Source organism: Centroberyx affinis, unplaced genomic scaffold, assembly GCF_046629955.1.
Source record: "Centroberyx affinis isolate AG114_WGS23_722 - 3 ecotype Tasmania unplaced genomic scaffold, CSIRO-AGI_Caff_v1 ptg006177l_1, whole genome shotgun sequence".
Taxonomy (NCBI): Eukaryota; Metazoa; Chordata; class Actinopteri; order Beryciformes; family Berycidae; genus Centroberyx; species Centroberyx affinis.
This window is the reverse complement of record NW_027283136.1, coordinates 31,072-91,297: the sequence shown is the minus strand read 5'-3', so window position 1 is coordinate 91,297 and position 60,226 is coordinate 31,072. Positions and strand designations below refer to the sequence as shown.

The 60,226-nt window shown below is 41.7% G+C and overlaps 5 protein-coding genes and 1 long non-coding RNA gene across 6 annotated transcripts; 3 read left to right on the top strand and 3 right to left on the bottom strand.

Moving 5' to 3' along the window:
- Positions 1-5,248: 5,248 nt before the first annotated feature.
- LOC139638182 (dual specificity protein phosphatase CDC14AB-like) lies at positions 5,249-18,336 on the top strand. Its single transcript, XM_071512227.1, has 14 exons — positions 5,249-5,294; positions 6,728-6,818; positions 10,553-10,628; positions 10,800-10,892; positions 10,998-11,077; positions 12,906-12,972; positions 13,462-13,524; positions 14,496-14,583; positions 14,871-15,101; positions 15,263-15,401; positions 16,081-16,306; positions 16,551-16,639; positions 17,294-17,431; positions 18,288-18,336. Exons 1-14 carry the CDS (start codon positions 5,249-5,251, stop codon positions 18,334-18,336), a joined length of 1,476 nt encoding a protein of 491 aa, XP_071368328.1.
- A 2,522-nt stretch (positions 18,337-20,858) lies between these two features.
- tyw3 (tRNA-yW synthesizing protein 3 homolog (S. cerevisiae)) lies at positions 20,859-24,274 on the top strand. The gene is made up of 6 exons (XM_071512231.1): positions 20,859-21,192; positions 21,487-21,556; positions 21,812-21,910; positions 22,147-22,218; positions 23,060-23,193; positions 23,275-24,274. Exons 1-6 carry the CDS (start codon positions 21,014-21,016, stop codon positions 23,540-23,542), a joined length of 822 nt encoding a protein of 273 aa, XP_071368332.1. The 5' UTR covers positions 20,859-21,013; the 3' UTR covers positions 23,543-24,274.
- An 860-nt stretch (positions 24,275-25,134) lies between these two features.
- Positions 25,135-30,826, top strand: fam151a (family with sequence similarity 151 member A). The gene is made up of 13 exons (XM_071512214.1): positions 25,135-25,188; positions 25,287-25,449; positions 26,158-26,307; positions 26,423-26,572; positions 26,662-26,824; positions 27,282-27,339; positions 27,434-27,523; positions 27,751-27,827; positions 27,959-28,095; positions 29,008-29,178; positions 29,391-29,497; positions 30,218-30,397; positions 30,482-30,826. The coding sequence occupies exons 1-13, from the start codon at positions 25,135-25,137 to the stop codon at positions 30,824-30,826; spliced, it is 1,845 nt and encodes a 614-aa protein (XP_071368315.1).
- Positions 30,827-30,869: 43 nt separating this feature from the next.
- Positions 30,870-42,419, bottom strand: acot11a (acyl-CoA thioesterase 11a). Its single transcript, XM_071512224.1, has 18 exons — positions 42,335-42,419; positions 40,034-40,152; positions 39,244-39,427; positions 38,911-38,980; positions 38,721-38,781; positions 38,143-38,247; positions 36,950-37,085; positions 36,544-36,635; positions 36,254-36,315; positions 36,017-36,136; positions 35,717-35,855; positions 34,499-34,554; positions 34,069-34,135; positions 33,236-33,319; positions 32,948-33,081; positions 32,612-32,767; positions 32,272-32,398; positions 30,870-32,117 (listed from the first exon to the last, which is right to left on the bottom strand). Exons 3-18 carry the CDS (start codon positions 39,416-39,418, stop codon positions 31,875-31,877), a joined length of 1,827 nt encoding a protein of 608 aa, XP_071368325.1. The 5' UTR covers positions 39,419-39,427; positions 40,034-40,152; positions 42,335-42,419; the 3' UTR covers positions 30,870-31,874.
- A 305-nt stretch (positions 42,420-42,724) lies between these two features.
- On the bottom strand, positions 42,725-49,848 carry mrpl37 (mitochondrial ribosomal protein L37). Its single transcript, XM_071512225.1, has 8 exons — positions 49,361-49,848; positions 48,260-48,443; positions 47,927-48,042; positions 46,743-46,928; positions 45,652-45,806; positions 45,396-45,527; positions 45,111-45,185; positions 42,725-43,085 (listed from the first exon to the last, which is right to left on the bottom strand). The coding sequence occupies exons 1-8, from the start codon at positions 49,743-49,745 to the stop codon at positions 43,008-43,010; spliced, it is 1,311 nt and encodes a 436-aa protein (XP_071368326.1). The 5' UTR covers positions 49,746-49,848; the 3' UTR covers positions 42,725-43,007.
- A 1,583-nt stretch (positions 49,849-51,431) lies between these two features.
- On the bottom strand, positions 51,432-52,968 carry LOC139638173 (uncharacterized). The gene is made up of 4 exons (XR_011694761.1): positions 52,811-52,968; positions 52,434-52,541; positions 51,953-51,990; positions 51,432-51,515 (listed from the first exon to the last, which is right to left on the bottom strand). It is a non-coding gene; the product is annotated as an uncharacterized lncRNA (long non-coding RNA).
- Between the last annotated feature and the right edge of the window lie 7,258 nt (positions 52,969-60,226).

Below are 60,226 nucleotides of genomic sequence, written 5' to 3'. Positions count from 1 at the left end.
TCTCTAAATACTATTTCAGCACAGAGTCCAAGCTCATGAGGACTACAGTCGTTCCTGGCAGTGTGGTAACTGTCTGCTGTCCTCAGGTAGCTCTACTGGCACACACACACACACACACACACACACGCATGATACACCCATGCAGTGTGAGTCTGCTTTGCGTCGGTGGAGAGAGGGAGTGATGAGAACATGAACCAGACATGCTGTTAACTGAAGCATGATTGGTTAAGTTGATTATTGTCGGGAGCCGTTCCACAATAGGCTTCCGCATTCCAAAATCCATTTTATTTTTTAAAAAACTTTACACTTAGATTTCCTGGAAAATGAGGCTGGTTGTGGGAGTCTGCTGCCCAGTTTAGGATGTACTTGTATTTGTACTCCTGCCACTTTGTCCTGCTATTCAGTGCCCTCTTGCACTTTTGTCAATTTTTGTTTACCGCCTTCTTCACTTAAAGGTGCTCTGTGTAGCATTTCGACATCAATAAATGACTAACACATTAAATTTGAGACATTAGCATAATTACCATAAAGAAACAAGACCATCACTGAGAAGATTGTCAGCCTCTACCAGCCTCTATTCTGTATTTTACATTGTGAGCCACCAGGCCAGATTTGGAGGGAAATCTGCTGGATTGCTTTATGGCACAGGCACATGTCTTAAATAACATAATGGATTTTAATAGACTGATTTATGTGTATAGTTTAACTATTTTATTCCTGTTGTATTGGCCCGTTTTGGTTCGACCCTGATTTCAATTCACCTCTGACAGTTTTATTGCTAATATTAATAACTTTTGACACACTTATTATCGTTTTAATGTCCTTACATCAGTTTGCATCTCTGTGTTATAAAGTGCTAAATCAGTAAAGTTTATTTGTCTTGTTATCTTGTATTTCAGCTCATGTCTATGGTGCTAGTGTCCTCAGCCATGACCCTGCTCGCGTTTCCTTCCAACTGTTAATCTGATGTCTAATTGGCTAACTGGAGCGGATGGAGCTTAGACCAGGAATAGGCCTACCCGTCCCGTATGCAAAGCTCTGTGTGTGTGTGTGTGTGTGTGTGTGTGTGTGTGTGTGTGTGTGTGTCCGTCTGTCCAGGTTAGAGGTTGTACAGGAGTGTAAGGTGACTAAAAATGACCAAGTTAAAGGAATTCTTATACAAGGGTCTGTTCTACAAAGGGAACAGACAGTCACGTCTTACTCACATCTTACTCAAAATAGAGTTCCAGTTCATAGAGGAAATAAACACAGTAAACAATGAGTGTCTGACTTGTCTTGCAATCATCAAACCCAACCATTTCCCTCAACATTGAAAGAAAGTTCGGGTTTATCCCAGAAATAATCACAGTGAGTGTTTGAATTGTCTTGTAACTGTAAAGTGTCTGTCAAGGTAAAGAAAGTGAGCAGCAATAAATGTATGTATAAGGTTCTTCTTTGCAAGGACAGATATGATAGCAACTGTCTGCTGCGCTATGACAGCATTTAGCTAATGTTACAGGCCATTAGAGGCCATTGCTAGACATTGCACGTTTTCATGTTGTTATCCATGACTTGCAGTGATGTCAGTGTTTTGTTGCATTGCCATGTTGAGTCCCAAACAGCTCCATCATAACCACAGACTCCACAACAAGCGACCATAAACAAGCTAACGTCTCGGCTGACTTCAGAAGAAACGGAAAGATATTTAAAACAGACTGAAGTGTGTTCCTCTCTGGCTCCAACATGGCTGACAACACTAAAGTCTGCAGATAAACTTCCCTTCTGTCGTTCAATGCTAGCTATCGAACTAGCTGGCAAGGCTAGCGAACTAGCTAGACAACAACCGCGCAAACACAAACCAATAATACTCTAGCTGGATTGATGTTAACTAAGCAACCATAATAGATCATTTTTAGCATTTCATGTTACAGTTTCTTAAGTCAACTTTAGCCAAGCAGTGCTCATTAAGTGCCTACAAAATGTTTAACAATGTGATTTAAAAATGTAGTAAAGTACTTCAATTAAAACATACTCTTCGGTTAGTGGCTTCAAACAGCAACTTAAAAAGTACAGGTACACAAAAAGCTACTCAATTACAGTAACAAGAGTAAAAGTAATTTGTTACTTCCATTACATTACAAAGAGACAATGTATCTTAAATTAATTTCCAAAATGGCCTATAAATTCAAAATGGCCACCTTGGTGGACTATCCCAATGCTTACAAACCACAGACCTTATGTTACTTGTGTTACATATGTTAAAGCTTATGTTACTTATGCTCAGCTATTTGAAACCATATTACAGCTCAGATAACTCACACACTAGGTTGCCGTTACACTTCAATTGACGACTTCCTCGTAGCTCTTGAAGAGTTTGATATGGAGATGAAAATTAAGCTTTTTGGAATAGTTTTACTGAGACAGCATGCAGCAAATGTGAACATTATGCATGTCTGACCTTTACAATTTCACAATATGGGGATCAAACCCAAAACACTGGTGTTATTTGCACTATGCTCTAAATATATGAGTCAACCAGCCATCTAACACGATAGCTTCTGTTGAGGTTTGGGTTTCTCCTTTCTGGACATTCAAAACGATGTCAGTTTGTCTTCTGTTGGCTCAAGCCATTGATGATAATTTGTACGTTGTGTACAAAAAACTTGGTGGGCTGATGCATTTTGGTACTTCTGTGTTCTGGCGTTTAAAAAAAATACGCTGATTGTCCTGACGGGGACGATGTAATTAATGAGAAAAATGTGAACTTTGAAAGGCCATAACTTCTACTATACACCACTGCCCCGATTTGGATGAAAGTTGGAGGGATGATGCATCTTGTTACTGATTGGCTCAAGAAGCATTAATCATGGGGGACGACATGTTGCACCTGAATTATTATTGTAGCATGACAGAGGTGAGAGTGAAACCTATGATTACAGTAGTCATTCTAATATTCTCTTTCTCTGCGATAAAGTTAAAAAATAATTATATGAAATATTTTGCTGGGGACCCCTGGACTCCCACCCCCTTGTGTGTGTGTTGGATGGGTGGTGTAAACGTGAGCTGCCTCGCACCTCTGTTGGTCGGTGTGTTAGCCTGTTGTCATCAGCGGCACACGTGAAGGGATGCGAGCACAGCTTTGGCATGGCGTCATGACAACAGGCCAAAAACATGCTGTGTGTCCTGGGCACTCTGGCATACAACTGGTTGGCTACCTGCTGTCAGATAGAGGTGATGCAGAGCCACGCCTACGCAAAATAGACATTATCTATCACACACACACACACACACAGTTATGATATCACACATCGAACTAATGCTCTGCCAGCTGTGTGTGAGTGTCTCTCATAGAGACTATACCATGAATTCACACACAACAGGATGTCTCCCCAGTAGATCCATGTTGTGTTTATGACTGTATTGGATTACTGTAGGAATATTATAGTGGTAGGAATATTATAGTGATACCATAGGAGATAAAAAGTACCATAAATTATGTAAAGTCACTACAAATGCACCATAGACACAGTCTAGGTCCCTAAAGGAATATTATGAGAATATTATGGTGCCATGGGAGATAAAAACATACCATAAAGCACTGTAAAGTCACTATAATCTCACTATTGAGTACCATAGATATACTATATGTCCTTAGAGGAAGATTATAGGAATATAGTGATACCATAGAAGATAAAAAATACCTATTGTGAAAGAGAAAGAATTACTGAGAGAGTAGAAAGACACACATTATAAGTCCCCATAGGAATATTATATGAATATTAGTGAGGGTGGTTTGTCTTTAAAGCTGCCAGCAACAAAGACAATCACCAATTAAAACACTTTTGATGTGTGCAAAGATCCGTTCATTGTATGTTTGAAGCATATGTACAGTTGGACCCATGTGGAAATTCCCAGTGAGCAGTTTAAAAACAGCTCAGCCCAACAATCCGGGTGTCACTGAAGGGCTCAGACATTTGGCACCCAGGCCTTAACTGGCACCACACCCTTGGGTGACAGTGGGAAACTACATTCCTCAGGACAGACGCTGGACGGGCAGCACAAACCTATTGGCCCTTAGGAAAAATGACCATAGTAATCCTGTGATACATTTTACATGGGTACAAATATCACAGCAAAACTAGAAGTCCTATAGGAATATTATAGGAGTTATCAGAATAGGAATTTATTATAGGCATATTATAGTTGTATCATTGGAATACTATAAGAACAGAAATTGTATATTATAAGACACATAAGAGATACAAAAATAAAATACCATGAAGTAGGCTACCATAAGGTCAGTATAAACACACAATTGAGAAACATAGACTATACATTTCTATAGGGATATTATAGGAATTATAGGATTTTCATGTAATGTCTTACCATATCACAACACAACTATAAGTCCCTATTATAGGAATATTATAGGAATATACAATAACATCACTACTGAGTACCATAGACTCACTATAAGACCCTATAGGAATATTATAGGAATTTTGTAGTGATTTCTCTGAAAACACACACACACACACACACACACACACACACACACACACACACACACACACGCAGACATGCACGCACGCACACTTTAAGACACGCGCACGCGGACAGGCATACGGGTCATCCAGCCGGTCTGCTACTACTCTACCAGGCTTTAACGACGTGCCCAAAAGTGTGTATCTGTGTGTGCGCGCGCGCGTGTGTGTAGCCACTGACCGAGCATGTGCAAACTGTGAGATTATCAGTCCTCCTGACTCATGAACAGACTGATGCGTCTCGTCTCGGACAGGAATTTACTGGAATATTTCTCGGAGGGAAACACTGTAATTCAAACTCGACTGAATCACTTATGAGGAACTATTTTATTCCGCCGGAGTCGGCATGTTCAGAGGAAATGAGCGGAGTTATTTTGGTTTGACTTGATTTGGGAGACTTTTCGCGCGTCTGGATTGTCAGTTTGTCACAATAGTAAAACGTGGGACTCGAGCAGCAACAAATTCATCCAAATAAAATAGTTTGTTCGACTTTTTCGAGAGTTGGACGCGTTTTTCTGAGTAATGAGAGGCTCGTCGCAGGTTAAAAGGAATACTGGACCTGTTTTCTTGATATTCCATGGAGAAATAGTGCGACTGAGGACTCATCTCCACTGGCCTCAGCACAGATAACCCACAGACAAGACAACGTGTTGAATTGTATGTAGACTTGGATAGAAGGATACTCCTCTTTCTAAAAAAAAAAATCGTCTATATTATTGAGTCAAATGGCAGAGGAATATGAGCAGTCCGGTGCGTCAGAATTTATCAAGGGTAAGTCACACTGATTTATCGATATTTCATACAGTTTTTACCTAATAATGATAGTGGGGGAAAATAACAAAATCACTAAATTATCCGAATTATTGCCCTTCTCTAAATCAGTGGTTCTCAACGTGGGGTCCGGGGACCACCAGGGGTCCTTGAGGGGGTTCCAGGGGGTTCCCAGCATATTGAACTTCACCATTATTTAATTTACAAGAAGTTAACACAATTAGAGAATGTAGAGGAATGACTATTTTGATCATAGTTTCACTGTTATCTCTCTAACATCACATACAATACAGATTGTCATGGGATTCTGGACAAAATCATATCTAATAATACAAATATTCTCAGATTTCATCATCAAATGGGGGTCCGTGGTCCTAATGTGGACTAAATTAGGGGTTCTTGATATGAAAAAGGTTGAGAATCACTGCTCTAGATTACCAAACAACACTTTATGAAACAGACCTACAGTAATCCTATAATACATTTTATAAGTCTATTACACAAATATCACAGCAAAGTTATAAACGAATTCTAAATATCCTACTGGAAAATTATAGGAAAATTACAGTGATGCCATAGGAGATAAAAAATATAACTATTAAGTACAGTAAAGTCACTATACACTCACTATTGAGTAGCCTATAATAGACACATTAAATCCTAGGAATATTATAGTGATTTCTTCCTCAAATCACTGGATATAACTCAATAAGAAACCAACAGTCTTATTACCTTGATAGGCCTACCTTACCAGTAATTGATTGTTTCTTGTAGACAGATCATTTGTAATTAGATTACATTTTGGAGTAATTTGCACAACATTGATTACAACACTGCTGGGATTAAGATATATTAAGACACACATTAAATAACAGGCAACATTGTGTAATTTAGGGTGATGATGGGTGGTGGGTCAATAACAATGTGAGGGGAGTTAAAACAAAGATCCTGGTTTAGAACACCATATCAGTGGTTCTCAAAGTGGGGTCCGAGGGCCTGCAGAGGTCCTTGAGGGGGTCCCCTAGCACTATAACTCATGTGAAATGATCCCAATTAGATTGTATATGACTATTGTAATCATTGGTTTCACTCTCACCACTATTATCTCTATACAATTCAATACTAAATCAACAGCAGTAGCCCTTGCTATATGGGTCCCTGGGACGTAACAAACATAACAAATGGGGGTCCGTGGTCTAATGTGTGTCTATTTGGGGGTCCGTGACATGAAAATGTCTGAGAACCAGTGGCCGAGAAAATGGTCTTTGATGTGGCTCCTCAGTGATAACACATACAAATTTAACTCAGAACAGTTATAGATAATTCAGTGTTCTCTGTCTGCCTGCTGTCTTTTTCCCCGTCTCTGTCTATGTCTGGCTGCCTGTGTGTGTGTGTGTGTGTGTGTGTGTGTGTGTGTGTGTTGTACACCTCAGACCGTCTGTACTTCGCCACCCTGCGTGTCAAACCAAAGAATACGGCCAACACCCACTACTTCAGCTCGGATGACGAGTTCATCTATGAGAGGTAAGTGTCTATGATAAGACCTTGTTTTTACAAGACCGGGTCAGGTCAACACAGCTGGATCACTAGAAGGTTCAAATGGTTCAGCAAGCTATTCTGGAGAAACAGCTGATGGGTTTTGCTGTAGAAGTAGTTGCTGTAGTCCGGGGTTTGTATGTAGAAAAATTCACAATATCTCACAAATTTCAATTGGAATATATGCATATGCAGGCAAAAATTATGTGATTGTAGTGAATAGTAATTACTTGCAAAGCAATGCTGGTGCCAACTATTCAATAATAGGCCCGAGTTTTGCAACTGACATCTGATTTCGATCTCTGTAACGTTTTGTTCACAATTGTTACATGGCATTGCGGCTGTTGGTTGACTACTATTAATGCAAACATTACTGATAGAATTTATATAATGTTGCAAACAGGCAAACTCTTTGGCAAGTTGTTCATGATGCTATTTGTAATGAACCCTCTTCCTCCCATATCTGCTGAGTCATTTTGTGATGATTCCACATCCAGCTGATATTATCACCAGTGCTTTAAATCAGCCTCTTGCATACATTTGCAGACTATCTCAGCAGCCAAGTGGCAGCAGGTGATCACTGTTTGAGTTTTTGAAAGTACTTCATTAAGTAGAAAGTCAGTAAACTAAATGTCTTCTTCTTAGTGTCTGGTGGAGGTTTGATTGGTGAGTCCAGCTTTCTCTGGACAGAGCGCTCACTCACTGCTGTTTAGGAGACTCTTTTGTGTTCAAAATTTGGTAACTTACTTCACTGTAGAGCTTTACTTATCTGTACTTTGCAGGGAACGCCACTGTCCAATGCACACTCACAACAGCTGAACCCAAATAGTGATTAAAACACGTCCTTTCACCACAATAAACACTCCACTTTGTCTCCAGAAAGGGACTTTGGCATAGCATAGGGATTGTTGAATTGACACCTATGTGGCCAGCTATACATTGTATACACATTTGTAGTGTATATACACACACACACCTCTTACCCTTCACACCTTTGACCCCTACAGTCTCTAATCAATCCTCAACATATTCAGTACAGCAGACTCTAAGAGTTTTACCCATTCCTTCACCCTCAGTGTCATTAACACAAGTAAGTCTACACTAACCCAGGGGAGTGGAAATATACAGTAGAAAAAACTTCCTTTAGATGTACAGGAGGCCTAGGAAGCAGCCCAGTCATGTTAATCTCCTTCCTTCCTTCCTTCCTTCCTTCCTTCCTTCCTTCCTCCCTTCCTCCCTTCCCTCCTTCCTTCTTTCACAATGTAGACCCAAGTCATTTGTATTCCAGCCCTTTATAAGCACAAAACCATTGATTTCCATCAGAAGTAAGCCATTCATTCTGACCTAAACCATTCATTCTTCCTGCACAGTAGGACAAGCAAATGCATTCATTTGAGAGGAAGGGTCCATTCATTTCTATTCAAAGCCTACACTGACAAGAAATTAGCCATTTGTTCATTTGAATTCCGGGCCTATATGTGAAGCACACTATTCGTGCCATGCATTCCCATGCACGTTAAGCCAGTGGTTATGATCCCACTGTAAGATATAGGTCAAGATGAGATCAGTGGCTGGGCCCTGGTGATGGACAGGGATTTAGGACAGACACTGGATGACACCATTTGGACTGGACACTTTCACCACTGGATCACTGCGTCTGCTATATTAGAGGCCTACATTTCCCCTAATGTAGACAATGATCTTGGTCATCAGCATTAACCAAAACAACAACACATATACAAAATACTGTAACTATATTTCCTTGCTATAATAACAATGCAATTGTACTCTGTAAATAATATTATAGGCTTGAAAGTCCATTTGAACATCAAACTGGCCTAATTCCTTTTAGAAGATAAAAGGAACATCTATCATTAACTGTAAAACTTCCTTCCCTCTATCAAATATACAGCATTTTCTCCCTAAGTGATATCCCATCGGTTTACACTTTTGACAGATCCCTCCCCGCGTTACATCCCACCCCGACATCCTGTTTCAACAGGAAACACATCACATTAAGGAAGCAAGATGCTCCCAAAATAACGTTTCATTATAGACTGCGCTTTCAAAACATTATTATAAGCTACTAGTTGAATGTAAGTTGATTAAAATGACTAATAGGTTGTGTCTTCAGAGAAACTACAGAGACTACTGATTTCATGTCCAGGTTGTTCACAAATCTAACATTGACATTATAGTAGGAGAGCCATAGATAGAGTATGACCAGGCTGATCACTGGGTGCCATGTTGACACCCCTTCTCTAATACTAAGAGCTGTTGGCTGCAAAGTGTAGCAGTGCCCTCCATCATATCACCATGGTGAGATGCACAATATTGTAAAAAATCAGCTTACAATAAACCACCCGCTGCTAAGCTGCAGCCATCGAGCAGGATTGTGGAACATGGCTGCCAATGAAAATTGCACTTTCTCTTTTTTTATGGCTCTGCACAGGCTTGATAGGATGTCACTTCATCATCATGGCATGTCTGTCTATAGATAGACTTTATATTAGCGTCTGCCACCTTACTGCCCTGCGGCCATACCATTTAATTAACACGCAGCTTCAACCCCGGTGAGGTGCCAAAGGCCTGTGATGTGACCAGCCACTTTTCCACTGCTGGGTCAAATGAGGCCTAACAGTGCCGGTGCCAAAACAGATTAAAAGCTCTATTTGCTGACATGAAACTGTAACCCATTTGGAAAATCATCTCTGCTGGCAATAGAATGCAGAAAGTAACCCAGAGATGTTGCACTGGGGGTGGTAGGGTGACATACTTTGAGTGAGAATGGTTTGGCCCCAGCAAAAGGAAATCCTGGCTCAAACAAGGAGGCCATGTTAACTGTCTTAGCTGTAGGAGATTATTAAAGTACACCAGGAAGTGTGCTGCTGTGGCCTGGCTGTACAAGACACACTAATGCAAATCACGTGCCTATCTGTGATTACTGGGTCACTTTCATGTTCCGTTTTCTTTATTTAATGGCAGGATATGTTCACGGAATTCCTGTTTTATTAGTCAGTATGCAGTGGAGAGTGACAGTGGCAGAATTCAACCCACAAAGCTGTGAATACATGTCATGCATCCCAGCCTACTGAGCCACAGAGACACCTAGAGTGGGCTCTGCTGTGTTTCAGATGTTTCCGTTTTAAAGGACAGCATGAAGTCCACCCACTCGAAAAATGTTTTTTTACAGTATATACGGTGTCTGAGCTTCACTCAGGTGGCACAAAATAACCACAACAATACGCCTGAAAATGTGTCTCAGTCCTCTTCCAACAGACGTGAGACTGAGTGAGAACGAAACCCAACCAACTACAGGAAACGACCCCAAAGCACAAGGGATTATGGGTATAAGGAGACAGACGTTGACATCTGATAGCCAGCAGTTCCTCGTGCTTGGAAAGTCTGGACTCATGCTCACATTCAGCTCTTTCTTCATGTGTTCTTACCTGGTTTGAACACCAGAGAAGAAGAGCGCAGACAAGTCCAGCATGCTTAGCTAAAGTTACAGCGACAGGAATCGGATTTGATTTGACTCCCTCCCCCCGCTGCCAAATCTCTAACCTGGCGGGATGACAGGTTACCAAAACTCTGTCCAGTAAACCAGTCCATGTGACTTTTGCTCACAAGCCCGGGTTCACTCGTAACTGGGCAGCAGAAATCGAAACAAACCAAATACAAAAATGCATATGACCCATCCTCTGTTTCTCGGTGTGTTTCAGTTTCTATGCTGACTTCGGCCCCCTCAACCTGGCCATGCTGTACAAGTACTGCTGCAAGCTCAACAAGAAGCTCAAGGTAAGAGAGACTGAGGAAAAGAGTCAAGCTAAACAAGTGATTTGTGTTCATATTGGTGATGGAGGTAGTACTCTTCTGTTCTCTACTGTCTGACTGTTCATGTATTACCTGTACAGTGGAGTTGTTACGGGTTATTATTGATTAGGTGTTGACTTTATTTTGTCACTTCAGTCCTTCACTGTATCCAGAAAGAAACTGGTCCACTACACCAGTTATGACCAGAAGAGGAGAGCCAACGCTGCTGTACTCATCGGTGCCTACGCTGTAAGTATCTATCTATCTATCTATCTATCTATCTATCTATCTATTTATTTATCTATCTATCTATCCATCTATCTATTGTAAATAATACTCGCCCTCCGCCACTAGGTAATCTATTTGAAGAGGAGTCCAGAAGAGGCCTACAGGACTCTGATCTCAGGAAACAACACAGCCTACCTGCCTTTCAGGTAGGCCTAGAGACACACACACACGCACACACACACACACACACACACACACACAGATTATTTACTTTGTGAAATTTGGGATGGAGTGGGAAAATAGTGGGGAAAATCACTGAGTCTGATAATCGTGATCACATTATTTAGCAAAATGATGGGGATTATCTCTTTAGCTTTACCAATGCAGTCCTTGTGTGTGTGTGTGTGTGTGTGTGTGTGTTTGGTATCTCTCTTGACTGCCTAGCTAGAGATACTGGGTTTGCTGCAAATCCCTGTTTAGCCTGCCCCTGGCACACACACACACACACACACACACACACTGAGGTCCCAGAGTAAGAGTGATGCCATTGCTGCAGTGTGGTGATTTGGTTTGGGTTCGGGCCAATTTACTGCAGTCCTGACTACAAGCCCAGCAAATCAGGCTGGGATTGGGATTAAAACTTTGGGCTCAGATGGGTCTGGGAAGGTTCAAGGACAAGCCAAGTAATGCCTGACTCAGGTGCCACCAGTTCCAGAGGGATTATGCTTGTTGAACTTTTTACAGGTCTTGTCAGGTCTCTAGTCCACATACTGTAGATGTAAGGGCCACCAATCTCAAAATACATGGGATAGCAATGCTTCTAATGATTCCACACAACGTAGATGAACGATTCAGCCAACAATTATGACCAGCATCATTTTACAATCCTCGTGTTATATGGTACTTCTGTTTCTTTTTGCCCACTATGCTATCAACATTGATTTAGACCCCCTTCCCACTTGGCATTAACATGCATCCTGGATGATCTGATTGTGACTGTACCGTGCACAGATCAAATCCAGGTATAAATGCACCAAAGATGCATTGAAGGGCCGCTTTCACCCAAACTACCTCTTGAGGAGGACAGACTCATTTGGCCACATTAACAACAAAGCAGAAATGTAATGTGTTTCAGTGTTGTCAAACACTGGTGCAGGGGAACAAGCCTGACGAGGTGTTTACTGTTCATTTTAATGGATGAAAATATCATGAGAGGAAGTGGCGTGCACTGCATTCTGCAATTCAATTTCAGTGTGTATACTGAGACACAATTTAGTGTCAGGTGTAAATGTAATCCAGCTACATCATGTCTAGACAGTCTGGACACGAGACACATGTTAATGGCAGGTGTAAAGGGGGCCTTTGTCCCATTTTCCTATCCATAAATGCAATATTGCTCATCTATATTGCCTCAAAAAGTTCCATCACTGATGGACATTTGTTCATTTCATGTGGTAGAATCCATCACCTCTGCATTCATTCGTTTCATCATGAAAGCATTTTGTCTGTGAATCAAAGTTGCAATGAAAGTTTATGTTGCGCTACAACCAATTACCATGTCCAATCAGCTTAACTTTATTGTCAATAGGTTTGAGCTGTGGGACCTTGGAATAGAGCTCTGCACATAGATTGCAGCAACACAAATGCATTTTGGATTAAATGTAAAATGGAAACTAACCACCAGCATACACATTCATCCTTGTACATTCCCATCCGAGCCGCATATTTTTAGATTGTTGGTGAGCCAAAGTGAAGCATCTACTCTATTTTGTATTTTTATCGGCCAGTTGTACTACTAACATTATTGACTCTGACCTATTTGGCTGAGAAGTGATGCCTTTGTAGTGCTACAGAAATACTGGCAGCAACACCAGAACTAGCAGAACCCTGCAAGTCCACAGTAGAATACAATATAAAGTCAAAGTTGTATTTTATAGGTGTTTGGATAACAGGGTACAGCAGTAGCATAGGATAGGATGATCAAAGGGCAAAGAATAATGTGTGTGTGTGTGTGTGTGTGTGTGTGTGTCCTAGGGATGCGGCGGTGGGGGAATGCTTCTACAACCTCACCGTCTTCGACTGCCTACAAGGAATACGCAAGGTAAACAACAACCAAGCCCACACTAAATGGAACTAAACAAAACTAAGCTGAACTAAATGACACTAAACCATGTGAAAGTACTTTGCTGTGATGTAGATATTTACTTCACCCCTCCCATACACACATACACATCTCAACCAGGCAAGTAATGGAGGGTAACATTAGTTGTGATCAGTTGTTTATTATGCATTTAATGGACACCGGTCATAGTTCACCCACCTTTTCATTCACTGGTCTCTACCTTCCCTCCCTCCCTCCCTCCCTCTGCGTCTTGTTCTCATGCTTAATCCTTTAGTCTTATTAAAGTTTATACAGAAGAGAAAAACCAACAGAGGTCAGGGAGAGAGGAGTGGGGTTACATCACAGAGTCAGACTGCAGGTCAGATTTAATAGCATGCTGCCCTGAGTCAGGGAATAACATGCTGTCCTCTCTCCCCTCTCTGCCTCCCTCTCTCTCTCTCTCTCTCACCCTGTCTCTGTCTCCTCCAGGCATTACAGTATGGCTTCCTGGACTTTGAAAGCTTTGATGTAGAGGAATATGAACATTATGAGGTGAGGGCAGATGGACAATAACGGTTATGATGGACTCATCGTTAGATAACTCTCGCAAACTAGAATCATCATCATATTCCTCTGAGTTACAATAATGCAAGAGACATTTTGGCTGGACGGATTTTGACCTTTGACTCTTTCTGTCTATCTTTCTGTTTGTATCTGATTTATTCAAGGGATGGATTTTCAGTACAAGACAAACATATACTTTATATACATATACTGTACATGCATCTCAATCGTACTTAGACTTACACAGCATAGAATATGATCCACAATTCTACAAGTCCAACAAAAAAGGCATGATCTTAAAACAACAGAGAAAAGAAATATAAATAAATGCATGAATATAATTAAAAAGAAAAAGCATGCTTAAAAAAACAAATCTCCTAGTCCGACTCCATCATGGAGGTCCATTTGAGGATTAGCTGTACACAAATGGCTAAATATATAACAACCAGGCTAGAAAGAGAGACTGAAATAGATTGAGGTGTGGCTGTAGATCCATTCAGTAATGTTCTAAGTAAAAGTGACTAGTAACCCTAACCCTGATAATGTAGTTTACTGTGACACAGTAAACTAGTCTTGTCTTTAGCCCTAATCTCTACTTTCTTAACACTCTCTTAACACAACCACCTCCAAATAGAAAGCCCCCTATAGAAGTCAAGTCAAGTGTATTTGTATTAGCACAGTTACAGTCTCAAAGGGCTTCACAACACCCACATTACGAAAACAATAAATGAAAATGACCCTGCAACCTTAAACCCTCACTGAGGATAAGGAAAAACGAATTTGATTTATATTATGAAAGAGTGAGTTGAAGGGTGAATACTGAGACAAAGGTTCCCAATGCTCCCAAACTTAAGCCTCTGAACCAATATCGTATTATAATTTTTTAAAGTTGCATAAAATGGAGCACATCTGCAATCCACTACATCACCATGTCTTTCTGTCTTGATTACTCTCTCTAGCGGGTAGAGAACGGGGACATGAACTGGATCGTCCCGGGGAAGATCCTGGCGTTCAGCGGTCCTCACCCTCGCAGTAAGATAGAGAACGGTGAGTCTGAAACTACTGGTTCCCAGAATGCGTTTGGGGACCCCTGGGGATCCTCGAGGGTGTTCCGGGGGGTCCCCAGCAGAATGAGGAATACTGTTACTTCATTCACTAGAGGTTTGTCTAGTCTGGAGGTTTCAGTGTGACCCCACCTGCACTACAGACAGTTCTTCAGGTTTCTACCAATTCAACAGCAAAACAGACTTATTTGTATGAAAATGTCACAGATTATAACTCGAAACCACTAAACTCAATGCCAATAATTCATAATGCTTCTATTCTTCCTCCAGGTTATCCTCTCCACGCTCCGGAGGCGTACTTCCCGTACTTCCACCAAAACGACGTGACGGCGGTGGTGCGCCTGAACAGGAAGCTGTACGACGGCCGGCGGTTCCAGGACGCGGGCTTCGAGCACCACGACCTCTTCTTCCTGGACGGGACCACGCCCTCCGACCTCATCGCCAGGCGCTTCCTGCACGTGTGCGAGAGCACCGAAGGAGCTGTGGCCGTGCACTGTAAAGGTGAGGGGAAGGGGTGTGTGGAACTCTTAACATGTGTGTGTTTATTTCATCAGGTAGATAGAGAAAGATATAGAGAATGCCGTGTTGCAAGTCTGAATCCTAGACTTTTTCTTCTCTTCCCCTTCTTCACTTTCTGTCTTAAAACAACCATCCAATCACAGCCGGCTTAGGCCGCACGGGCACTCTGATTGGCTGCTACCTGATGAAGCACTTCCGGTTCACTGCGGCCGAGGCCATCGCCTGGACCCGAATCTGTCGGCCCGGATCCATCATCGGCCCCCAGCAGAACTTCCTGGAGGAGTGAGTCTCAGTCTCAGTCGAGGTTCTTCTATATAGATGGTTTAGTTGCAATATGTTTTCCCTTTGGTGTAATGGTGCTAATGGGAGACCTAGGAGTTTTCTACACCAGTGATTCTCAACCTTTTTCATATCAAGGACCCCTAAGTTAGTACACATTAGGGCCATGGACCCCCATTTCTCTCTCAGACCCAAATCTGAGAATATTTTTATTGTCAGATATGATTTTGTCCAGAATTCCATGACTATCTGTATTGTAGGCAAAGAGATAACAGAGAAACTATGATCAAAACAGTCTACATTCTGTAACTGTGTTAACTTCTTGTAAATGATATAATGGTGAAGTTTAACAATTCATCAGTTTAATGGGGACCCCCTGGAACCCCCTTAAGGACCCCTGGTGGTCCCCGGATCCCACATTGAGAACCACTATTCTACACTGTCAGTCCAGCTAGATAACTGTTTGAATATTTGATCGATTGAAGGACTTCACTACCCAGAAATTGTGTGACAGCTTATTCACTGGTGTTGAGGATTTTGTGGCTAGACGATCACACTTCACAGACGATCCTCCTATCTATATCAGTAAACCTCCCATAATGTTTGAACCTATATATGAAGCAATGATTCTCTGATACACGTGTATGTGTGTGCATCTACATGTATGTGTGTGTGTGTGTAGGAAACAGCACAGTCTGTGGGTCCAGGGCGATGTCCACCGCTCCAAACAGAAACTCATCCAGCAGAGACTGAGTCGCCGACAGCAGCAACGCCATCAACAGCAACGACAGCAACAGGACAGCTCTGCCTCCGAGGGCGTGGAACAGGAACCCGTGTCCTGCCTGCTCTCCAGCATGGACGACCTGTCAATCAACACCACCCTCTACAAATCCTACAGCTTGGATGAGGTGAGGGGCGGGACTTTTAGGTGTCAATTGGTTATTATAGAGATTAGGGAGATTGCTCTATGGCACAAAACAGGAAGAGAGTTGCTGTTTTTTTTTTTCTTTATTGAACAAATTTGATTGACTTTTTACCTTCTGATGCCAACAAAGAGTCCGCAGTGCCCATAGAGGTCCACTTGGGACAGTTTGAACAAACCTTGTTTTTGTGTGTGTGTGTGTGTGTGTGTGTGTGTGTGTGTGTGTGTAGTATAACTGCAGGGATGCAGGTCTAACTCAGGGAGACAAACTGAGAGCACTGAAAGGACAACGGCCACCTAGATCTGCCTCCTCCACAAGGTACACTGCTGTGTGTGTGTGTGTGTGTGTGTGTGTGTGTGTGTGTTTGTGCTTTCCTGCATTTTTTGGGCATTTCTGTGCATTGCTGGCTACTTTCACCCTTACAGTGTGCAGTTGCTTGGGAGGGTTAAGTTCATACCAAGTGTCAAATCATTGTTTTCATATTCTCATATTTTCTCCTTCGTTATATATTGCATATACTGTATCGTTACATTTAGCATTTCTTTTCATGATGCATATATTTTGCATATTTTTCATCCATTTCTCCTTGTCTCACTATGTTCTACGGCTGCTATTTGGCACACCCTGCAACTATGCTGTAATTCATATATTTTCATACTTTTCAATCATATATTTTTACTGAATATGTTCTAGTATTGTAATTGTTAGTTGCATTGTGTTTAATGCCCCTCCGTTTGCTCTATTCTTACTTCATATCCTGTTTTTCTTTGCTGTATCATATTATTTGACCAAAATTCCCCACAAGGATCATTAAAGTTGATCTAATCTAATGTAATCTAATTTGTCTGACTCCCTCTCTTCTGTTTCATGTTAAAATCATGTAAAAATGCATTAAAAAAAACTTTTACAGAGTTTGTTGTTGGCAAACATTAGCTTAATATCTGTCTCTTTCTTTGTTTTCTGCTCATCCAGGTTTAACCTCTCCAAGCCGGCCCATGGTTCCATCCTTCCTCCTCCAAAGTCCTCCAAAGTCCCTCTCCCCTTCTCCTCTTCCTCCTCCACCAAGCAGCTGGTACGAAGCTCCTCCTCCTCCGCCACTCACATCAAGAGGTGACTGTCCATGTGTTTGTTTCTTTTTGTCAGATGGACGAGGGGTAATAGATTGTAAAATTGGTTTAAAGGTTAGTACGAGTTTACTGAGTTTCTTCCCCCACCTCTACTTTTGAAAATTAACTTTTGAAATGTAGTGCAGTCAGTGGGATCAATGCACTGACAAATATAGCAGCTGAAATGGTGAATGGCAGGTGTTAATGTAAATTTATAACACCATGTAGCAGCCAGTCATGCCATAACTTCCCATAATGTAATAAAATTATGAAATAAAAGCAAACGTCATACTCAAATGAAAATAAAGTGATTTAAAGTATTAAATAGTATATTTAGTATATTTAAAAGTATATTTAATTTATCATGTCACAAAATTAATTAATGTGTTGCATGCTAGGTAACGCAATATGTCTCTGACTTGTTTTTTCATATATTCTTTTTGTTAGAAGTCTCTTGTCATGTAGACCAGTGGTTCTCAACATGGGGTCTGGGGACCACCAGGGGTCCTTGAGGGGTTCCAGGGGGTCCCCAGCAAATTGATGAATTGTTAAACTTCACCATTATTTCATTTACAAGAAGTTAATACAATTAGAGAATGTAGAAGAATAACTGTTTTGATCATAGTTTCTCTTTTATCTCTCTATCTACAATACAGATAGTCATGGAATTCTGGAAGAAATCATATCTTGCAATAATAATATTTGCAGATTTGGGTCCGAGAGACAAAATCTCATCAAATGGGGGTCCATGGCTCTAATGTGGACTAAATTAGGGGCCCTTGATATGAAAAAGGTTGAGAATCACTGATGTAGACTAATCCTCTCTCTCTCTCTCTGTCTCTCTCTCTCTCTCTCTCCAGTCCCTTCAGTCTCAGTATGTTCAGCACTAAACCTGCTGTGATTCGCTGACGTCACGGTAACCGCGTCATGACAGCTAACCAGGAAGTGGGAAGCGGGGTGAAGTTGCCAGCTAGGCGGACAATCGACCGGACGGGCCCAAGGGACCAAAAGCTGTACAACATTAGTTTAATTCACATTCAACATGTTTTCTTTACATTTTACTGCTTTGATGTTAAAATCAAAACAGTTCGGTGCAGTTCCAATAAAAAGACTTTGGGTTCCAGACAACTGGAGGAAGTGGTGGGCTGTTGTGCTGTGGTTGGCTTGGCCTTATTCATTTTATCAACCTTGACAAATGCATGGTTTGAAGCCAGGGTCCAACAAAGTACTACACTTTTCATGTGGGGCGTTTTTGGGGTCCTGACCCAGAGTTTAAGAAACACTAAAGGGTAAGCTGAAAGGACTACACCAACTTTTTTGGGAGTTTGGCCATTGGTCACCAAAATTATCTGTGTCTCTGATAGTTTTGTGCGCATGCTAACAGTTAAGCATACATAAGTAATCTTAGGCGATTAGCATTAGCATAAAAGTGAGATATGAAGCATCTAAACCTGTCAGGATTGGTCAAATAGACAAATAGAATAAAAAAACAATACCAACTTTGGTTTACTAAATGGTCTATCGTCATGTATTGGATAATGCTAATCACCTACGGTTACATAACATACTGTATGCTAAAGCATTAGCATATACACCAGATAAAATTATGTACCAGAAACAGAGATGATTTTGGTGCCAGTCCTTTCTTCACATATTGGGTAAGGTGACCAATAGGCCAAACTCCTAAAAAGGAGTTTGGCCTATTGGTCAGTTAGGATCACCTCACAACAGGTACAATCAGGGATGTAACCACCTAACTCAGTTTATACACCTTTTTAGTTTTGGAATAGAGTTTTCTATCTTTTGTAGGCTGACATAAATGTTTATGAGGTAAAGTCATCATATTCATCATAGTAAACAGTATCAAACTGATGTAGGTTATGTTTCCATTAAAGCATAAGTTTTTTTTGGTGGTGGTTTGCCTTATGACTGACTGCAGGTCAAGGTTTATCCACCTTTTTACTTACAGGGTTTACAACACGGCTGTGGATTTGAACATGTTATATAGATTTCATATCAGAAAATGACTACAAAGAGAAAGAGCAGACTCTCAGCTTTTGATTTTCCGTCCTTATTCCCCTCCATGTTAAACAAGTTCAAATATCCTGATGACAGTCAAGGGAGTGGGGGTGGAAACAGCCATATACAATCCACTTTCAACTGCAACTGCACTTTATTATAATAACCATATTTATATAATAGATGTTTGTTTTGAACAATGCAAAAAATGCTGAGCTATGAACGCAGTTTGAAATAGTGCTGTAAAAGTCAAATTAAATCTATAATAAATTTGGATTTTGAAATTTGGATTGCAAAACAGGGAGCAGACGTTTTGGGGGACAAGGGGTTGAGAAAAAACATCTAGTGGACCTTTAAGGAAGATTTGAATGTAAAAAAAAAAAAAAAAATACATTATGAACACCTTCAAGAATGGCACATTTTCAGTGGTGGGGTGAAGGGGTGAACTTCTGCTAAAGAATTACACAACTTTGTAACAGATTTCTCTTACCTGAATATATTTATGTATTCATGTTTTTTCTTTTTATTGCAACGGGAATCTTGCTATGCAAATGATGTTCAATTTTCAAACAGTACTGTCAGTATCATGAAAGATATTCTGGTCACGGATTATCTTTGCAGATATCTCTTTGTGAATGTATTGTTTAATCGCTCTTTGATTGATTTTACAAAGAAAAACCTTTAATTATTTGTTATACCCAGTCTGATAAGGTGGCTGTCTTTAAATGTTGCTGCAGAGATTATTTTCTGAATGAGGAATAAAGGTTGATGGTGGTAAACAAACTGATTCAACACTTTATTATCCATAAATATAAGTGTTTGTGTGTGTGTGTGTGTGTGTGTGTGTGTGTGTGTCATAACAATTTGATAAAACTGAATAAATGATTGAATAAGACTGTGTTGTCAACTAGGTTAAAATACTCAGTTAACTAAGTAGTTTTCCAATATTACTACTGTCCTCACTATCAAAATATACATTTATATTTGCTGCGCTTAAGTGCTATTAAGTGAGCAATATCAATAGTAGCCTACACATGGGGAAAGCACATGCAGGAATATAGAATGTCATTTAATTTTATGCAACAGAACCACCATAACACCCAATATTTCAACAAGGTCATCATCAGTGGTAGACTGTATAGAGAGACTGACATCTCGGATATATGTGCACTGTGTCCACAGGTGTGAATCGTCAAGTCATTAGTTCATTCATTAATTCTCAATGGATTAGCAGAAAACATGGCACAACCTACAACATGAGACAAGAATACAGTATGAGTAAATCATCAGTCCTCACTCCATATCAGTGGGTGGCGGTAGAGCGCCCTTTAAGCCTTTTACAAAACGCCGTTCAAAACAAATAGAAGAAGAAGAACTCTATCGGCCACCGTAGAAGGCGAAACCAATTAGACAGCAGCACTACAACAACATTAGCATTTGTACTCTGGGTGTTATAAAGGTTCTGTACTTTATCTCACTCCCGCTCCGTCAAATGTTTAACAGTGACACAGCGGGATATAACCACAACGACTCTGTAGTAGCCTCGAGCTAGGCTAACTGGATAGCTATGGAGAATGCATTCAGTCAGTGGAAGAAGCAATGTCTGAACAAGTTGGACCTGAGTAAGAAGGGCAGTGTAGATGTAGATATTGCCCATGTTGTTTCTCTCCTCAACGGCTGTGACAGCTACTTTACCACCAGCTCGTGCTCAGGACGGATTATACTCATCGATGGGGTGAGAGAGCGGTCTCGTGAAGCCTTGCAGATTTCATTTGGGAAGACATTTGGGAAGATGTTTCTCTGGTCACTGGCTGTGCTAATAGATTAGCTAGCTGGGTTAACTTACTTTAAATGATAATGCTGGCCACTTAGCTATATACTGGGTTGTGATAAAAGTGCCCAGTTTTGACTGTTTATCTACCTGTCCGTGTATTTGTCTCTCTATCTACCTAGCTGACTGTCTATCTACTTATCTGCCTGTCTAACTACCTGGCTGTCTAACTGCCTGAGTGTCTAACTAGCTGCCTCTCTCCTAGAGAGCACTGAAGTCCAGAAGCAGAACTGTGTTTGGTTGTTTGTCTCCCACCAGAAATGCAACTCTGATGACCTGGTGAGACATGATGGATTCCAACTATGACATACTACACTTTTACTATTCATACAAATAACAGTACTAGCCTAATAGTCCACTACTACTACTACTGATATATTCCATTATTGGTAGTATAAGTTGTGAAACAAGTCTCTTTCTAACATTAAATCTAATATCTCATTTATGAAAACGAATAATACTTCATCAAACAGCTAATCTAATCTATCTGTGTGTGTGTGTGTGTGTGTGTGTGTGTGTGTGTGTGTGTTCCAGATGTCTGGTCTGGCCCGGTCCAGTGGAGATGCTGTGTTGAAGTTCGAGCCGTTCGTCCTCCATGTTCAGTGTAGGAGGCTGGAGGATGCACAGCTCATGGTGAGAATAAGAGCTGTAGGTCAGTACATTTAGCTGTGTCTGTGCTCGCGTGTGTGTGTGTGTATTGCGGCCCGTGAACAGTGAAGCCTACACAACACACAGCTCTAAACTGCTGGTGGGGATGAATGTCTATTTTGCTATTTATACTGGTTGTTATGAGAGTTTGTGCTTTGTGTAGCATTTTAATAGCAGTGAATCACAGTGACTGCTCTGACATCTCCTCTCTCTCCTCTCAGCACTCAGTGGCCGTCAACTCAGGCTTCAGGAACTCAGGTCTCACTGTCAGCAAGGCAGGAAAGATCATCACGGTACGCTCTGAAATATGAATGAAGTTGGTGTATTGATTTGTCCAGTTATAGGTGACATATACAAGCTCTCGGCTTACATAGACTGGAATTTGTAACCACGTCCTCTCATCCTCTCCTCTCCTCGTCTCCTCTCCTCTTCTCCTCATCTCCTCCTCTCCTCTCCTTGTCTCCTCTCCTCTCCTCCTCATCCTCTCCTTATCTCCTCTCCTTTCCCCTCTCCTCTCCTCTCCTCTCTCCTCTCCTTGTCTCCTCTCCTCTCCTCCTCTCCTTGTCTCCTGTCCTCTCTCCTCTCCTCTCTTCTCCTTGTCTCCTCTCCTCTCCTCTCCTTGTTTCCTCTCCTCTCTCCTCTCCTCCTGTCCTCTCCTCTCCTCTCCTTGTCTCCTCTCCTCCTCTCCTCTCCTCGTCTCCTCTCTCCTCTCCTCTCCTCTCCTTGTCTCCTCTCCTCTCCCCCTCTCCTTTCCCCTCTCCACACACAAACACACAAACCACTCTCCAATTATAGTAGTGGGATGCATGTGGATGGCTTCCTTGTCTGAGGTTCTAAACTGCTTATCCACAAGGGGGCAGCGACTCCACTAGTCTTGGGCGAGTCACCCTGAGCGAGGTATTTAAACCTGGATACTACAGAAGAAATGCCTTGTTTAAATAGGTGGAGAATGCTAGATGGGCAATATAATTCTCTTGTTTTGCCCATAGAGATGCATTTCCAATATTTTCAGATCAAGCATCAAAATTTGACAGCCTCCATCATATCGTCTCTGATTAGCCATGACAAGAACCAGAACATTAGTTAGACATTAGTACAAGAAATGCCCCATTGCATTGTGTTTTGTCCCTCCAGGCGGTCCGCAGCACCCACGGCCTGGAGGTTCCTCTCAGCCGCCAAGGAAGGCTCCTGGTTGAACAGGACTACATCCACTTCCTGGTCCAGGTAGCCAATCAGAAGATGGAGGAGAACCTGAGGCGGATACAGAGGTCGGTCTAGATAAAAAAACACTCAGATGGAAACCCAGCTGCTTGCAGTGACGCGGCTCTGATCCTCTCTGTCGCCCTCAGGTTCCACCAGAATCTCCAGTCCGCCCTGTCTGCAGAGCAACTACAAAAACTACAAATCCCAGACACCCCCAACTCACAGGAACGACAAAACCAAGCTCCCCCTCACAGACTGGACACAGGAAAGGGGGAAGAAGAGGAAAAGGAGAGGAACAAAACGAGTGTGTATAAGCGGAGGCGGAAGAGAGGACAGCAGCACCGGACTGACTGCTGTGACGGTGATGCAGACAGTCCAACTGAGCTGGAGGACTGTCTGGATCTGTTCACATGAACTGGTGGCTCTCAATGTGGAGGATTTATAATATGAAATATGATATCACTAATGACCAAATATGAACACGTTACCAATTGTGATAAATGCATTTTTGTGAAACAATAAGTATTTGAAGCCTGTGGACTTCTTCAAATTAAGTTATAGTAAGTGAACTCAAGGCCTTAAAAGTTATTGAACAGCGTTAAAGAAAGCATTTTTAGTCTCAAATTCAGTTTTGGATGTCTTAAAAATGTTGTGAGAAATCAACCCAGACATGCATATCTATATTCTGATAGACTTTGTTTTCATTTTACATCTTACATTTAATTCTAGCATTAAGAAGGACTTAAAAATCTTGATGAGTCTTCCTGGCTTCCTAGCTGGGACATTGCAATGCCTTGCAGTGTTTTTATGTGTTTATTGGTTTGCTGCAGCAGGGCACACTGTTGTCTTTTTATAATCCCAGAATGGTATCAGACCTTATGATCCCATTTACTCCCGAGCTAGATGGATATATAAAGATTAGCTGTAGATAGGACTCCAAGGCTAAACACAAAGAAACAGACTGTACCTGATCTTGAGCTCACAAATATCAGGACTTGTACGTTAGAATAAAAGCTGCTCTGAGTGGAGTCAAAGTGAAGTGTGCATGGTTTATAAGGAACCTGATCCAAGTTCAGCCGTGCAACTTTTTTCATGAATATGGCCCCAGCTGTTTATTACGCGCAGCTGTGTGTATGTTAACAGTCCTCAGAGTCCATAAAATGACATCTTTGTAAACTGTTTCTTTGTCGACTTGCCTGATTAACGAAGCATTATATACAAGCAAATATACTGATAAATAGCAGCTGTTTTAGCAGTCACATTTACCACCACGCATTTGCATCTGATTCAAATGATTCAGGATGAGAGTGTATCAACAGCAAATGGTGGGAAAGAAAAGCATTTTGCTTTGTGTCCTGTAATAACCCGTGCTAATGTGAGGGTTTTGGGGATAGGAAAATTCCTCTGCAGAGGCTGAATCCAACAGTTTCAACAGTTTCTGTTCACAATAGGTTACTAATGCAAATGCCTCCTTGACTGTTGCACTGTTAGTAAAATCAGTCTCTTAAGTCACACTGTCAACCAGGCAGGTTTCTCTGTCTGATTTTGTGCAGTGGAGAGAGATAAAATGTACTTACTAATGTCCTGCAGAAACCTCAACTCTATAAACCCCCTGCAGGTACAGTATATCATTGATCATTTTGTGCTATGGGGCAGTAAAAATCGTACTTATTGCCCCTCTAACAAACAGATTTGTCACCAAGTGCTTTGCAGAGAACAAACAGGACACAAGCTGGACTGATCCCAGCTTCATCCTTGACCCCCAGACACCAGAGGAAAGTCCTGAGCGGCTGTTTCAAGGCCAGAGAAACACAGAGAGCACACACACTTTTATCAGTCCTGCGAAATCACTCTGATCTCTGCTCCTTAGATAGTGTTCAGATGAAGGGAAGGTAAAAAACTCTCTCTCTTTCTGTGACACACACACACACACGCGCTGATCCAGTCTCTCGCTCAGTTCGCCTCTGCTGCTCTCAAGTTTCTTCACACTACATTTTTGGACCCCGATGGAGGAGAAAGCGACCGGGGAGAAGAGGATGGAAGAAAAGCAAAACAGGTTGGCAACTGGACTTACAAACTCATCTGACACTGCAGACCGGCTGGGAAGTAAAGCACCAAATGATCATGATGCATTCTGCTGTGTTCCTCTAGGCCGAAGCAGCCGAACTGTGAAGACTCAGACTCGGAAAAGGAGAGAGAGCAGAGAGTCTATCTGGGATGTCTGACTAGAAAACAGCTGGTAATGATGTGCGTGGCGGCCGGACTGGTCCTCCTCCTCATTATCATCACCGTCACAGCCGTGGTGGTCACCAACAAGTCAGGTATACACACTCTTAACACAGATGATTTCTGATATCAGGTCAGTTTCCAAAGCTGTTTTAATATGATTCTCCTGCATGTTGCTGTCCTGGGTATGATGGATGTGATGGCAGTTTGATTGCAGATTTATTGTAGTCTTGATCAATACACTGGTTGTCTATGGGAGGACCTTAACCCGAGCTGATTCTAATGAGACACTTTGATCAGATTCCACACCAGTATGCATGAATATGCTCTTATTAGTATTAGTATAAGTGTTATTATCCTGGTTTTTGTGTCCCATGATGGTCTAAATGCTGTTGCAGAGGCTTTTCCACCATATAAAATTGTGAGGGAAACTGAATACTAGATAGATTTAGATTTTCTTTTGTGAAAATGGTCACATTTAAAGATATTGAATAATGGTATATAATGATATCGGCAGCATCAATCTAAAAAATACTGGTATCAGTATTGGCTTTAAAACACCCATATCAGTCAAACCCTAGTGTGTTATCCAGGACCAGGTCCACAGCATGTGTTCATATCTTTAACACAGCCAATATAATATGACCTTTGATAACAGATAACAGATAGATGGTAATAACACTCATCAGGTTTCATTGAGCAATAGTACATATTTTGCATGGATGCTATGAGGCCCGGTGTGTTTACATTCCTTCACAGTTTGTCTGCATGATTTGTCTGTGTGTCTCCTGCCGTCCAATCAGGTTCTTCAGGCCCCCTCCCCTCGTTTCCTACCGGTGGAGACATGCTGGACTTCCTGGTTCAGACGGGTGACATCAGCAGGGCCGACGGCCTATTGGCTACCTGGTATCACCGAGCCAACAACAAGTCTGAAATGAACAAAGCTCTAGCAAGTAAACACACACACATGCGCATTACTCATCACACCACATAATGTATTATCCCTATATTAAAAGTTTATTCATTGGTTTCCCCTCATCTCTGATTTCTCTCTCCTTACTTCCTTAGGTGATGTCATGATCCTGGAGGCTGATGTCACTGTGGAGGGTTTTGGAACGGCCAATCAGAAGCCCATCCCTATCATGGCCCACCCCCCTGACATTTATAGTGACAACACTCTGGACCAATGGCTGGAGGCCGTGCTCGACTCTAGCAAAGGTACTGGACATAGACAGAACACATAGAATAGAATAGAATAGAACTTGACCATCCAACCAATGTAAGCCTGTCCCTCTGTCTCTGTCCAGGTATGAAGTTGGACTTTAAGTCTCTGGCCTCAGTGGGTCCCTCTCTAGACCTGCTGGATAAGAAGAACCAGAGCAGAGGGATCCACAGGCCTGTGTGGCTCAACGCTGACATCCTAAGAGGACCCAACATGCCGGACTTCCTGCCTCCAGTCAATGGAACCAGGTCAGACCGCCTGACTCGATACCAGACATTTTGTGGCAGCCATTTTGCATCCTTCCTGGTAAGGTTTAGTTCATTTGGGGATGCAAAATGGCACGTTTTTATTATCTTAAAGGAGAGTGGGCATGCTAGCCTTGTCCTGTATTTTATTAGCTTAAGATATACGCAATATATAATAATGACAAAAAATATTTGAATATGAAGAAATCAATCAAATATGTGCATTTGCAGCATAGATACTATACAGGAAATGTGCAAAATCTGAATCATATTCCCATTAACTTACTGACTACTCTAATGCTGCATAATAACATACTGTATGTTTCTCTCCTCTCCATTCTCTTCCTTGCTATCTTCCTTCCTCCCTCCATTCCTTCCCTTCCTTGCACTGTCTCCCCTCCCTCCTTCCTTCCTTCCCTCCTTCCTTCCTTCCTTCCCTCCCTCCCTCACCACTTCCCAGATTTCTCCAGTTGATCCAGGAGAAGTTTCCGGACGTGACTTTGTCTCCTGGATGGAAGGTACTGTTTATTCTGTTTATTTACTTATTGATTTATTTTTTTAGATATAAGCCCTTTATGTCGGTCATGTTTAGTTTCTGTGTGTTTCTGTCAGGTAGCCTACGCTCCTCCGATCTTCACTGACACCTACACCAGGTCCATGGTGGAAGAAATGTATGAGATGGTCAAAGATGTCCCCCAAAAGGTAAAAACACACAAGTGGGGATAAATAGTATTAATTTGGAGAAACACTAGCACTAATAATACCACTGCTGTGAGACAGAGGCTACCAATCATCTCCATCATTTCTGATTTGTTTGCAGTAATTATACCAAGGTATCACAATTAATTTGACAATGATATATTGATGTTTAAAAATGCTTGTCAGTTGTAAAAACCTACATGAAGATCAGGAGTGATTTGTTTCTTCAGGTGACGTTTCCTGTCCACGCCCTGTTGGTTCGCAGCGGCTGGCAGCACCTCAGCTGGCTGCTCAGCCGGTCGCCACGGTAACGACCACTTCACTCTATGTTTAGAAGATGGGAAGAAAATGGCCGTAAACCCTCACCATTAATGTCCAGTAACAACACTTTGTGAGGCTGTGAGTGTGTTTTTTTTCTGTTGCGGTTCGTCTCCCCAGGTTCAGTCTCACTTTGTGGCAGGGTTCCATTCACCCCGGCGTGGATGACCTGCTGTTCGTCCGCGACAACAGCCACCCAGCCAGAGTCTACTACGACATCTACGAGCCCACGCTGTCTGCCTTTAAACAGGCCGCAAGTAAGCAAGCACGTGGTCGAATGGGCTGCCGGCGAGACACACTCACCCAGTTTACAATGGCAAACTTATGGAGTTTAAAAAGGAATAGTTCACCCAAAAAAGAAAATTCTGTCATCATCTACTCACCCTCATGCCAAATGAAACACAGGTGAAATTTGTTAGTCCATATAACACACAGGGAGGCTGCCAGCACAACTTGGTAGCAGCCTTCTCCAAAACAACTGAAGGATTTTCATTGTTGGGTGAACTATTCCTTTAATATGACAAAACTGATGTAAGGCAGGTAGTGAGAAAGCAGTCTGTCAACCACTCACTTTTTCACAGTCGAGTCTAATAGGGTTTTACATACCATCATATACATGTCATACACCATACTACATCATATACATACTACATATACACACATCATATACATCCTATACTAGGTCTAAGTGGCCGCGTTTGTGTGTGTGTGTGTGTGTGTGTGTGTGTGTGAGGGGGGCTGGGAGGCATGAATTTACATCTCCATGATAAGCATTTCAATATATGTTCATCCTTATAGCAACAGGTAATGTAATAACTGTTGAATAATCTAAATGTAATAAAATACCAGATTATGTAATATTAACTTCAGACTGATATTGTAAAAACGTTACACCACTTGCAATGTAATAATTGCCAGTTAATGTATTTGTGTATAACATTATCAGGATAAAAATATTACAATATCATGTTATTACATTTTTGACTCATTTAGAGGGACGTTTTGTTAAATATTATATTATTGTTGTTTATTACATTATCAGTTGCTACAAGCGTCTAAAACGATTTCTATTCCTTTTGTGAGCAGAGGCTGTTGGCCAAGACTGAAAGGGGTGTCTTAAGTATTTTGTTGCTGTTTGCGCGCATTTATTTGTTTGTTTGTGTTTCCAGGGCAACGAGGCCGTCTGAGGCGATTCTACCCTGGGGGAGACCTGATGGAGTACTTCTACCCCGCTCACAGCTCAGACTCCAACTTCCCGTCTGGAGGCACAGAGCGGGACAGCCTGGCCATCCATTGGTTCACCGTCACTGACCGAGCCTCCCTATTGGCTCAGCTGTCAGGTGCGTTTTGGCTTGAACTCAGCTGTAGCATCACTAAGTCAATGTGTGAAAAAGCTGATCAGGAGCAACCAAAGTCTACAGAAAACTTCAGTCATGGTATCACGAGTTTAAACGTGATCATGTTGTTCTGACAGTTATTCCCATATGTTATGAACGCAGCATTAATCTTGCCCACCTGTACTGTCCTGTTTGTTATGTCCATGTCTGTCCAGACGGTGCTGGTGGCATGCTGGTGGTTCCGGTGCGTTCTGACAGCGACCGGCCCCACGTCCCTCTGGTGGAAGGTTCTGGTGGAGACTCAGACCCGCTCACACTACAGGTAACAGCTGACTGTCAAACCACAAGCAAGTTACTGGCAGAGGAAAACCATCTCCAAACATCAGGCGGTTATGAATCTGACTGACGCTCACGCATTTTTTTAAATACTACAACTGGTCAAGGTTATTATCGTTAACGAAAACTAACGAAATAATGAAAACTAGGTGTGAAAAAGCATTTTCGAAACTAAAATAAACTAAAATTATAGAGAAAACGTGTGTTTCATACATAAGCCTAGTATTTTGAATTTTTGAATCTCGCCCCTGACAAATACCCCATATTACAAAAAAAGACTAAAACTAACACTGAAACTAATAAAAACTAAACTAAAACTAAGCATTTTCAAAAAATAAAAACTAAACTAGCAAACCCGCTTTCAAAACTAATTAAAACTAAACTGAAATTGAAAACAAAAAGTCAAAACGAAATAAAAATAAAAACTAATGAAAAATGCAAAACTATAACAACCTTGCAACTGGTTTTGGATGCGTTTCATAAGTCTTAGTGCCATGAGAGTCAGAAATTGAACTGGAATTGGTTCTAACAAAAGCCTTCCATCTTAAAGTTTATTAAAATGCATTTTTAATATGATTTTTTAATGTGATGATGATTATTACTGCTACTATTACTACTACTACTACTATTACTTAACTTAGTTTACTAAAATGTGGGTCACTCGAGGCTCCACAGGCTTCAACATCATAACTTTGTCTCTGTGCAGGACTTTCTGGAGCTGGTGGGATCGAGGGCCGGTGGCTCCTGGGGTGTTTACCTGCGGGTGCAGACCCAGGAGCTTCTGGAAGCTTCTCTGAGGCTGCTGGACGCCGCGTACAGCAGAGAGCAGCTCTACAGGCCGGTCTGGATCAGCACGGAGGTTTCACACGGCAGCTACAATACACAGGTACCTTCCTGTCTGTCTGTATAACGGTGTCATCCGTCCCACTGCTGTATATAGTTTCTAACCCCCCCTTCCTTTCTCTTTCAGGAGTTTGTATCCACAGTAGAGAGGCTGTTCCCCCACGTGACCCTCGTCCTGACGGAGCAGAGCTGGCCTCCCCGGACCCCGGAGACGGCACCGGGCTCGTCTCAGCGGGCGGCTCTGCGTCTGAAAGCAGGGTTACTGCCGAGCGGAGGGGAGGAGCTTCGCCTGCTGATGCCGATGATGGACAGATATGACCTCGTACTGGAGGAGGAGGAGGGGGGGGGATGGATGGAGAGGAGGGGAAAAGAAGTCTTGAAGGCGCTTCTGAGCCAGCGTACGGGGAGAACAGACACAAGGCTGTATGTTATATCTGACCAATCTGCAGACACATGGACCAATCATAAATGAGAATGGGCAACGACCAATTCACGCAGACCAATCACGACATGACCAGTTCAGAATTAGAGATATTTTTATTGTACAATATGAAAAAGTCAATTTCCTATTTATTTAATTTGTAAAAAAAAAACGTATATTTTTAAATGAGAGACTGGCACTGCAATGCGATTTTACATTGTCATTTTTTTCAGTGTAATATTGAGAATGTGTACCATTACTATCAATTCCTTATCATTACTTTTCAGCAATGAAAATACAGTATATTCCAAGATAAAAGTGCCCTCTTCGAAAACAAATGCCTCATTCATAACACAGAAGTTACATTTTGTTTCATGTACCGTAGCGTTCTGATTGGAAAACCCATAAAGTTTTAAAACACCTACAGTTAAAACATAGCAGCTAAAAACAGAGCATTAAAGGTGCTGTGTGTAGCATTTTTAATCAATATATCATTACCAGATTCATTGTGATACCTTGTTATAATTATTGTAAACAAATGAGACCATGGTGGAGACGATTGGTAGCCTCTGTGTCACACTAGTGGTATTGTTAGTGCTAGTGTTTCTCAAAATTAAGACTACATTTCCCATAAATCCCCCAGCCCTCTTTCTGTTTTGTGCCACAAAGCAATCCAGTTCCCGCCAAATGACATGATGAAACAATGTAAAATACAGAGTAGAGGCCGCTAGAGGCTGCCAGTCTTTGCAGCGATGTTCTAATTTGTTAATGGTAATTATACTAATGTTTCAAAATTAATGTGTTAATGATTTATTTATGTAAAATGCTACATGTAGCACCTTTAACTGAATGTCTGTGAAGCAAGAAAAACAGTTGATTTTAGCCAAAAGAAACCCTCAATGGCTGCATGCAATATAAAAATATTGTCCCATTTTTCTTTTTTTTTTGTTCCTGCCCCTATGTCCGAGTACATTTGTTTACACGCTCAGGATATCACACGTATGACACAGTGTTCGTCGTACCATGCTGTAAAAACAACAGTTTCACTACATCCTACTCTTCACTCATGTAAACTGGCCTGAAAACAATTCCCGACTATCTAGAGGTGGGTGTTGTGAAGGGCGAGTGACAGACTCTCAGTTACGCGGTCGGAGGCGGGATCTTCTCTGTTCTCGGCCGGGTATTGGTCGGTTTGCTCCTCCTCGGGGGCGGGCTGTAGCCTGTTCCTGGCCAGGTATTGGCTGCAGGCGCAGAAGGTGTGGTAGAAGGAGGAGGAGAGGCCGGCGATGTCTGTGGAGATGTAGGGCAGAACCTCCGGAGACGCCTGGTTATAGTAACTGATCTGGAGTAAGACGTAAAGACGTTAGATTAGTGAACGGTATATTATCATAGATGAAATTCGCATGCTTTTTGGCTCCAGCTAGGGAGTGAAAAACCTGAGATATAATAGAGATATAACAGAGAACATATCCCCCCTAAAGAGTTAGCAGTCTTACCAGTGAGGTGTTGTTCCTGGTTTCCAGTATGGTAAATCCAGCACACAGCACCTCTCCTCTGTTAAATCCTTCGGTGGGTGGGTGGGTGGGTAGGGACACTGAACGCAGCGCAATGACGTACGGGTCACTGAGAGGGACAAAAAACACCAACAGTAAATGCTTTTTTCTCCACCCTTGAAAGGAACTGTCGGGACACTGCTGTATGCAAATGTATTTGCGGGTAACAATTTAGTTTTCTCAACATTTCACTCATCCAAACAACCTCTATTCCCAATGGGTTCGGTTCGACTATATTCAATGGACTTGAGCTTGAGACTTTCCAGCCAATCACTGTACTGACCCGCTGCCACACGGCCTCCTCCTGGAGGCCAACAGGATGAAGTCCTGGAGGGTCCTGGGCGAGGTTGGAGTCGCGCCCCCCTCGCGACTCACCGACGGGGTCTCCACGCGATACAGGAAGTCGTCATCGTCCACCGGTCGAATCAGCTCACATTTCCTGGTTTTGGAACATATAGCATAAGGGTCAGGAAATCGGTGGCTTTACAATATTCCTGTAATAATTCCAGTGCTAGGGAAAGAAATGGAATAGGAGCGAAGGAGAGAGAGAGAGGGGGAATTTATGGGAGGAGGGTAATGTGGAACTGTGAGTGGAACTGCATGTGTGTGATGGCATTACTGATAATGCGTGTCCCAGTTGGTTCGGTTGCGCAGCTCGGAAAGCAGACAGAAGGCTCTGTGGGCGGGAACATCCACCTCTGATTCCACCCGGATGCTCAACGTGGACTTCTGCTCCAGGGTGTAAAGACTGACCTGGGGACGTGCGAGGAGTTGCATTCAAAGTCAAACGCAACACGGTCTTCACCTTCAGGATAAAAAAACGACTAGATACCTATGATTGGATGAGTTTTACAGATAGAATGAAAAAGAAGTAAATTTGTCATTCCAAGAGTAGGGCAGCAGATACCTTGTCTTTCTCAGAGCTGAGGAGCCAGTTCTTTTTAGCAGCCAGCATCTTCAGAGCTGAGATGTTGTTATAGCTGAGATACACCTGGAAAACACACGTACAGTATGTCCAACATGTACACATGCATTAGTACACAAAACACACACACACACATGCAAACATCCATGCTGGTATCACCACATTTGTGAGACAGCACCATTGATTTACAGTAATTCCCTAAGCCTCACCCTAACCAGAACCTAATAACTCTTTCATAGTTGTGAACACACATACAGCATGTTATAGACTTGCTCAAGGGCACATAAGCAGTGTTTACAGGAGGATCTATGGGAGGAGAGTAACATTAACCGACGACCTTTCACTCACAATCACTTCTTTAACTTGAAAGCCTACCGCCGCTCCCACAAATATTCAACAGCCACAGTAATGAATCACTACATACATCGACCTTTGACCTTGGTAGTGTTATTTGTAGTAATTAGACTGGCTGGATTGATTCATCCAAAGCTATAGGGCTCTGTTGAGCCTTGTTCTCAGCAGTGATTTCCATGTCTAAACAAAGGGGTTGATAGAGCTGGTGTTAGTTAAAGAGTCAGTATCTCATTTTATGGTCTCAGATAAGTGAATTTAATCTTCGCCTGGGGAGCAAGGCTACATAAAAACATACTAACAATGGTTAGTATTGGTTAAAAACAATGTTTTTTAATGTTATTTTCATTCAAAAACACATCAGTGCTATAGGATAAAGCTAATTAAATACCAGTAGTATTATCAAGTAAAGTACTAAGCCATCATATTCTATCATGAATCATTTGTAAACCTTGTCACCTCACCTGGTTCCTGGGGTCGCAGGGGACAGACAGAGGGACCTCAGTCTGCTTGCAGGAAATTATGTATTTTCTGAAAAAAAAAAAAAAAAAAAAAAAAGAATGATTAGTTAATGAACATTTCGCTGCTGTCATGGGAAACCCTTGTACCTCCAATTTTGGTGATTTTTCAGGTTTTAATCACAATTGAGGGATTTCATGGTTTTCCCAGGAGAGAGCTACCAGACACCAGGTGTTTAGAACAACAAATGGAAAAGCAATCAAAAATAAAGAGTAGCAAAACTATATAGAAAATGTTGGATTATTACTTTAATTTGATTGTATACTATTTTAAGGGATTTCAGATGAACAGGTTAAAAGAATGAAAGACCCATTTAGTTCCTTGTCCCCCTATTTTAGAATATGTGCATTTCACAAGAGCAGACAGTTTGTCTACCTGTCCAATCTGATCTTCTTCCTGGCTATGGCCTCTTCAAACCTCCTCCTCCCTTCCTGTATAAGAGAGAGAGACATGTTAGTGCTAGTGTTTCTCAAAATTAAGACCAGATTCCCCATAAACCCTGGTCCTTCTGTCACAAAGAGGATGTTGTCGCTCGTCGCTTCTTCAGTCAAAGGTTTTCTCTGTCTTTACTGAAGAGGATAAACATGTTGGAAGTGATATATCTGACCTGGTGGCTCACAATATAAAATGCAGAGTAGAGATGTTAAAATGACACACATTGCCCCTTTAAGGTTGCGATTCAAACATGGGATACTGTGATATTAGCTCTATTCCTGGTGGGTTGTTTGGACATGTATACGCACCATAATCCTACTAAACCAGTTCTTCAGAGTTTTTTATGGGTTGTGACATTTACCCCCATCATTATTCCCAGTCGTTGAGTTATTCAATGTTTATAGCTATGATCTTTGTTCACACCGAGCCTTCACACCTCTCCAGTCTCAGGACAGGAAAACTTGTGGGAGAGGTTACACAGGGCAACATAAATATCATGGAGCAATATGACTGCAGTTTCTAACAGTTGGTAAATGATTAGCCAAGTAGGTTTTTGGGTGAGGTGGTCACTGACAAATCCATTCAGCAATCACAATATACACATATGCATGAAAACAGTAATAGTAACAGCATATTTTTTTTACCACTACTCATCCTTTTTCATCTAGTGACCCCCATTTTACAGCCATAAGCATACAGAATGGTGAAATTTGACTCTAAATGGTGGATTTTTGCTTTACATTTTTCAGGCTATATTACTGATTATAATATATATCATACTTCATATACAGGTTATATTCCTTATTTCTCAAGAAACAGACATTCATATCAAAGATTAAAGATTGAACATGATAGTAAAGTTCAATATTAGAAATTAAGGATGGGACGATATATCGAAAATTCAGTATATCGCAATACAAATAAGTGACAATACGTATCGTCGGGCAGAAAAATGTATCGTTATTATATTAGCTGCATTTTATTCTTCTGTATTAATCACAAATGAGAAAAATCACACTCTATCAGCTGGGTTGAAGGGAATCAATTGGCTGTCAATATACTGTATAGGGGTTCAGTTAGTAGTCATTATTATTGCTCTTTGGTGTCAGCTAATGTAGACCATATGACATACTGTCTGAAGGCTATTGGCCGACTCACCAGGGCTTCGGGTCGTATCCGTGGCAACGTGCACGGCGTTCCGTGGTCGTCCAGCACCTCGAAGGTCATGAAGGCGGAGTTTATGTGTCGGTTAGGCCCGTCCCCCTGGTAGGCCTCCGCACGCACCCCCACCTCCATACTGCAACACACACACACACACACACACACACACATATTACTATTTTGCTGCTATAGCGACCCAGTTTCCCCACTGGGATCAATCAGGTTTTATCCTATCTCATGTTATCTTATCTTCTGTATGTTTATAGCTGTTCTTGGAGGTATTATCATGCTTGGTACCTGTTTTTGAAGGCGTTGTTGACTATGGCCCTCAGCAGCAGCCTGTCTCCAACCTGAGACGGCCCTCTGAAGGTGAACATGTCGATGGTCCGAAGAGTGGGGTGAGCCTGACACAGACGGCTTGAGAGAGAGAGAGAGAGAGAGAGAGATGCAGATAGATGTGTGTGTTATTCCAGCGAAGGCATTCACTTTCTACATGCAAGTGTGTATGTATGACTGTGTGTGTGTGTGACATACCTGGCAGCGATAGTCGCCACATTCACCATCCAGGCCATGATCTGCCCACCAAATGTATTCACCTGGTGTTTGGGCAGGGAGATACAGTCTGATAAAAACCAACTCACCCCACAATACTATATCAAACGGAAGAAAATAGTCCCTGACATACTCTTGAAATGATTAGGCATCGTACCTAATTTGTACTGCAGTTAAATGACAGAAAATCACAATACTGTATCCTATTGTCCAAGTATTTTAAGTATAATAGTACCAAGTATATATAATAAATAGATTGATAAATAGATGACCTGATGGTTAGCATGGGGGGGCAGAACCAGTTCAACACTCTCCACCTTGGTCTTCTCTGCTGCCACCGCATTGTCTACTGCCAAGCTGTCAGCTGGCACACACACACACACACACACACACACACACACATTCTGAATTGAATGCAGGCTTTTTAAAAAGCAAGCCACTGCAGTTCTTCGTCAGTCAAACAACAAGAGGGATTGAGAGCCTAAGTCTATGTACTGGATGACCCCATGTTATATACCCCACTGCAACCCTATCATATATTGACAGGGTTGCAGTGTTACCAACAATTATAGAATATAGTAGCATCAAAATGTATGGTAATTACTACTTACTAAATTGTAAATAATGTCACATAATAGGGTAATATTGTTGTGTCGGGGCAGTGTGTGTCAGACATACCCTGCTGGAAGGACCTATCAGAGAGCAGATCCTTGATGATGTCATCGTGCACCATCCTCACCCGCCGTCTCTCGGCCGCCACGCTGTATTCAACCTGCTCTGCCTGAGTGTGAGGAGGGCTGGGCTTTAACAGGACCTGCACACACACACACACACACACACACACACACAGACTGTTCAATAACAGCTTAAATGACACGGTTTGAATCTGTTTGTACGTTCAGTTTCAGTTGCCCCACATACTGCATGTACACACACATACACGATCCCTATGGAAAGCCAAAAGGGTCACAATTTGCCTTTCTTTCATCACTGTACTAAGGTTAATACATTTGTCAAATCAACGCCCACAGGCAGGTGATGCTCTGGTGCGCTGTGTAACATTAATTCTGCACCGGGCATTAGTTTACCACCGCCACACAGAAGGTCCTTTCAAATTTCTAGCACATTTGTATATGATTTCCCTATAGCGCAATATGCATACATTTGTTTTGTACTGCAAACACAATGACTTCACTTCTGTCATGTTGAGAATCAGAAGAACGAAGCTGTGGACATCAAATGTCTTTATGTTTCACAATTTTATATGAAACAGTCCATGATAAACAAAACTGTGAAGGTTACGAATAGGAATGGGACGATATGCTTATCTCAGGATATGATTCAATATGCGATATGGGGTTCACGATACGATATAACCATGATATGGTGTGATAAATAAACAACAAAGTCTGACTGTGCAAAATTCTGTTTATTTCTGATACACAAATCTTTCTAGCGATGGCATTGGCTGCTAGAATGTAAACAACAATTTAAAAATGTCATTACAAAGTGACAATAATATAATGTGGATGGAGAGATTGTGAAATTGTAATGGTCAAGCTGTCTCATTTGTGATTACTACAGCAGAATAACATGGAGCTAATATCATGATTCATTTTCACTGAGGTGATATGAACTTGATTGCTGTGATAACTGAGGTCATTTTGCTTTACAGGGAAGGTGCTGTGGACAGTAGATGCAAATACGAAACCCATCCAAATACAGACAGCGGCTGCAAGCACAAATTCACTTAATACTGGGTGTTCATTTTACAGGGTCTAACTTCAGGTGTTTTTTGTACTGATTCATATGGTGAAGGAAGACGGGTGAATTGTGACCCTTTTGGCTTTCCATACACCACACACGCCTACCTTGTTTCCGGTGTGTGTGCGCTGGGTGACAAAGGTGGCGTAGGCGTGACAAACCCTCCAGTGGCGGTCGGAGAACAAGTCCTCACAGCTCACCACTATGCCCACCTGGTGTAACACATTAGAATACACAGGTGTTATATAGATATAATGCAATACTGTTATGACAGTCCAGTATTCTGTGTCTTAGGCATGGTATAATTATTACATTTACAGTTATAAAGAGTTAAATGAAGAGTTTCATTCCAACATGTGATATCCACCTTTCGAAAACTGATGTCTACTCTCACAAAATTGAGTTGCTGGCATGTAAACCACATTAAAGGTCACTAATATAGTTAGGAATATTAAAAATAGTTATGCAGAATTATCTATTTTAATGTGTATTGTAATAGTAGTACTGTAACTTATTCCAAATCAAACTTATTTATGAAGTGACTTAGCATGAAACAAGTTTGCTATAAATTGCCTTGCAAGCAAAAAAGGATATAAACATGTATATAAAAACCACTGTGTGTGTGTATGTGTGTGTGTGACATAATAGTGATATAATGTAAGAATATGGTAGGAATAGCTCTAACCTCCATACTGGTGTTGAAGGCTCTGTTGACCTTTGCCTTGATATTCACCACCTGACCCACACTAGAGAGAGAGAGACATAGAGGAAGAATGAGCATATTCACTGGCATTAAGGAACACACACACACACACACACACACACACACACAGCGACACACTCAGACCACACCACCCACATACACACCCGCTGACCTGATGGTGTGTTCAAAGTGGATGTCGTCCATAGAGGCCGTGACGCAGGAACTCCCAGCATGCCTCTCAGCTGCCGACAGGAAACAGAGATATGTCACTTCCTGTCTGGGTAGACAGTGGTTACGACATACATGGGACACACACACACACACACAAACACAAACAACCGCCCTCATAAACACACACATACCAGGGATGGGACGATATATTGAAAGCCAATAGGACGATACGTATCGTGAGGCCGAAAAATGAATCGGGATATTAGCTCCATTTAATTCACACATAGTCTCACACACACACACACACACACACACACACATACACACACGTTACCGGAGAGGCAGGCGGTGGAGTCGATCCACTTGAGCAGCTGTCCCACACTGAGCTCCTGCCGGTGGTTGCTGTGGCAGGGCATCACGATCTGACTCATCTTCACCTCTGTCGGGTTGGTGCTCTCCTCCTCCTCCTCCTCCTCTTCCTCCAGATCGTCCTGAGGTCGGAAACTCATCTTTTAAAGCTGAGGGGAGAAGGCACACGGATGATTTTTCATTTTTGTATATGAAGGTAGTGGACAAAATGGCAATGAAACTGAGCGTGTTGTAAGCTCTTCTTTCAAAAATTCCCAGTCGTTTTTTCCACTTTGTTGTGCTGTTCATGTATTAACACTCATAATTACAATATTTCCCACAGCACTTGAAGGCAGCATGACACCAGGTTCAGCCTAAATCCACAACAAAATTGCACAACATACCACAGGCTTTTAAGTGGTACTCAGTAAATAAAGTGCATTATTTGATAAAATAGCGATGGCAGGCACTTTCTCTCGCTAAACTGTGAACATTTATTTTGGGAGGCAATTTGGGAATCAATATGGCAGCATCAACAGAGCAGTACCTAGGGTGATATTACAAGCATATAGGCATATGTTTTGCTTCATACCTGAAGATTGGGAGAATGTCATGTGATTTCTGTCTTGGGGTGGATTTTCCTTTTCAAGGTTGTGTCCTTTTTCACCAGAAACATTTTCCGTTACGTTCCTAAGAACTTAGAGTGACTCAGCTGGGTAGTTGGTGTACACAGGGTGTGTATACACTAGTAAGCATGCAGTATTTGTATTACCTACCTAGTCTAGCTTGTAGTATGCTGGGATGTGGGAAGGATTTCTCAACTCGGTGTACCTGATCAAAGTTGACACCACATTCTCCAGATTAATTGGGGCACCAACTCTTCCTGTAACCTAAACTGTGATAAACAATGTCCCAGTCACATCCATGACACATCTGGTCAGTATGAAGTCTGTACATGAGGGTTACACTCACAGCCAGTGATGGCGACATAGCATATTGCTACAGTTTCCTGTATCTTAATTCTCTCTCAATTCAGCATTTTTTTCCCCTTCAAATTGAAAAACTGAAGAACTTGACACAAGCTAGTTGTCATGTCCAGCTATCAGCACTAGCAAATAATCATAATAATATTCTTATAGGGACTTACAGTGTGTCTGTGATACTCAATAATGTATTTATAGTGACCTTATTATACTTTATGGTATTTCTTTTATCTCCTATGGTATTACTATGATATTCCTATAGGGACTTATCCTTTAGTTGTTACATTTGTGTAGTATCCTTCTATAATGAATGTCCCCTAATTTGCATATGAATTGAAATACAGACCAGAGCGTTCAAAAACTGTGTCAGGAACTAAACGTAGGGCTGAAAAGATTTAAAATGGCTCCCCAAGTTATTCAGGAGAGAATGGTATCAAATGTGTCTGCATGTAACTACAGTTTATACACCGCCTTCCCCCAATTCCCTGCAATGTAGTCCGAGTAATCATATCCCGGACGCATCCAATTCTCTTGTATGGAGAGAACACAATGACACACCATTCAAAAATACGGCAGTTTAAAGTTTCATTGGTTATTAGCAAATGTTTATACCTGGTATAACACGACTTTGGGACTTTTATGAATCAATAGAAGCAACTTTTCATTTCGGCATGCATCCAATACACCAAGCATCACTCATTTCAGTAAAATGTCAACTTTTAAAACTGGTTCGCCTGTTATTTCTACTATCTCCTTCAACCAAAATACACCGTGTGAGCAGTGCAAGCAATTCTGGAAGTTAATATTTTATTGAATTTAAGTGCTGCTTGGTCAATCGCTGGTATGCCGAATTTACGAGAACATTCTAACGATTCGTAAAATATCTTAAGTCTTCGTCTATTATGTATGAATGCAGAGTTTTTTGCCGATACTCTGCAGCAACATCTTCTTGAGAGATTTTTGAAGGGAGTTTGGTGTGTGCCTCTCACCCATACACGAGAGAACGGAACCTGCCATGTAAAACACTGCGGTCTGGAGTATTTGTCACCTAAAAGCTTAAATAGTAAAATTTCCACAATATTTTTTTTCTCAACGTGAAAGTAACTTACAGTCCACCAAAAGGTTTGAGTTGCGAGGGAAAATACGCTGAAAATAAAGTTTGCCCACTGCAGGTCTGAGCAAACTAGCTAAACTTTACTCCCAAATGGTTCAAACGAGGACAAAAAATCTGGAGGCTATATACGATAAATACTGTCAGACAGATAACCAACAGAAACGTAAAGATACCTCTTCTAGACACATATTATAATTATCATTGTTTAACCTTTGAAAGTGCCACAAGTAATGGCCATAACATATCAACAACTTCATAATGCAGACAGCTGCTTGAAAATGCAGGCTAAGCGACTACCTCTGTAACCTCTACCGGATTAAAATCAAAGTTGGTTTTGTTAATATCTAGCATAACTCTACAGCTTTTTACCACTGGAAATATCAGTATTTACTTACCTGACTAGCAAAAAGTGGTGTCAAGTCAGACAGAATATACAATAGGCTTTCCTTTAAGACCTTTCAAAATAAAAGTCTTATTGACTAATGTGTTGCAATGTCCATATTGGTTTATTACGCCGCGGCCGAGCCATAGTTTTGGGCGTTGTCACTCCAAAAAAAACTTTTACATTAATCATTACTTGTTTCTCAGTTGTACTGGGTTTGTCATCAAAGCAGAAGCAATACTTCCACCCAGAGAAAGTCAACTTTTACACCACTTTTTCATCTAAACCAACCAACCCAATGTGCGAGGACTTATTAGAAATGAAAAATACGAAGAGTCAAACACCAGACGTCTACTACCTTGCAAAGGTCAAATTTAAGCTGTATTATACTGAATCCAACAACAACAAAGCTGATAATACTTATAAAAACAATTACAAATATATATATATATATATATTTAATCTTATTCTGAAGGCAGACTCACCTTACTTCCTGTATTTTTCTGTATCTCTGGCAATTGACGCAGGTTACTACACAGTACAGCCTGCAATCTAGAAAACTAAAAGCCTTACAACTAACCCAAGTATTTTGACTTACCTCTGCAGCCTGTTTTATGCTTTGGATTTCTTCAGGTGCTTCTGGTTCTGTGTCTGTGTGGTGTGTGTGTGTGTTTGGACTGTGTGTATGTGTTTTGACCGTGAGTTTCATGCTGGCCACGCCTGTCAGACTGTATTTAAGGGTGTGGACTGGCTCCTACATCTAGACTGTGTTAGTGTTTTTCATGCCTGGCATGGTCTACCTTGACAGAAAAAATATGCTGACATGCAAGTATGTATATAAGCTCATCAAATGGGGGTCTGTGGCCCTAATGTGGACTAAATTAGGGGTCTTTGATATGAAAAAGGTTGAGAATCACTGCGCTAGAACCCCTCCCCGATTCCCCTCCTGTAAGACATAAAAAGTTCAAACACACAAATCTACACTTAGAATAACTCAGTTTTTATTGAATGACCAACCACAGTATCAAATAGAAACACTGGAATTGTGCCGACACGTGAACGCAGAGAAGCTGTGGTTTGTTTAGTCCGTGAAGGAGTTCAGATTATCCAGAAAATGTAACATGGTGTTAACCAGGTCATGGATAATTTCAAAGGTCAAAGGAAAAGAGCAGAGTGAACGCAGCTCTTGGTTTCTTGTAAGATGTTGGTTCAGGTCCCAGACACATACACACACACACACCCACACACACAGTCAGTCAGGTATGTAGTCTTTAGACAGCTCCATGCAGGTAGAGGGCCAGGAACTTGCTGAATGTTTCAGGCTGGTATCCTTCCAGACCGGCTGGCACCTACAGGGAGACAGACAGCAACTAATCAGCCCGATCAGAATCTTTATTTGCTGGGTACGTTATGTGCCAAGAGCTGTCGCATACAAGTGAAGAATTTCATACTAGATCTGATACTGATCTGATGTTCTCTCTTGTATGGAGACACATGTAAAAAGTCCTTTAAGGTCACATTGCTTATCAGCAAACGATACATACTTGTATCTAGAACATGACGCAAGAATCAGAGCTAAGTTTCTTCCCAAAGAATTGAGTCCTTCTCCATTACAATACAGTTTATTTGGAGAGACAACCACTTAGATTTAGGGAACACACACTTGAGACGACTACTTAGATTTAGGGAACACACACTTGAGACGACTACTTAGATTTAGGGAACACACACACTTGAGACGACTACTTAGATTTAGGGAACACACACACTTGAGACGACTACTTAGATTTAGGGAACACACACTTGACGACCAGTTGGATTTAGGGAACACACTTGAGACGACCATTTGGATTTAGGGAACACACACTTGAGACGACCATTTGGATTTAGGGAACACACACTTGAGACGACCACTTAGATTTAGGGAACACACACTTGAGACGACTACTTAGATTTAGGGAACACACACTTGAGACGACTACTTAGATTTAGGGAACACACTTGAGATGACCAGTTGGATTTAGGGAACACACACTTGAGACGACTACTTAGATTTAGGGAACACACACTTGAGACGACTACTTAGATTTAGGGAACACACACTTGAGACGACTACTTAGATTTAGGGAACACACACTTGAGACGACTACTTAGATTTAGGGAACACACACTTGACGACCAGTTGGATTTAGGGAACACACTTGAGACGACCATTTGGATTTAGGGAACACACACTTGAGACGACTACTTAGATTTAGGGAACACACACTTGAGACGACTACTTAGATTTAGGGAACACACACTTGACGACCAGTTGGATTTAGGGAACACACTTGAGATGACCATTTGGATTTAGGGAACACACACTTGAGACGACTACTTAGATTTAGGGAACACACACTTGACGACCAGTTGGATTTAGGGAACACACTTGAGATGACCATTTGGATTTAGGGAACACACACTTGAGACGACTACTTAGATTTAGGGAACACACACTTGAGATGACTACTTAGATTTAGGGAACACACAATTGAGAGGACTACTTAGATTTAGGGAACACACACTTGATGACCAGTTGGATTTGGGGAACACACACTTGATGACCAGTTGGATTTGGGGAACACACACTTGAGACGACTACTTAGATTTAGGGAACACACACTTGACGACCAGTTGGATTTGAGGAACACAAACTTGAGACGACTACTTAGATTTAGGGAACACACACTTGAGACGACTACTTAGATTTAGGGAACACACACTTGACGAACAGTTGGATTTGACGAACACACTTGAGAGGACTACTTAGATTTAGGGAACACACACTTGATGACCAGTTGGATTTGGGGAACACACACTTGATGACCAGTTGGATTTGGGGAACACACACTTGAGACGACTACTTAGATTTAGGGAACACACACTTGACGACCAGTTGGATTTGAGGAACACAAACTTGAGATGACTACTTAGATTTAGGGAACACACACACTTGAGACGACTACTTAGATTTAGGGAACACACACTTGACAACCAGTTGGATTTAGGGAACACACTTGAGACGACCAGTTGGATTTAGGGAACACACACTTGAGATGACTACTTAGATTTAGGGAACACACACTTGACGACCAGCTGGATTTAGGCAACACACACTTGAGACGACTACTTAGATTTAGGGAACGCACACTTGAGACGACTGCTTAGATTTAGGGAACACACACTGACGACCAGCTGGATTTAGGGAACACACACTTGAGACGACTACTTAGATTCAGGGGACACACACTTGACGACCATTCCGGAGCACATTACCTGAGAAAGAGCTAGACAGATATCGACAGACAGAAAGTGACTGATCATTGTCTTACCTGCACTTGTTTCTTCTTGATGAGCGGTCGGACCTTTGCATACTCATAGAGCTCGGCGTCTTCATCCACCCAAACCTGATCCACAACCACAAATCAGATCATAATATTGTGACTATTGTTCACTAGTGGATACATTTTAAATGGCGTGAGGATATACAGTGGTTATACAAAGTATCATCCCTATTGACTTTTTGCATGTCTTCACTTTTCTCAAAATTTTGTTAAACAATTTCTAAATAATAAAGTAAATTTAAAGCAAATTAAAAGTACATTTTAATAATGTACCTGGTTCTTGATGCCCTCGTCTCCCGAGAGATCAGTGGTGTTGAGCTGGAAAGCGACAAACTGGAATATTCTACCGTTGGTCCCCACTGCCTGTACTGTTATGGGACGATCTAACACACGCTGAGGCTGGGTCTGAGAGAGGGGGAGAGAGAGAGAGAGAGAGAATTTTCACATCAAATAGGTATACGTCAAGTCATATCAATATCATTGCAGTGTGTTCTCACCCTGTGCAGTGAGTATGTGTGTGTGTTTTTACCCCATATAGAGCGTGTGCACGGGCCAGAGCGTTGCCGAAGGCGAACATGATCATCTTGGCTCTGAACTGTTCTGGCCGAAGCTTACAGGGAACATCTCCCGCCTCCAGGAAGTAAAGCGTATGGGCGTGGGGGTAAGGGTAGTCATCCTTGAAACCTGATTGGACGAGAGAGACGTTATTCAATTAGCCCTGAACACTTACTGGACACACTACCTCTCACCGAGTCATCCCTCACACCGGATTGGACAAAAGGACCAAGAACAGTACGTGGACAAAGTATCTCTCACTGGGGGAGGGGCTAGTCATGCCTGAATTGGGCAAAAATGAAATTTGATTGGACAGCAAACTGCCAGTTATTTAGTTTCCCCATTTGTAAAATAAACATCTAAAATGCTCAACCGTGTTTTGGTTGCAAGAGAACAAAAAGTCTCTCGCAATCTTGCAGCTCCTTCAAGGTACATGGATCAAAATGAATCAAAGAAATGAAAAGAATTCAGCTACTCTTGGCGAACAATTCACCAAGCTTTAATGTGATTTCATGTTAGCTTTTCTTCTTCTCTCATTTCTTTGGCTGCAGCGTGGACAGAATAGAAGCGAACGAGAGAGAATCAAATGGAAACCTTCAAAGAATGTGCCCAAGATGACAACCGCCAAAGAAAAAGAGAAAACAAACTCAAGAGGATTTCAATTTCAAAATGTCATACTTTTTCCAAACTTTTCTTTCTTGATTTGAAGATGTTGGTGTTCAGTATGATGTCTGCACATAGTTCATAGTACATCTTGCCCATACTGACTATGCCATATGCCTCTATAGATGAAGATTATACTTCACAGAGATAAATATCAGAACATGAGAGAAGGCGGGGGTCTGAAATGACAGAAAATGTGTAGTTGTATGACTATCCGGACAGTGCAACAATATTTTTCGTTACTATTCCAAATTTTTTGCACAATTTCCAAACTTTTCAAGAACTAGAAATGGCCAAATTCTTCTCCCATACATTTCCAGACCACCAACAGACCATTTCATAACATGGCGTAACTCATCCCTATCTCGTAGTATATAGCAGATGGATTGTGTGTCTTGTCACCTGTGTAATTCTCCTCCTTGTACAGGTGCATCTTCTGCAGGTCGATGGCGGGGGAGACGGGGTAGAAGGTTTCCAGGACGTGATCCGCCGTGTCGGCCACCTCCTGTTTCCCGGCGAGCTCCGGGAGAGGAGCCATGCTGCTCAGCAGCAAGCCGTTCTGACCCCGGACCTGGAACAAGTCCTCGCCTGGGACACGGACGCACACAAAGAACGGGTCAATGACAAATAAGGTGTTCAAAGAGGAAAATAAACTGACCGGCGGTACAGATTGGCTGGAGTGTCGTGTTTGTAGTGTGCTTGTGAATGTCTGCTATGGTGGTACTACTTCTGGAGGTGTTGTGGGACTGGTATCAGTGGGCAGGGTGTCCACTGGGTGTCTAGTTAATGCAGCTCAGTACCGTTTTTTACTTTATTAAATTTGATTGTGGTACTTTTACATCACTGTCTCTTTGTGTTTTATTGTATGTAAAGCACTTTGTAAACATTGTTTTAGAAAAGTGCTATACAAATAAAATGACTAATGGGAAAATTAACCTTTTTATTGCAATTTTACTCTTTCAACACAATGAAAGTTGCGCCAGAAAATGAATTGCATTTCAATAAAATGAAAGTGGTGTTTCATGAAGAAGATGCCTTCAAATAATTTGATGCATTAAATGTGTTTGTTTTGATATTTTTAGAGGGAAAATTAATGGATTTGGATGCAAAAAATGCATGTCATGTCATTCACCTACACATATATAGACACTTTCCTAAATAGCTGGACAGCTGCAAAATGTGTGTTGTTGTGTTTTTTTAGGTTGTACTTTCAAGCATCAGGATAAGTGAGTTTCCTCTCCTGTGAATGATCAGGAAACCAAACAGTGTTGATGTCTGATGTTTCTGTCATCCTGATAAAGTCAAAGTAGTTGGAATACTTCTACCCAGAGAAAGTCAACTTTTCTACCGTTTCTCATCTAAACTAACTCAGAGTGAGCGGATGATGGCTAGTAATGAGGGAAACAAATTGAAGGATTGGATTGGGATCTAGTTTCTGGATGATTCAACTACAATCTGATATATAGAGGGGGTGACAACAAAAGTGACACTAACATCATTACTGACATTGAGATAGTAATTCCCTACACTATTGCTACCCTACTACCAACCAACACTGGGCACTAGTAGCAGTGAGGGTATTATACCTCTGCTCCATGAAGCAGCCAGAGAGTATTTCTCTGCTTGGATCCTCTTGCCAAGCGCTGGGTGAACGGACTGTAGACTGCCACACAGATGGAGCAGGTTGTAGAGCAGAGTGTAGCTGGGGGAGGGACACACACACACACACGCACAGTCTTTAATTTATTTGAATTAGAGAAGCAAGAAGCGCAAATGTATGTGCATTGGCATCAACCATTTTTTGCGACCAAAGTCCACCAAAAACAGCAGGTTTGGACACAATCACAGCACCTGAAATTACCTGGGCAGGTCGCCCGAATTAAATCAATATATGTGTGTGTATCTTTCTGTCCTCTTACCAGTATTTGTCTTTGCCTGGCCGGTTCTCCGTCGTGTCCCAGAAGCGAGCGTGTCTGATGGCGTTCTGCACGCGCTCGTCCTGGTCCGGGATTTGATTGGCGGGACTCTGGGCCAATGAGAGGAGCTGAGGGGGCAGACCAGCGATCAGCTTGGTTTTGGTCAACCACAGAGCCTGACGCACACCTGGGGGAGAGAGAGAGAGAGAGAGAGAGAGAGAGAGAGAGAGCGAGAGAGAGAGAGAGAGAGAGAGAGAGGGAGAGAGGGAGGGAGAGAGGGAGAGGGGGGAGAGGGGGGAGAGGGGGAGGAGGGGGGTGTTGTGACTGAGCAATGAACTACTGCCAAATAGAAAAGTGAATGGTAGCAAAGCTAGAAAGTTGTGCATTCCCTTTAGTAAACAATAAGCTAATCATTTATTTACTGTAATCTCACCAGCCATTTAGTGACATTGTTCTGTTCTCCATTGACTCTCATTGGTCCTCTGTTTTCCTTCAGTACAATTCAATAGCTGTTGTTTCAGCACTACAGCCTACCTTGTTCACAACATTAAGATATTCTTGAAGTCTTTAATGTAGTCTTGCTTATCGGCAATGGCATACACACGTCGTAGAACATAACATGGCCTAAGAGCTTTTACGAATCGTTGGAGTGTTCTGGTCATTTCGGCATACAAGTTATCCACCAAGCAGCACTTTACTTCATCAAAATCTCAACTTTTAGAACTGGCTCACACAGCTCGCTACCGCCCTCCATTGTATTTTGGTGGAATATGATTGTAGGAATAACAGGGGAACCAATTCTAAAAGCTACAATATTATTGAAATAATAGCTACTTGGTGGGTCAGATGTATGCCGAAATCACCAATGGGTCCTAACAAAGCATAAAAAGTATTAAGTCATGTTTTATGAGATATGTACGTTTACCTGTTAGAAATGAATTATTAAACTGACCGGTTTTTGAATGGAGTTTAGCTTTCCGTTCTCTACATACAAGAGAGAGCGTCGCGTAACGGGGCAACGGCTGACACCTGCTGTTTACCAGCACTTATCTGCATACAGACATGTAGTTTGCGATAAAATGTACAAGTTGTTGTGAAATTTACCTTCAAGTATGTTTGTCCTTTGGCTGAACACGTAGCATGGTTTCTCTTTGTACAGCGGCATCTCATGAGCCGGGGGAGACTTGTAGTAGCTCGGGTCCTTGCAGGCTCTCTCCCATGCGGGGTAAATGGGCTTAGCCAGCCCCGGCACGTAGTGCATCCTTTCCCCGTAGGTGATCCTCTCCAGTCCGGGGATTTCCACTCGGACCCTGGGTTTGGGCCGAGGGGGGACCTTGGCCGTCAGACAGCAGCTGACATTGAAGTGTCGCCGGGCCTGGACGCTGCTGCTTCTTCCATGTGCGGAGAAGAGTCTCAAATCATTTAATAAAATAGTTTGAGAAAGCAACGGAGCCGCCGTTTTTAAACGCTGTGCCGTTTCTGGAAACATTTCACCTCCTGGGCAAGTTGGGCTGGGTTTTGAACGTAAAAACAGGGCGTTTTACGACCTAAGTCATCGTCTTGTCAAATTAAATGCTGCCGTAGGACGCCGCCATCTTTGATCCGCTGTTTTCTTCAGTGACTCTTTGACAGTATGTTGGCGTTAGCACAGGACAGAGCGCCTCCACCAGGTTAGGAGGGAAACTACTGGTGCTCGCCATAATACTATAATTGTGCCGGTACTCCCCTTCTTCACATGTTGGCGTGTGTATCGGCCGGTATCAGCAGATCATTAAGTAGGCCTATTACATTTTGAATTTCTACAATAAAATAAAGATACTAGGAGATATTGCTGATGTTCAAAACATACATTTATTTCATCAAGGGGACAACCATTTCAATTATTAGAGTCAAAAATGACTGACCATCTATACTAGCTTTGGTGTTTGGTGCAATGAAGTACTCTAAGTAGCTGGGGGAGATGAAGACAAGGAGACTCCACATCTATCAGAGGAGACATGTGGTGGTCTCTTGCTATTAAACTGGCACTCCATGTTCCCTATGGACTCACACAACAGACACAGACACGGATAGGAGAGGGAGTTAGACAGAAAAAAAATAATAGAGTACTTATGCAGGTGGTAATGAATTCAGTCAAGAGTTATACTGATGTGTTAGATTAACCAAATAGGCTATTCTAAAGAAACAGTAGACAGGTTATATTATCTGATTGAATATTTGATGGTAGCATAAATTCAGCAAGCACTAGACAGTTTTCAGAAGAGAGTACCGGCCGCGTTTGAGAAGTGCCGGTGCGCAAGAAAAAGTCACGGTACGCCAAAGAGTAACATGTAGAAGTGGATGGATGGATGGATTACTGAACGGGCCAACCGGGCACAGGCCCAGGGGCCCAAGAGCTCAGGGGGGGGCCCTAAGCCAGAGCCTGATACATGATGATGCGGTCACTAACTGTACATTTACTGCCCTGCAGTCAAAGGGCTTTTATATCAACACCAAAACCCCCAAATTCCCCCTATAATAACCTAAACATTTGTTTTGAAGGTGTCGACATGGCTCTGTCACAGTGAGTGTTCCCCTCAGTTTCAACCTCTAGAGTTGAGATTCAGGTGATATTGTGCCGTTTACTTGTTGCAATAATTTCTTGTTGTGGTGGTTGGGGGCCCTTACTAGGTATCTGTGCCCAGGGGCCCTTTGTTTCATAATCCGCCTATGTGTGTACCGGCCCGCTTCGAGCACTGAATTTATGTATCATGAAAATTTGTTACAATCTGTATTATTTATATCATAAACCATTACAATTTTTTTTTATATAATTGTATTTGTATTTGAATTGTATTGAAAGACAATAAATACAATACATCCCATACAAAATCTTGGCCCTTTGTGTATTTGTCCAAAATAGCATATTTCAAAAGCTGAATAGAGGCCTAATGTTTGACCCATGAAGATTAATATGGGACCCTAAATTCATTATTATTATTGTTATTATTACTGTTATGATCATTACTAGTAGTAGTAGTGGTGGTGGTGTTTTATACATGTCTGCACAACATATGTCCTTTACAATGGCAATAAATAGTGTGACATTATTAACTTTTAAATAAGGGATATAACTGACCTCTTTGTAGTAAAGTGAGTCATGTCTGTAATTGTATTAAATGAATTCCAGCCACAGTTAGTACACAAATACATTTTATTTTCATTTATTCATTGTATAAATGGGCCAACCTCCCCCGCAATACCACTTCCACTTCCAATTCTTGTGAGAGAGAGAGAGAGAGAGAGAGAGAGAGAGAGAGAGAGAGAGAGAGAGAGAGAGAGAGAGAGAGAATAAGTTGTTAAAAATGCTTGATCAATTTCACATTCAGTAGCAGATCAGTCTAATGTCAGTATGACAGAATGAACTCAAATATTAACACTGTTGTAGAGAAATTTACAGAACTATTAATTGTAGTACTAGACTACAAAATATGGATGAAAAACATGTTGTTTTATCAACTTATTTTCTTGACCACAACTGAAGACTAAATGATTTGATTTTGTTCTTTAGTTATATTTTCAAATCCTACTGCTTGAGTGCATGAAAAAATGGTACTGACTGTTTCTATTATATTGATCTGTCTTTCATTTCTGTAAAGAAAATGTGATTGCTTGTTAGGTTTATGATTTATGTTCTCATGAGATATTTTCTCTTACCTTCCTCTTGTCTTAACCTGCCTCTTAGTTCTTGGATTCTGATAGGGTGAGAGAGAGAGAGAGAGAGAGAGAGAGAGAGAGAGAGAGAGAGAGAGAGAGAGAGAGAGAGAGAGAGACAGAGAGAGAGAGAGAGAGAGAGAGAGAGAGAGAGAGAGAGAGAGTCAAACATGGTTGATCATTTTAACTCAGAGTAGCAGATCAGTCTAATGACAGTGTAACAGAATGAATAGAAATATTAACACTTTTGCAGAGCGGTTTACTGAACTATTAATTTACGCAACTACTGCAGTTTACACAACAACAAACCATCAATAATGCTCAATGCTCAATAATGAGCAAATTCAATTGTTGAATTTTGGACTGTGATATTCTCAAACAGGTGGGTTTTTTTTTTAGAGATGTACAGTCAGCATGATTCAATTATTTTACTGCAAGTTAGAAAGGAAAAAAAAAAAACTCAGTCAGACTAGTTCCCTCTTACCTTAGTGAGCGGTCTACATGCTCCTGGTCTCAAACGACAACCTTGTGCCACCTTGTCCAAGCCTTTCTCCATCTCTACTGGTCTTTCTGTAGTGATGTCATCAACCACCTGATAAAGAAATGAGGATAAGTGATGGATTCTTTTACATAGGTAAACCCACCTGCTGCTTCACTTTGCTGGTTGGATTTATCGCCTCTTACTTAGGAGGTGATCCCAGAAGAAATCCTGCAAATCCAAACCGTAGAAAGTCTCTCTGTCTCTTAGCTGTCTCTCACCAGCAATATCAACTTTTAACTGAATCTGAATCTGAATCAAGGCCATGGTCACAACAACACTGAAGCTCCTTGTAGTCAGTGAGCAGTGCTGGATCTCCTCACCGAATCAGAAGACAGTGGATTCTCCTTCAGCAGAGCGTCTGTCTGTGTGTGTGGGGAAGTGAAGGCTGAGATGAGCAGACACAACAGGGCCAGCTGCACAGTTCTGTCCATGGCTGATGAACTGCAGAGCTTGGCTTGGCTCTGCAGCCCCACACACCTCTTTATATGAACCCTCACTGCCAACCAATGAGGAGGCACAAACACACCCATGTTTTGAGTGTGATTTCATGGTATCATGGGTGATCTTCTCAGTATCTCCCTCTGACATACAACTCTGGTTCCTTCCCTGTCACACATCAGCAAGAATTTGCCGGCGTTTTTTACAGAGATAATGACGTTTCACAACTTTTGCATTTCACCTTACATCAACTTACTGGTATTCCATCACAGAAAACTAAATACAATGACTTGCACATCATTTCCTGTGATTGTCCGAACTATGTTTATCCATTGCATTGTACAATCGCAAAGCTCACTAATTTCTCGCGTGAGTAGAATAGAGAAATAATCTTTTTTGACTCAGGTCTGGAATGTATAGATCTTTATCCAGTCAAAATAGAAACCAGTCTTACAGCCTCTACTTATGAGAGAAAGGTAATATCCAGTCCAGCTATAGCTCTGCACACTAAGAAGAGGGAGTTTCTTATTCGAAGGATGAATCAGAGAGAGAGAGAGAGAGAGACAAGGAGAGTGATGGACGACTAAAACTCACAACAACAGAACATTGGGATACATACAAAATCTTAATAGGCCCTTTGTGTATTTGTCCAAAATAGCATATTTCAAAAGCTGAGTAGAGGCCTAATGTTTGTCCCATGAAGATTAATATGGGACCCTAAATTCATTATTATTATTGTTATTATTATTATTATTACTAGTAGTAGTAGTAGTGGTGGTGGTGTTTTATACATGTCTGCACAACATATGTCCTTTACAATGGCAATAAATAGTGTGACATTATTAACTTTTAAATAAGGGATATAACTGACCTCTTTGTAGTAAAGTGAGTCATGTCTGCACTTGTATTTAATGAATACCAGCCACAATTAGTACACAAATACATTTTATTTACTTGAAAATTTTGGAATTCTTGAGCAAGTCAGAAATGTTTTTTAAAATATTTCTTAACAGGTAGAAACAAGAAACTGAACATGTCATAGGAAATAAGGCACAAGATAGAATACTAAAGTACCTTAAAGCAATGCAAAATGCTTCACTGACAGTAGATTAGAGACTCAATGTGAGGACAAACATAGAGTTCCAGTAAAACCCCAGTTCCAGTAAAATCATCCTGGTTGTTTCTCTTCTCTTCTCTTCTCTTCTCTTCTCTTCTCTTCTCTTCTCTTCTCTTCTCTTCTTCTCTTCCTCTCCTCTCCTCTGTTGTCAGTGGCATTTGGCAGCCAGGTAGGTCAGCATGTGGAGGAGGATGGCAATTTTAGCCAGCAGCACCCACCACCACATCTGACCCAGGAGCCCTGCAGAGACAGAGATGGATGCAGATCGGGGCTTTTAGTTATGTAAACGCTTCTCAGAGGCAGAGCTGCAGAGAAAACACAGAGAGATGAAAAGAGGCAGAGAGAGAGAGAGATAGAAAGAAAGGTGAGACAGTGAGAGTGAGAGAAAAATGAACTCAATTCCAGGTCATTTTAAGTTCTTTAGTTCCTTTAGTCTACTTGGTGAAACAGGTATTTGACTGACAGAAGATTAATTTTAAAAAGTGCATTTTATCATAGTGCATCTGATGCATTTTTTTTGAATTTTTTTTTAAACATGATGCTTTAGTGCAGGGGTGCACAAAGGGTTTTCTGTTAAATCAATATTTCATTTTTTATTTTTCATTTTTTTGGGGAAAAAAACAAGAATATAAATACTGTATATTTGATACAACTGATTATTTGAAAAATGTTTGATTCAACTGATTATGTATATACAACTGACTATGTACTGTACACTGTACACTATTTGTTAAAAAAAACCCACATTCCCTGTAAAAAACAAAAACGAAATAATAATAATAATAATAATAACTTAATAAAAGCTGCCTGAGCTTGAAAAAAATAAATAAATAAAAAAATTAAAAAAAATTAAAAGAATTAAAAAAAATATTATTATTGTAAGGTGTATTTAACCAGGTAAGTCCAGAGGGGGGAGGTCATCTCAGGAAGCGTTACTGCTGACTGCCTGCCTGACCTGAATATGACTCTCGATGCCCTCAGCTGCGCTGTGGGAAAATTATCAATACAGACTGCGCAACGTTGTAATCATTTCATATTTATAATGTAACAAAATATATTAATCATGTATTTTTGCCATTTGAATAATATACTGTTGTGTTTATACACAAGTTTTTATCTATTCTGAATTATCTCATATTTCTGACCCCCCTCTGGTGGGCCAAACCAAACGTCTTTGCGGGACAAAATGGCCCGTGGGCCACAGTTTGGGCACCCCTGCTTTAGTGTGTTCATTGACAACGGACAAGATACAGTATATTCTCATTTAAGAACACACATTTTCAGAATCAAGTAATTGCACTTTATTTGATGTGATAGAAAGTCAACACTTGCCTAACAGCTGTACTGGGTTTACTAGAAGGAATGTACAGATCCTTGATGAATGGTCTCCTCACTGTGACCCTTGTGCTATAACTTACTAGGCCAGAGGTCCTGCCTGTCAGGATGGCTCCGATGTGATCATGGAGGCTCTAAGTGAAGACACAACATGCATTCTCTTTGGGGGTTTATCCTGATGTCTGCACATCTCCCTCAATTGAATCTCCTTCAATAAATATATACTCAAATAAGACGAACCTCTGACTCCATCAACGTTTATTCAACAATTTGGCGTTGCGAACAGAATTCCAATGCAGCTGACACGGGTAAGTACGAATTTTCATTCGTCTTGTCTGGGTAATGCTTGACGGGATCCAAAAGAACTTGCACATGAGTGAACGCTATATGTGGGGGGGGGGGGGGGGGGCTCTATCTAGGAACTCAAAAGAGCTAGATAACGGAGTTTTACCCTGCATGATTCCCATCCATCCGTGGATGGTGAAGTTTTTGACCAAGAGGCAGTGAGATCTGGCGTAAATATCAGATCAAGAGTAGAATCGGGAAGGACAGGGGGATAGAGAATTAGAAAAGGAAAGAAAAACATATGGGGTTCACTCACAAGGTGCATCTAAAAGCAGGAGTCAAAGAGAGGGTTCGCATTGAGTATGTATGATTTGTCACATGTGAAAACATACAACAAATATTAACATCCCCTGTTATAGGCATTTACCTTTTTCAGATTGAGTCAAAAAGGAGGAATGAGAAGTAAGTGAGATAACCACAGCTGCGAGTTGTAAGTCCCTTTCCATGTTTTAATTTCCATAGAATAATATAACCATTCTCTCCTTGGAGTACTGGCAAGGAGTAATTGTTTGGCATCTGTGAAGTAATTCAGTGTGATCATCTGTGCTCATGTATGAGAAAAGATTGCTGTGTCCAATATTCTCGTGCTGCGTATTCCGTCTTCTCGTACAAGCAAGCTGCAGGAGAGTGAGTAATGGGTTTGAATGCATTCTGATTGATAGAACACACTGCTGAATGATATAGTATATAGTATAACATGGGTAAAGGTCAGTCAAAGCAGAAGACAGAGGCAGAGTTAGAGTTGCCAAAGAAAAAAAGAAAAGGGCAAGAGATGTTCTGAGAAACTGTAAAGTGAATGCTGCTGTTGCACCGCCAGGTTCTCCAGCAGACATCGTCATCAGAGAATTGGGACAGAATTATGTAGTCCCATTTACATATGATTTAAATATTTGGACAAGCGGCTCGTGGCCACTCTGAGGATCTTTTGCCCCAGAGAAGATAGAGTTCGTAGAGGCGATGGTGGCAAATCAGACAGGACATTCTCAGTGGGATTATGACTATATCCGAGCCTGTGTTGAGGGATGGAAGAAAGTAGCTAAAAAGCATCCCACACCAAAACCTAGCAAAGGTCAGACAATTCAGACAGTTTCAAATGAGGAGTCAACCCAAAAAGGAGATGAAAAAGAGGCAAAGACCCGAAAAGGCAAAGAAAATAAAAAGCCTATAGGGTCAGATTTGATTTGAGACAATTAACAAAATTGTAGACACCATGAGTCCAGCGTTTCTGCCAAATCTCGAGTCCACGCTAGGGTTGAGGAATGCAGAAGTAACAAAGATAAAAGAGAAACATCCAGGTCAGTTATCCAAGCAAGCATCTGGAATGTTATACACGTGGGCAAAGAAACAGAATAGACCAACAACAGAAAGTCTTTTACGACACTTGAGGAATGGTGGGATGGAATGTGACCATTGTGCTGAAAAATCTGTAGAAAAACCAAAGAGTGTCCGCCTGTTTCTGAAGAAATGTGTAGAGCTGCCTGTGGAAGATGATGTATGGGAAGTATTGGCCTGTGCTGAAGCTGAGAGGCAGAATAGGCTGCGGACATCAGTATAGGATGACAGTCAGAGCCAGAGTGAGGGTGAGGAAGCGGTGTCATCTGGCGGGTTCCTGGGGGCAGAGAGGAGGCAGAGCCTGGTAGCACACAACACACACAGCTCACAGGCCAGGCAGGCCCGAGCCACAAGACACACAAACACACACACACTGGCAAAAACATTTTGACACAGACTCAGACACAGAGGATGTGAGCGACGGAGAATATAAGAACGCATAGATCAGGCCTCAGGTACAAGTCTGATACAGAAGACGAGTGAGGGGATCAAGAGTATGTAGGTCAGACCCAGGAGAACCTAGAAAAACCAGGACACACAAAACTATCCGACCCGTTTCTAAAATTGTGTCCGAAATAAACCCCGAGTCACCACCCCAACAGGCACCCATAGATCAAGTTCAACAGGGAAAGTAACCACCACAAAGGCGTCAGGCTCAGGTGAATCAAACCCCAGAGGTAATGTCATAAGGACAGACACCTGTACCACTAGCCCCTAGACTAATGGTAGAAGAAACTCCAATTCTCAAACCCTGGACACCGATGGAAGTGAGGCAAATGTTAAATGTTGCACAAAATCCACTCACGAGACCAGCGGCTTTTCTCGATTGGCTATTCCAGAATGCAGTCCTTTATAATGCTAAAATCCCTGATGTGCGTCAACTATTCTCTTTGGCATACAGTAGGGAGTGGTCTGCAGTCCAAACAAGTTTCATTTTCCCTCAGGGGACAGGAGATGGCGATTGGGCTACAGTATCAACTGCCAATAATCTTACTAGAAGAGATTGGTTGGACGGACCATGCAAAGCCACCATCAATTATAGTGCAAGAATACCTGGAGACTTGAGCCAGGTAACATCATGTTTGCAGGGAAAACAGGAAGACACTATAGAATTTTTGCAAAGATTCAGGAGCGTGTGGGAAAATAGTGCAGGGATAAGCCTATCAGAGGCCTGACATATGGCAGTTCAGACACTAATGAATTGTTTGCGTCCTGAAGTAGCGGCAGTTTACAAGCTGTGCTGTCTGGAATGGCAAGACCAAGAATTCGGTGCAGTGGTAACAGGATTCACTAACTTTTGACAGGGCAAATAAATCAGGTGTTTTAAGCACCATGGTACAGCGAACATGGAGTCCACAGAATCATAGCTCTCAGACCAGACTTTTCAAGTCAAATCGAAAGAAAGATAAGTGCAGAACTTGTGGTAAACCTGGACACTGGGCTAGGGATTGTAGATCTAGAAATAGAGTGCAACAACAACAGCGTGCTTCTCCCAACCATGGAGTTAGGACCAATGGTAAAACGTCTAGAAACACTTCCTAACACTCCATGCGGGCAGCTAGATTTTGGAACGCTGGGGCAACACTGTTACAAACTTACACGTCCTCCCCAGACGGACATAGATTCTGAACTTCATGTGTCACCAGTACCAACTGTGGGCTAAACACAGTAATCACATGGGTTTTGTCAAATCCGCACCACTTCATAAAGTCTCACTGCGCAAAGGTGTACAATTGCCGTGTCAAAAACAATACAATTTGCCTCATGGAGCTGTACATGGAATTAAACCAGTTCTTGACTTATTGAATGCACAAGGCATCCTGGTAGAGACTGTAAGTCCATATAACAGCCCAATTCTACCTATTCCGAAACCTGGCAAACCAGATGCGTGGAGATTTGTGCAGGACTTTAAAAAGCTTAACGCCGTGGTTATTCCCATTCCACCCATCGCGGCAGATTCCAGCACCATTTTGTCTTAATTTCCAGCAGATTCCAAATTCTATACTGTGGTGGACTTATGCGCTGCTTTCTTTTCCATTCCATTACATGCTGACAGCCAATATTTGTTTGCTTTCACATTTCAAAACAAGCAATGCACCTGGACAAGGCTCCCCCAGGGCTACACGGAGAGTCCTGCAGTGTATGCGGCGGCATTAAGACGTGATTTAGAGCATCCCCAACTGCCTTGTGGAAGTATGTTGTTGCAGTAGGTGGATAACCTGCTGATAGCCTCTCCCATCAAAGAGGCTTGCAAAACAGACTCTGTCGTCCTCTTGCAATGTCTAGCAGAAAAAGGTCATCGAGCCGCCCTAGCCAAGTTGCAGTTTTGCTTGCCCACTGTTTTGTATTTGGGCCATGTGCTGAGCGAGGGACAAAGACTGTTGTCTCCTGAGAGGGTGAGAGTTTTGTGCTCACTTCCACCCCCTGAAACGAAAGCACAGATGTCATCGTTCCTGGGAATGGCTAATTACTGCAGACAATGGATTTATGACTACGCTCGTCTCGATTCCATTCTCCGTGCGGCAACACTGAAAGCACAGCCAGAAATCATCCAGTGGTCTCCAGCCATGAATGACACGTTCAATGCTCTGAAACAAGCACTCACCAGTGCTCCGGCTCTTGGACTGCCTGATTACACTCTGCCTTTCCATCTATCTAGCAGTAACTCAGTCTGTAGTATCTAGGTGTATGATCTGTCTTCAAAACAGCAAAAGTAAAGGGACCATTAAGCACGAACACTTGCCACCTCCATCAGACTGTTTGTAAATATGCAAATAGATTTTGATCACATGCCACCATATGTTTTCTAAATAGGTAGAAGCCTTACCCACTAGGAAAGAAGATGGCGCTACGGTGGTAAAATGCCTCTTAAACATATAGTGCTGAGATTTGGAATTCCAAGAGGGATAAATAGTGATACAGGCACTCCATTCACCTCAAAAGTAACACAGCAGCTGTGTCAGGTAATAGGGATAGATTGGAAACTGCACATCCCATATCACCCACAAAGTTCTGGTCAGGTAGAAAGGATGAATGGAGTGCTTTATTCGATCAAAAGCACACCAAACAGAACAACAGGTCTGAGTCCGCATGAAGTTCTGATGGGATGGCCAATGACCACAGGTGCAAGCCCGCCATTAACACCTCACAGAGCTACCCTGTTATGGAC

Bases quoted from the DNA above. Each gene is read 5' to 3' on its own strand.
- fam151a (XM_071512214.1), top strand. From the start codon at position 25,135: ATGGAGGAGAAAGCGACCGGGGAGAAGAGGATGGAAGAAAAGCAAAAC. The intron at 27,828-27,958 runs GTAACGACCACT...TCGTCTCCCCAG, and splicing joins CTGCTCAGCCGGTCGCCACG to GTTCAGTCTCACTTTGTGGC. The intron at 29,179-29,390 runs GTGCGTTTTGGC...ATGTCTGTCCAG, and splicing joins CCTATTGGCTCAGCTGTCAG to ACGGTGCTGGTGGCATGCTG.
- tyw3 (XM_071512231.1), top strand. From the start codon at position 21,014: ATGGAGAATGCATTCAGTCAGTGGAAGAAGCAATGTCTGAACAAGTTG. The intron at 21,193-21,486 runs GTCTCGTGAAGC...TCTCCTAGAGAG, and splicing joins ATCGATGGGGTGAGAGAGCG to CACTGAAGTCCAGAAGCAGA. The intron at 22,219-23,059 runs GTACGCTCTGAA...TTGTCCCTCCAG, and splicing joins AGGCAGGAAAGATCATCACG to GCGGTCCGCAGCACCCACGG.
- mrpl37 (XM_071512225.1), bottom strand. From the start codon at position 49,745: ATGTTTCCAGAAACGGCACAGCGTTTAAAAACGGCGGCTCCGTTGCTT. The intron at 46,929-47,926 runs GTATAATACCCT...TCCGTGTCCCAG, and splicing joins GGCTGCTTCATGGAGCAGAG to GCGAGGACTTGTTCCAGGTC. The intron at 45,186-45,395 runs GTACATTATTAA...GTTGTGGATCAG, and splicing joins ACGAGGGCATCAAGAACCAG to GTTTGGGTGGATGAAGACGC.
- LOC139638182 (XM_071512227.1), top strand. From the start codon at position 5,249: ATGGCAGAGGAATATGAGCAGTCCGGTGCGTCAGAATTTATCAAGG. The intron at 10,893-10,997 runs GTAAGTATCTAT...CTCCGCCACTAG, and splicing joins TACTCATCGGTGCCTACGCT to GTAATCTATTTGAAGAGGAG. The intron at 11,078-12,905 runs GTAGGCCTAGAG...TGTGTGTCCTAG, and splicing joins ACAGCCTACCTGCCTTTCAG to GGATGCGGCGGTGGGGGAAT.
- acot11a (XM_071512224.1), bottom strand. From the start codon at position 39,418: ATGAGTTTCCGACCTCAGGACGATCTGGAGGAAGAGGAGGAGGAGGAG. The intron at 36,316-36,543 runs GTCATCTATTTA...CCCAAACACCAG, and splicing joins CCCCCCATGCTAACCATCAG to GTGAATACATTTGGTGGGCA. The intron at 35,856-36,016 runs GTACCAAGCATG...TGTGTGTTGCAG, and splicing joins AACAACGCCTTCAAAAACAG to TATGGAGGTGGGGGTGCGTG.